A 71,031-nucleotide genomic window follows, 5' to 3' on the forward strand; every position below is an offset into this window, starting at 1 on the left:
AGGGGATTGTTAGCATAGCAGGCATGCAGGAAATTCCACATCCTGGAGAACCCCATTAGCTGACATGAGAAGTAATAATAAAAGCACACCTGGGCTGATTACCAGCACTTTAAAATGAATTGACTGAGCACCAGCAGGCCGTAGCATGCAGATATTAGCTGTTGGGTGAGCGGTGATAAAATACCTTTTCTACCCACATAATTGACATTTTAACAGAGCTGTTGAGTTCAGGTGAGAAAAGAAGACCTGTTACCAGAAGCCTGCAGGTTAGAAAACCGTGTCATTACTTATGTCATGCAAAGCACTGAACATACCTGCTGTATAAAACTGTCTAAGTAATATGCTATGCATGTATGTTCCCCTAGAAACTAACTAGGAGATGAGCAACTAAATGCATTTAATTATAATCGATATGGAAATTTTAAGACATAATTATTAAGTCTCTAGGACTCTTGGAATTAGAAAAATATGATTGAATAATGTGAACATACAGTATATGGTAGCTATAAAAGCTAGCTGAGATATTAAATATTAAACACATTATCTTTTGTTGTCTGTAAGCTCTCTCTTATCAATTGCCAGCCATGTTTTAAACTGGTATTGGGTTACATCTATTACTTTTCAGTAATAATGGAAATACATAGCTAATTTAGGATCAAATATAGGTGGAAGAGGTTTACCACATCATGTTTGTATTTGTACATTGGTCAAATTTCATGCAGCCCAACTAAATCAAATAATATAGTCAAGAACAAGATCTTTTCCTCACTTGGCCTGATCACAGAATGTTAAATTACTGTCATTTCAGTTGGACAGTCATTTGTTTTGCTCTTCGCTGTTCTCCATGATTGAATCGGTTCATCAAAAGCAGCCTCCCTTTGTTCCGTGTCCTTTGAAAAGGAACACTTAAGCAATGCTTGATCTTGTTCAAAGGCTGCAGCGTACATTGCATGAGTCACCGGTGACAGTTCAGCTGAGGGAAGAGCGAATGATGCATGAGCGCACAGGTGACACACGCTACATACGTGTGCCGTTTCTTCTTTTTGTGTTACCGAATTCCGAGTGAGAACTGGTTTCTCTAACCTTCTTTGTTTTACCTCCTCCACCCATCACTGGTATGTAGGATGAGGTTAACCAGCCAGTGCTTTGATAAACCAGCCGTTGGAACCCAGGTTACCTCATAATGAATGTTACAATTCTTTCCCACGATACTAAGGTATGTCACACGACACTGAGTCATGCGCACTCACTGTGGAAAATAGAAAATATATAGGGGCATTTACCTTTCAGACAAATGTTCTGGAAACAGGCTATTGAAACCTGAGCTCTTATTATCCAATCTTTTCTCATAACATGCTATGGTGTATTTAACAGTTGCATTTATTTGATGTGTTAGGTAAATATTTGAAGCTGTCAGGTAAGTATTTCATACACTGCATGTTGAAGGTTATCAAAAATATTGAAGCATGCATTTGTTCCTCTCAGTGTCCCGGTGGGCGTAGCTATGCGTGCTGACCTGCAGTGTTGTTCAGGAGCCAGTAAAACTGGTGTTTCTCAACCCGCCTCTGGGAGTCATTTTAGACAGGAATGTAAACAATAGGCTGGAGTCTCAGCACTCAAACGGGTGCAGGGGATGGTTCATGAGATGCTCAGCACTGCTGGGGAAAATGCACACATGTATAAAATTGCTAATGTGTGCTGGGGTACAATTGAGGAGCATTCCTTGAAGAGATGTTGTGTAAAATCACTATTGGGAAATTAAAGGGTGAGGAAAAACACTCCTAATGAAGTCCAATAAAGGCTTTTACAGTTGCTGATTATGTACTTCTTTGCAGAAAATGAAAAGGGGCCTTTTCATGTACTTCCCTCATCCCCCACAGTTTGCAAATAAAGGTTGTGGTTGTCAAGGTGACTTGACAAAAAAAGCAGAGCTGTCTGGCATACTTTCCCTGGTTCCTGAGAGACTTGCTTGGCTAAAGCCGTGGCGTAGATAAAATGATTTCAGTTTCTCCAGTACAGAACAAAGTCTTAATAATGCACTGGATTTAGTAGAGGACAATAAAAGTCCTCTGCACCTTCTAAAGCTGCCTAAAAATGTGAAGAACGCAGCATTGAATCAGGCTCAGTCTCGGCTTCCTCATTCCATAAAACCATGTGATGGAGGTCAAAATGTGTTTAGGGTTCAAGGGGGAAATTCTTGAAAGTGCATACAAAAATGGGTGCAAGAAAACAATACACAAAGTAGATCACAATAATCACAAAATACTAACATTAGAAGATTTATTTACCTAAATATTCTGACTTGTGAGCTGCATGCTACCTCACCAGTAAGTTGTAAAGCCATAACATTCAACAGAAGACAACGCAACACGATTTACAGTAAAGAGAAAAACTCTTTGATCTTTATTAGCCATGAATTTCACATTGTGAAAAAAAATCACTTGTACAAAGTAATGTCAAACTGCAGTAGTCCAAAAAATCAGAGCAAAAGTAAAACTGACATTGAACCGTTACATCTCCTTTTTTTGTGAATTTTACATTTGTTGCAAACATATTCAGAGCGTCAGCCAGAAAAAGAGCATCTCCAATTGGTCTTATACAAGCAGGTGTCTGACCCCCAGCAATTATGCAGGAAAAAAAGTGCGTGTGGGGGGGGCTCATTGTTGACTGTTACTATGGCAACCATGGGCCTCAATGGGAGAACCTTCTTATCTGATGATGAGGATTTGAAGTGCAGTATGCTGTGAATGGCTCTTCGGGGTCAAAACTAGGGAAGTGTGGAGATTTGGAATGGCGGAGCAGTTTGCCAGAATATCCCCATCAATTCCACAAGGCAGTCCCTGATGGGGTAAGCTCCATGAGAATTATTAGCAATATGTTGGTCTCGTTTGAACCATTATATTAGGTAATGTCATAGTCGGTTACATTACACTAAGCATGAACATTTCAGCCTCACCTAACTGAGGTTTCCTGTGTTGCTGAAAGTTTCCATTTTGCCTGTCCATCCATAAATATAATTTGCACAAAACCATGCTACACATATGCAGCATTTTCCCAATATTTTCTTAGAATCTTTTTTTTTTATTTTTTATTTTTTTTAAATGATGGACTGTTCAGTAAATCAATGAAATACTGTGCTGAAGATTAATGGTATATCCACCATAAATTATAAACTGTAGTCAGATTAAACAGGGGAAGAACCATGTTCACTGTCACGCAAGCAACTATAGCGTATATGACTCATTTTAAACTATAGTGACACTCCAGCATACACAGCCATAACACATCACAGCTGTTTATGCAGACATCTGCTTCTTTACATTCCTGCTGTTAAAAATGGATACAGCCTTTTTCCGGAGTCGGCACTTTTGATCCCAGCCGTAAGAACAGTGCCGGCCATTTTATATCAGACATTTTTTGTATTTTGTACTGTAAAATTTCAATTTAGTTTTTGCTTTATAGCTACCACACCGGGATCGGGGTCAGATTCGTTTTGGCACAGATGGTAATATTAGATGAATATAATGACATGATATTTGGGTAAGCACTTACCCATGGAGGCCAGACCCCAATCTAGAATTCATTCCGATCCAGTCAATTTCTCATCAACACCCACTCCACAACCTGGAAACCCGCTGAGCTGGTGGTTACGCTCTGGGTTATCTGACCACATACACTCCCGAGACGCCCGCACAACCTGTGACCGACCCGTCACTGCAGTCACATGCCATGCAGAGAGGGGGGAAGGGAGCGATTAGCATCATCTGCCTCTCCCCCCCCCCAAAATGGTTTCCACTTCAGAGAAACTCAAAATGTGCAAAACAATAGCCCAGTCAGAACGGACCTCAGCGGGCCATGCATGGTACGACACAAAGCGCGGAACTTTGAGAAGAATACGAGCCGTGAAACAATAAATAACGTTTCATCCCAAAAAGTAAACATGTTCATAAAATAAAAGAAAGTGAAAATACACAGATTCTTCTTATAAATAAAAACTGGTACATACATTAAAGCCAGGTCTTAAGACAAGCATTCCATTTCAGCATTAATACAAAAATTCACAAGTAGTTTTTTTTAAGTGTTGGTTTGGAAAAAGGTCCTTCTCTTTGCCTCCCGACGTCTCCCCGCTGTGGCCATATGTCCACAGAAAGGCTGTTCTCAAAGGGCTTCAGCTGTATCTTCACTCAAGCCAACCTGTCAAGACAAGATCCCATTCTTCCCCCACACAGCTGCTGCTGGCGGCACCTCAGCCGTTCTCCGTTTCACCGCACACCGGCAGGTCCCACTCAAACTCAGCCAGGCAACCATGCCCATCTTTCCCAGTCCCAAAATCTATTTTGCAGGGTGATTAAATTGTGACAATATGACTGTGTCCTTGATTAACAGCTTTAGCTCAGACGTGGTTTGCTCTGGCCTGCGTTCAGGGTGATGCGGACTTGCCCAAGGACGGCGAGGAGAAGGGCAAAGCATGGGAGTGCGCTGGTGGGTCTCCATCGTAGACTGCCGTTCTCCAGAAGCTTCCGTCGGCCTCCACCCCTGACTTCAGTCGTTCATCCTTCATGCTAAATGCTAAAGTCCCTGTGCAGACACCTATAGCAATATGAAAAGACAGCAGTGCGAGATACTGCACGTTCATCTGCACAGATACCACGCGATTCATCTGAACACACAGGCTCCAAATGCATCACGTAATCCCAGTGGCATTTGTCATTAATATCTGCCTTGTGGGCATTTAATAAGCAGAATTCTCTGGCACAAATAGGTTTCGATGTGCGTGGGAAGACCGAAAAATGAGTATCAGGAATGCAGTTACATCCCTCTGAACTGACAATTTCAGTTGTTTAAAGCATGAATGGACTTTAGAATTCACATTTATATAATTTGCAAGTAACTTGTAATGCTAAAAATACAGCTACCCTTGTCTTTGCACCTGCTGTATAACTATTCGATTGTATTTTTTGTCCTAGTCTTCTTGACTGCACAGGGACTTTAAATGTATGCGTGTTCACAGTTGAAATCCAGTAGAAGTGTTGCAACAACAGGACAATCTATGGAAAGAGAAAACAAAACAATTGTCAGAGGCAGACCTTAGAAACCAGTGCAGTAAACATATATGCATGTCATTTGTTGTCCGGTTTGAATTGTGGCCCCACTGGCTCTGAAATTGAAGCCTACTATCCATTAAGGTTCTGGAGATACTATATTGAAGGTATTTGAACAAAACAACCAGAAATCTACATGAGGAAAATTTTGTACATCCCTATCTATGTCCTGCAAGACAAAAAACACATTTGCCAAAACAGAGATGGGCACTGGATATATTAAACATTAAGAAAGTGTTGTTCAGGCTACCTTGAAGTTCCGTTTCAATGATATCTTACTATGTGTAGTCTGCACTTTGCTTTAATAGTAACATTTAACCAACATCCACGGCAACTCTGCTAGTGTGCCCGTTTTATTTCCTGTGCCTTACATCCCTTCTGCTGCAGGTTTTATGGCTTCAAAAAGTCAATATGTAATGCATTTCTAATATCCATTTTAAAGATGTGCTCTCGTCCCATGTGGTCCGCAGGAGAATAGGGCCTCCATGCAGCATCCTTAAGCACACACAATGGGGGATCAAACAATTCAGCATCCTCCATGTTGTGCCCAGTCTGCCCCCGCCAAGCATTCTTTAATTTGGGGCTATAAAAATGATTTGTCATCTCTGAAGTCTGCTCTGTTCCCAAGTCACAGAGAAAGAAAAGCAATTAGCGAATGATTGCCATCGCTATCCACCATAGAGCACGGACAGCGAAAAAATCCCCCCGGTCCACCCCCAACGCTTACCCCAGACCAACACCCTGGAAAGAAATATTCTGCATGCTTGCCTTAAAGCAAAGCACTGTGAATGACAATCCACTTGAGGAATGGGGTTAATTCAGCAAGGAAAAACTAATAAAGGTAAATAAAACTTGCTCTAAACCTGGCCCCAGCCATTAATCAGTGATCATGAAAGCCGGTAATGATATATGACCTAATTTTAACATGCTGGGAAGGGTTTTTTTTTCCAGCCTAGATCTGTGATTAGGGTGGGTGGGTCACAATTTCGATTTTCAACGGGCCCCTTGTCAGTGATCCAAGGTGAAACCTCAGACGACAAAACAGTCCCGTTCCTGGCCCTGTTCTCCCCAGCGCAGGTCTCCAGCGCGTTCTCTTTGTGTCAACCCACCGGTGTGTCAGAGGCTGCGAGAGCCAGGGGCAGGACGGTGAGTAAACAGTGACCAGTAAACTCCTGGGGGTGACTAGAGTGACCAGAGCCAGTGTGAAAACGGAGAGCTCCAGGGCCAGCTTCCCTTTCCTCTCCCCTCCCTCCAACCCCACCACTGGGGGACAATAACGCCTTCCCAGGGGCCCCTGCCAAAGCCGCTCACGACCGCTTTAAACGCATTAATAGAGCGTCACAAAGGGACCACCACTTTGAAATTTACTGCCCAACCTAGGTGGGCAGCATTCCACAGCAAAACAAAGGTGGCAATGGAATTCCTGTCAGGGGTTCACAATACCCCTGCCGCTGAAAGGCGAGCCACAGGGGTCCAGGCCAGACTGGTTACTAATGGTCTGCATATATTGAGAGGCCTGTGCTAATCTATTCCATCCCTGCTTTTGCAGTGTTGAGTCATGCTTGTGTACAAACCATATGTGCCAATACCGCATGAGGTTTCTTTGATATTAAGAAGCCAAAAAAACCTACACTAAAATAACTATATGAATGACTCCGGTGTGACTTTGAAATCATGTTGAGCAGCCTGGTTGATCCCCCAACTGATCACCAATATTATTATTTTTTAAAGGCATGTATTAGTGAATAAAGTAAACCCGTCATTTATTTTGTGAATTCTGTAATACAGATGCTAATCTGATTCTGCAGTTGCAAATCCCAAAACCACTTCCATTGTGTCTGTTTGTCATCATCTTGAGGGCTTTAATATAAAGCTGTGCAGTCACAGGGGACCGGAAAATAACAGGGGCAGTCTACAACATAAACATTCCAGACAGAAACACAAGTGCAGATGTGTGGAACCCCTCTGTATAGAATTAAAAGTCACTTCAATTAGTTTCTGATGCAATACAAGTATAATACTCCACCGACTTCAAACAAAGTCTGCCTACAACCCAAGCACACACAACAAACAAATCAAATCAAATCCAGACATCTGTGATTGTATTACCCCTAGCAGGCTTTTGCAGCCTGCACACAGCATGGCTAATTGGTGTTACACCACTGGGGACAATTATAGTACTTCCATCTATCGCCTTCTCGTATATTCTAATTTGCCATTTTGGCTACTCAGTGCCTCATGCTGAAGAATCATAATTCAATGAGCCATCTGTCCAACCAGTATCTCCTAAAGAACAGAACCCTGAAGCACATGTCTGAGTGCATCTTTGTCCTTTTATATCAGTGGGCCATCTAGGTGAGATGGCACCACACCGTTTCTGCATTTGGAAACCAAGAAAATAATTGACCGCAAGTTTCTCTTTCCCTGTAAGTCGCTGGTCCCACCCTGTGGTTCTGGTTCACACTGAATTAAAGTAGCCTCCCACGTAATGGTTAAATCCTAAGTTTACAGAGAATGGCAGAGGTAGGCTCACCTCATTTACATTTTCCTAGTGACTTTCCATTGGTTGTAATAGTGCCACTCTTTGTCTCAGGGAATTGGACATTGCTTAGAGTAGTGGTAGACGCCAAACAGTCCAGTTAGATGATTGCCGGGCCACTGACCAGATGGATAAAACGACCCACATTCATATTCATGGATACAATCTGCCACAGCAAATTTAATCAGAAGCACATTACTCTATCAAAACTCAATTTCAGTTTAATTCAATAATCGGCCTTGTCCTTGTAAAAACTGTAATGGGTAAATGCTACAATTCATTTTCAGCAGTGGTTGTTTAAAGTCATGTGCGAATGCAATCTGAACCATGTATAATATTTTTCTTGCTATAATGAGGTTCCTGAGTGAAATATATTTTGCATCAATTGGCTTCAGTTTCATACCTTAGAGGAGCTTATGCTGGAAGATGTTTCCATGTGCTAACGAAGGCAGTGGGGATAAGGGAGTATGGCACAGTGGTAATACTATTCCAGGTGTCCAGTGTGGGGTCATAGCAGTCCAGAGTTTTGCACCGCTGGGTACCAAAGTAGCCACCGACTACATACAGTTTATTGCCAGAGGCCACCGCCTGACAGCTCATGCGCTTGGCTGTGACGTCCCCCACTTTAGTCCACTGGTAAGTCTCGCTGTTGAACTTGTAGGCAGAGCATGCAGAGAACTCAGTGTCTCCTCCCATGACGAAGATCTGGTTGCCGAGGACGGCTGCGGCCGTGTAGCGCCAGGGCTGGGGGCACGTGGCTGGCACAGTCCAGCAGTTCTCCAGCGGGTCATAGCACTGCACTTTGGGCAGCTTGTCGTGGCTCACGCTGGTGCCCCCGAAGGCGAAGAGCTTGAGCTTGACACTGACCACTGCCGCGTTGCTCACCCCTTCCCGGAGCGTGGCCACCATGGTCCACTTGTTGGTGGCTGGGTCATACTGCTCCACTTGCTTGAGTGACACGGACGGGGAGGCCGGGAGGCAGCCGGTGGCGGCCGTGTGCCCACCCACCACGTAGAGGCAGTGCTTGAGCTCAGCCGAGCCGTGCCCAAACCGCGCGATCAGCATGGGCGCGGCCTTGGACCACTCCTCGTGCAGCGTGTCATAGACCCACACGTCCTTGGACACCCCATTTTCGGAGCCTCGGCCCCCTGTGACGTATACCTTGCAGCCAATGGCACAGGCGCTAAACTCCTTGCGAGGGCTGGGGATGTCAGCCTTGGGGATGATTTCTTTGGCCTTCTGGTCGACCAGGTACAGCTTGTCACACATGAAGGTCTGGCCTCCCAACAGGAAGAGGGCATGGCTGGTCTTCCTGGGCCGGGCACACAGGCTGTTCACCACACCATCGTTCTGCAGGATCTTCAGCTTGCAGCGGATGGCCTCGTCCACCAGCTCTTTGCTCTTGGCCTGCTTGTTGATGAGCTCCTCAGTGGAGACGTTCTCCATGAGGAAGATGGCGGGCAGCAGGGCCAGGCGCACGGTGCGCAGCAGCTCGGGCAGGTCGCAGTACCGCCTGTCCAGGTCATAGTTCACCCAGTTGAGGGCCGACTCGTAGACCAGCCTCTCATCCTCGGTCTCCAGCTCCTCGTGGGAAAGCAGCTGGACCAGGATGTCTTTGGGCAGCTGCAGAAAGTCCTCCGTCTTGCAGATGGTGGGGAAGTTGTTCAGGCACATGCCCCAGGAGAGCTCGGACAGCTTGGCGCACTGGTGGGCGTCCGACAGCAGCAGCATGCCCAGGCAGTTGGTGGGGTGCAGGTTCTTCTCCAGGAACTCCGCGCAGGCGTCCCGGATGTCCTGAAACTCCAGCATGTCTCCGGCCTCCAGCAGCGACTCTGCATTCTCCTCGTTGATGATGACCCGGGAGGAGTAGGCGTAGTCCAGCAGCAGCTCCAGCACCTCGGGGTGAATGGAGTCGTGGAAGTTGACCTCGCTGGCCTGGCTCTCCATGAGGCCGCCGCTGAACATGGCCTCGAAGTAGCGGCTGCAGGCGGCCAGCACGGCCCGGTGACAGGGGAAGGAGCGGTTGCCGGCGTGCAGGAGCACGTCGGTGAAGAGCCTCTGTTGCCGCAGAGCGTTCAGGTGCATCAGCACGCTGTCGGCGTAGGATGACTTGTGGAACAGGTAGATATTCATGGAGCCCGTGCTTGCCCGGGACTTGCGATTTTCATGGACGCAGATGGACATTTTCATTGAATCCTACAAACAGAATAAATTTAATTGATTTAGACAATGACTGAAAAATGACTGTCATCAACAGACAGAGGATAAAAAATGCCTGAGATTCAAAATATGCCCCCGTCAGCTTTAACATCTCATATTAATTCACAGGCAACTTAGGTATGACTGTTATCAACAGAATTTAGTCCTTTGATAATAGTGCCAAAACAAAGTCAAGCACAAGCCAATGAAAAGGGCACCGTTGTGTGATGTCATACTGCAAACAACTCCTGTATGCATTTCTGATGTCGGTCCGGGAATCTACTTGAGTCTAATCACTGCCAGGTGGTCAGAGCAGAACGCATGCATAATGGCTGGAATTTTGAGGTTAAACAACTTATAAAGCAGTCACATTTTGCAGCCATTATTTCTCACTGAATGTTCACATCACGTGTTTACATCAATTAACTGACACCTGCAACCCTATAAATGAATATACCGATTTAACAATTAGCAGTTCCAATTTTCAGGTAATCGATATCCTATCCTTATCCAGCTGACATTTCTGCTATTGAATATATATCGAGCTTCTACACCAGTGTTACAAATATACGCATCCTACATTAATAACCTGAATCTGATGTTCCAGCGTATCAATTCATAATTAAACATACTGCGCGAATAATAAATACATATTAAACATAAACAGGTAGCGTATAGGCTAGGTCAATAGTTTTAAAAGACAAGAAAACATAACTTACGTCTAAGGTAAACCAATGATCATAGGCTAACGTCGTTTACACACGAACTGTAACATTTATTTTTATTCGTTTTTCTTAATATTATTTTAAACCTGACAACACGTCGCGGACAACTGTTCAACGTCTACATGGCATGCATTGATCATTCAAAAAGTTGTTCCGCCACAAGCTAAATTATATAAAACAATTTTACACAAATTACCACATGAAAGCGAATACATATTTTACAAAAACCTACCTCTTTGTGTGAAAGTAGGAGTTCAAGTCGGTCCGTTTTAGTCCTCGAACATGCCACTTTGGGAAAAGCCACGATGCTACAAAAACTGAATAAATTGCATCCAGCTTATTCGGTGGGGGTAGTTAAAGGAATTGCAGACTTGAAAAGGCTTCGTCTCTCTATGTCTTTCGCTTATTCCGTATGTTGAAATACGTTGAAAAGCACTGATATAACTGATTCGGTCTGAGAGATAATTTCTCAAGCTATATCGCGTCGTTTACCATGCATGGTCTACAATAAAAAAGATCTCCAGCTGGCCGTCTCACCCTCAGCTCTGGTCGTACAATCAGTTGGGCAGCTCGTGTGGGTCTCCTCGTTTATGTCAATGGGTGTGTTTTTAGTATTGTGAGGGAGGAACATTCCTGTGTTGAGGAAGAAAAATGGGTGGAGTATGCAAAGTAGCTGGCTGGGCCAAGAGGAAAACAGTAGATCAGCCAAGGGAAAGGGAAACGGGTAATAAAACACGGGCAACCTGACAGCAGTAAAGCCTTCTGTATAACTCCGAATGTATTATGGACAATTTAAATATTTTCAAAGCGGCATTGTAAGAGCAAGGTTAGCGATAATTAAATTCCAATTCAGGCACATAGGTCTATCGATGGAGACTGGTCCACTCCTGTTTAAATGTTTAAACAAAAACTGGAGCCAATGTATAGTCAACTGTAGCCCAGGCCTAATGATACTGCAATACACATTAAATCAATTGAATCAGCCTAGTTACTAGCTGAAACTGAATGCTTACAAAAAATTCTCTATTTATCTTCTTTATCTTCACTTCGCCTACATTGATATTTATGTTGCTCGCAGTTTACGAAACGAACATTGTTAATTTCTGTATCTGAAACTGAACTTCGTTGTTGTTTAAATAATCATGCCTATTAAAATCATAATCAAACATGTTTTGCACTTCTATCCAATATGCAGGAATTCAAGCTGTTATTTAGGTTTCCTTGAGGAAACCCATGTAAATAGGCAGAAAAAGGACACGGGACGAATGAACTGTTGTGCATGGCGGCGTCAGCTGTTCCTTAAGTTCGCAACCGTCCTCCAGCGAGATGGACAAGAAAACAACTCCCTCGGGGAAACAATGGCCCCCGCACAACCCGAAAAGCGTGTATAATTACATTATCGAAAATGAATAGTTTATTCGTGCCTCTGTCTGTCCTGCAGGAGAAGAAGCATATTGAATTAATTGCACCATTTGCAAGTGCTGGATTTTGCCATCATTAGCATGAAATGCTTGTTTGTCATTTCATTGCTGCTGTAAAAGATTACTTGTTAATGCCAGAAAGCGAGTTGTTACTCACAACTCTGCTTCTCCGTAGCTGTCGTTACTCATTGTTTTTCATTTGTAATTTTCCAACAGTTGTGTAATTACATTTCGAGAAACTGGAAGAGCAGTAACCATTTCCAAAGTGCGTGCGTGCGTGCGAACTGTGAAGGGGATGGGCACATTGTATTCAAACTTAAAATAAAATTCAAATTCTGCAAAATGTAGCAGTTGGATAGAAACTGTTGTCAGAAGACAGGCAGAATCTGGGAAATCATTGACTTGCCAATAGCGCCACCCAGTGAATAATTTTTGTCACATGGATCAGGTAAATCTGTCAGTTATATCTTCTAAATAAGGTAAAGAAAGAATGAAACTATGAAAAGGTCTGGATTTGCCCTTGTTCACCTGCATCACAAAAACATGTTTATTAATGCAGTTTTGTCTGGGAACATAACGCATTTATATTAAATATTACAGATTTAATAATATAAGTATTCTTACATCTTACATTCTTACATGGGGCGACATGGCTCAGGCAGTAAGAGCAGTCGTCTGGCAGTCGGAGGGTTGCCGGTGTGATCCCCCGCCCGGGCTGTGTTGAAGTGTCCCTGAGCAAGACACCTAACCCCCAAATGCTCCTGACGAGCTGGTCGGCGCCTTGCATGGCGGTCAATCGCCGTTGGTGTATGAATGGGTGAATGGAGAAGCATCAATTGTACAGCGTTTTGGATAAAGGTGCTATATAAACGCCTGCCATTTACCATTTACCATTTACATATAAATTCAGATAAGCCAAGCTAATTCTCAACATCTGAACAAACACCTTGCATTTATGACAGGAACAAAGTCATTGAACCATTGCATGGTGTTCAGTCAACCATTTCATGTAGTTCATGCAATCAGTTGACTGAATCTTCAAAACCACTTTGATTCTGTGGTCAGAGCAGTCAACCAAATGACAGGAGGTTTGGAAAGGGATGTCAAATCCATGCTGCTCTTAGCTGCTCTGCCTTGTTTCCACTGATGCTTGAAGTCACTGTTGTTAATGGAGCAAATCTACTAGCCATGGAACCAAAACAGAGTATACACACTAAAGGAGCACAAGATGAGTCAGGGAGACCAAGGCACCACCTAATCATTAGAAATATAGCTCATACATTACAACTGTCTTCACAGAATATGTACCACTCATGTACTTTAACCACTACGCTACAGGCCACCCTCTAATTAGCTATCTAAAGACACCAAACACTGTATGTGGAAAACCCATGATCTATACAGTATTATTTCAACTTACAATAGTTCTGGGTGCATTCCAGTGAGGTGGCAGAATTACACAGAGGCAGCACAATGATGGGAGTAATAGTCCTGTACTGCTGAGCACTGTCTTTTCATCAAACCTTGCTGACCCTGTGTCAACATGGTAAAGACAGTCTGTTTCCTTCTTGGGGTATGTAGAGAGGCACACTTATGTAAGATGCCCTACACCATCATTAGGCTGAAGAATAAATGAATCACACATAGCCAAAAAATTATGTGTGTCAAAATCAACTGTTTGAGGCAAGCCTCAAGAATAGAATGTCAGGTTACAATGTGCCGCTCCTTAATGTGTACGCTCATCCTACTTCTTTAAATTGCCCCACAGCGCCCCCCTATGGACAGATGAGTTGCTATAGGGGAGCAAAACACTGTTTATCCACAGCCTTGTGGGTACTGAATGAAGCCAGTGCTGCATTTCAAAGAAAAGCTGTGGATCTGAACTGAGGACTGAAACCTGTTAGGTGGGGAGCCATGTGAGCCATGAAAGTGGTTGGGGAGAAAACTGGACATTCCGAATTAGGGTGGGAATTTCATACATACAGCCCCACATTGGGTGCAAAATCATCTTCAAGAAAAAAACAAAACATTAAACAATTCTCAATAACAATCGGCATTTATAGAACATACATCCTGTAAAAAGTATAAATATACATTCACTGAGCACTTTATTGAACTTTTCTGTAACTGCTGAACATCCAGTGAGCAGCAGTGTTGCGGGCAGAAATACATTATTAATGAGAGAGGCCAGAGGAGAAGGGACAGACTGGTCGAAGCTGACAGGAAGGTGACAGTAACGCAAATAACCACACATTATCACTGTGGTATGCAGAAGAGCATCTCTAAATGCATCAAACCTCTAAGTGGATAGGCTACGGGAGTAGAAGACTTAATTAATCAAAATAAATAAGTCTAAGAAACACCTAATGAAGTGCTCACTGAGTGCTCCCTCTCTCATTAAGTGTTTCTGCCCACAGAACTGCTGCTTGCTGGATGTTTTTTTGTTTTTCACACCATTCTCTACAAATTCTACAGACCATTGAGGTGAAAGTCCCATGAGATCAGCAGTTTCTGAAATACTGAAACCATTTTGGTCTGAAAAACAGCTGAACCTCTTGACCATGTCTGCATGCTTTTATGCATAGCTCTGCTGCCACAAAATTGGCTGATTAGATAATCAAAAGAATGAGTAGGTGTAAGGTTGTGTGCTCAGTGAGTATATAGATATATTATATACCTACTCCCAGTTTGGGGAGCTGCGTTTTTTTTTTCAATCTTCAATCACGTAATTTAAACATGCCTCGTCTTACCTGCGTTCTGAAACCTCATATTGGCATCGCTCATCAAAGCAGCCTGCATATGTACTTCCCTTCTGGAAACAGACCTTGTGATCAGTCAGCTGACTTCTCAGTTAGTATAGTCGCACTAACAGCGACTTCGCTTCACTCATCATGATTGCACTGCTAAACATAGGAGCTCTGTTGCTCGTGGTTACTACATGCCATGGACAATATGAGCAAGAGGTGGACGTTCCTAACATTATAAATTCGGAATACGGGTCTCTGTGGCCTCTACCACAAAGTGTGCAGATATCATCAGTGCCATTCAGTCTAAGCAGGAATAGTTTTCAGATAGTCCATTCGCAGAAGTCTTCAGCTGGTCCCAACTGCGACCTTCTGCAAAATGCGTTTCGCAGGTAAGACAAACATGCATTTGCCAATTCATATTATTTGATAATGTAGCATACTTAAGATATAGTTACGGTTTAACTGCACACGAAGTATTTATTGTGCGATAAATTCTCTCTAGTTACCTAAGACGGCCCCTTTTTAGCTTTGAAGTAACATCATGACATAGCAAGCTAGTGTTTCAAAGGAGATTGCTAAATTAGATTGCATACGATGCCTAACGTTACTAGTTCCGTAAAATCTAGACGCATAGATGGTTAGAATCGGCGTGACAAAATGTAGGCTACGGTAGCTGCAGTAGCCTTACTTGTAAAACTAAGCTAGCTTTATACATTCATTTCCACTTTCTTTTTGGCTAGTTTAAAACCACCTTCCGGGTTGCAACTGGTCTGTTTTGTCTTTGTCTCGCAGGTATTTTGAATACATGTTTGGGTTCACTAAGAATCAGGGAAGGTACAGGAGTGGATTGGTATCGGAGGTGTCTGAACTACAGGTGTTGATCACATCGGCTGATCCAGAATGTGACGCATATCCAAGTGTAACATCTGATGAGTCATGTGAGTTTCCGTATTAAAACCCGTGATCATTTTTATTCAGTAGCACGAAGGTCATTGGGACTACCACACACAGTTCCGTCACCACGGCTGATTGCTGACAGTTTAGAGTAAACCGGAAGTATAAGAATGCTTTTACAGCGTACAGGATGCAAGTAGATTCAAACCGACAATATTTCACTCACTGAAGGCATCACAAACTTTGGCCAGTGCAATGAAATTGTAGATTCAAACCGACGATATTTCACTCACTGAAGGCATCACAAACTTTGGCCAATGCAATGAAATTGGCTCATTTCAATGCAGAATTTGGCGATTGTTGCTTTCACTCAAAGATTTGATAATTCTGTATGAATATAAAAATACATATCCGAGTCCTTTTGGATCTCTACATTTGGTACAACAAAGAGGTTAACTTTGCACAGAATAACCTGGCACATAGATCAGATTTTTGATCATTTCGAACTGTTCAAGCTCCTCATCCATGTGTGAAAGATTGAATTGTGATTAGCTTGAGTTGATCTAGAATTGCTCTTGTCATGTAATATTTATTTAACTTTTCTTTCTACCAGATGAACTCACTGTAGACCAGCCCACTGCTGTACTGACTGCTAACAAGGTGTGGGGAGCCCTCCGAGGTAGATAATTATATATTACTATGAACCATGCCTTTTGAGATGCAATGAGAAATGTGATAATCAGTTCAACTTTAATTATCATCAGTAATACCCAATTCAATTGCTGTGCTGGCCTGGTTGGGTATTATCTACAGTGTAGTTATTTTCAAGTGTCTATGTACTAATGTAGTTATGTCATATTGTGTTTCCAGCACTTGCAATACATTGTAAACATCTCTTTTTGTTACAAGGACTTGAGACGTTCAGCCAGTTGGTGTATGAAGATGACTATGGAGCTGTAAGTTTCTAATTATCTGTGGATGCATGGATGTGAATGGATAAGCCTAAATAACTGATACCTAAGCAAATTTGAGGGGCACCAATTCCGGCTTTTAACAATTTATTGCATACTAGGAAACTGAAAATGTGTAGTCTTACAGAACAAACCTGTTTTAAATTGTGCCCCTTTTAGAAGATAAAAAAGGAAATGGCCAAGGTCTTTTTCAGGAATTTACTCCACAGAATTCAACTCACACCTTAAATCATTATGCTGAATAAACGAGTTGTAGTTTATTATTCATTATTATTTCCGTGCTTCTTTTTGCTAAAGAATACAAAAATATTGCCAATGAGACAAGACTCATTTAATGTGTCAAGCATTACTTAAAACAAGCTAATATGTTCTACTTGAGAGAGAAAAAAGTCAATACAAGACTAAAATGTTTTGTACTTTGTAGGTGCACAAATGTATAACATGGTGTACAGTATTCCTTTTGAACAACACTCACTCTGCTTTCTGTTTACTTAAAATAGAGGAGCATTAACAAGACTGTGGTAAAAGACTTTCCCAGGTTTGCTCACAGAGGCATTCTACTGGACACCGCCCGCCACTTTCTACCCATCAAAGTCATTATGGCAAACCTGGTGAGTCTGGCATGTGTCTGAGGATTGAGATGAACGGGCACTGGATTTTCATTTAAAACATTTACACAAACACCGCAAGTAAAGCAGTGTAGCTGAATTCATATACATTTTCCCTTTCTATCCAGAGCTTAAGATGTTTAAAATAGGTGTAGTTTAAAGCCCATACTTTAAATAATTATCTTTTTACTACAGAGACAACACCTTCAACATTTAAGTCATAAATAGGAAAAATACAACTATACAAAATCAAGTTTCCTTGTGGAGATTACAAACGGCTAAAACTGAAATAAATGAAAATGAGATTCTCACAAGTAGAATTTTGCTGCAATGAAAAAGTGAAAGGTGACAGACAGACCAACCAACTCATGCATACATAATTATTCTTTCCTTGTAAACTGATTCCTTATAAATTAATTACCCTTGCATCATGCTAACATTATTCTGCTAATGCCCTTAATTGGTAAAGCTTGTGAACTAGAACTTTTTAACTTGTTCTTTTAAAATGACCCTTTTTTATGATGGAGACTTTATTTTGAACTGAAATGATAAAGTATGAATACATGTACATATGATTTGACTGTCTTGAGTGCTATCCTGTTTCACAAAATGATGTACCTGTTCAACAGGAAGCCATGGCGATGAACAAGTACAATGTCTTCCATTGGCACATAGTTGATGACAACTCCTTCCCCTACCAGAGTCCGTCCTTCCCTGACCTTAGCCAAAAGGTAAAAACTTTTTTCAGTAAATAAATAAAATCATTTCAACATATGTTTTGTTTCCCTTTGTCTAAAGATCCAAAACCATTTAGTGTGACAAATCTTATTAAAATTTTAAAAACTTTGAGTATTTTAAGTACAATGTTATTAAAAACTTTGTTTGTAGCTGTGTACTGGAAGGTGATGTTGTCTGTGAGATAATGGCTTTACATCAAAAGCATAACCACAGCAGCACAGTATTCTCCAACTGGAATATTGTACAAAAACATACTAGGCATGAATTGGAAAAAACATTTTCTTCAAAATGTTGTCATTTCAGGGGGCCTTCCACCCATATACACACATTTACACTCCATCGGATGTGAAGAGGGTGATTGAATTTGCACGGACAAGGGGGATTCGTGTGGTCTCAGAGTTCGACACTCCAGGGCACACTCAGGCATGGGGCAAAGGTGATTGTGATGGAAGTTTATATGTCCAGGTTACCTCAGGGTTTGCCTTATTCGAAAAATAGATGTGATGACAGTGGCTGTGATGAAATTGTATAAATTGTGGCTAGTCTACATCTATAGCATTAGTTGTTTTCATCTCAGACTTCTCATCTTTCATTTCATCTCAGGTTTTATAGAAAGGTCTTAATAGTGTGTGTGCTCAAAGGTGTTGATCCCGATTATAGAGGTTTCGTTGGTGATTCTCGCTTGCACATGCAGGTCAGATGGGGCTCCTGACTCCATGCTATGCTGGGGACTCTCCCTCTGGAACGTTTGGCCCCGTCAACCCCATCCTGAACACCACATATGAATTCATGAGTCAGTTCTTCAAGGAGGTTAGCGCTGTTTTCCCCGATGCCTATGTTCACTTGGGTGGAGATGAAGTGGACTTCACCTGCTGGTGAGTGGCTCTACTTACAGCTCTGATCTACCAGGAATATAAAGCCCAATGAGATTACTTCTATAATGCAATTCAGCTTTTATCATCTTCTCCATATGACTCTACCATGAGGCAGTAAATGTGAAATATTAAAATTGACCAAAAATGTCAGAATTATGTAGTGTAGACACAGGAAGCAGATATGATTTATTATGTACAGCATATTTATTTTTGCTATTATTATTTAATATTATTATTTTCACTAATTCTGGGTGTTCAACAGGAAATCAAACCCTGACATTCAGAAATTCATGGATGCACAAGGCTTTGGAACAGACTATAGCAAGCTGGAGTCTTACTATATCCAGAAGTAAGTATAGCACTATTGACTGCTGCCATCTTGCATGCATACCAGATATTAACATCATTACTGAAGAGAGCAAGAAAAATGTGGCGTCCACAGAAAAAAGGCAGAAATGGCCTTTATGTAGGCATTTATGTTTGTGTTTTTGTATGGATGGTATTCAAATGGAATGTGAACATTCTACTGTAATGGTAGGATCCTGGATATTGTTGCTTCAACCAGCAAGGGCTACATGGTTTGGCAGGAAGTATTTGACAATAAAGTGAAGGTAAGTGTTATTACAGTGGAATATATTACATTTCACTACAATCATGATTGTGATACTCTTGCTTTTTGCTTTTTACATTGCAATGCATGTACTTAACACTCTGGCTTAGGTTCTGTTGGAGCTTCATGCTGAAATGAATGTATGTATGGAAGGCATGTGAATTTCGGCATATTGTATGATTTGGCGCTTTGGCCTAACCTGAAATAGAATTTAATATCTATAACAGCTAATTACAGTTGCAAGCTTTTCCATAGGTGAATGTAAACTCCACCTTTTCCATGAGCGAATCGCACATTTCCAAGATTTTATTGTGAAATTACTCTCTAAGGCACAGATGTCAAACTCCTGGAGGGCCGTAGTGTCTGCTGGTTTTTGGGGTGTTCTGGGTTCATTCAAGTCATTGATTTGTTAAAGTATCCACATGCCTTGTTCTCAAGGCCTTAATTGGCAGCTGATTGAAAGGAAACCACAAAAACCCGCAGAAACTGCGGCCCCCTGGGAATTCAGTTTGACACCCCTGCTCTAAGGCATGCAATAATTATTTCAGTTTAGTAACTAAATGCTTATTTTTACTATTTGCTCACTGCAGCTAAAGCCAGATACAGTAGTGGAGGTATGGATGGGCAATAATGTGGAAGAAGAGCTGCAGAAAGTTACTGCAGCCGGGTACACAACCATACTGTCTGCCCCATGGTACCTAGATTACATTAGCTATGGACAGGACTGGCAGAAGTACTACAAAGTTGAGCCTCTCCACTTCAATGGTTAGTCAAGGTTTTCATCTCATATTGCCTAAAACCCATTTGTAAAATTGTCTTATAAAGCTAAAACTATTCTTTAAGTGAGGACAAATGACTAAAATAGTAGTTTAGCCTGTGGTGCCAAAATGTGTTTTATTGTTCCTTACCAAGCAAACATTTCAAATTTGAATACTGGGAACTTCAATTTCAAGCTTCCATTTTAAAGCTAGTGATGTGCATTTCATAAAGAAAATGTGGAGTGTGATTGCCTCACATCAGTGGACTATTGCTGCTACTGCTATGGTGGCTGGTGTTTAAGCGGTTACTAGGGTGTATTAGTTGGTTGCTAAGGTGTTACTACATGGTTGATGGGATCTTACTAGGTGGTTGCTATGGTCTTACTTGGTGGTTGCTAGGGTCTACAAGGTGGTTGCTTGGGTATTACCAGGTTGTTGTTATGGTGCACTGTGTGATTGTGTGACTTCAGCTGGAGAGGCAGCAATTCATTCTCTATGGGACTTTTCCCTGAAAAACAAATGAATATCTCAGAAATTTGGGGGAATTTCAAAAAGCTGTATACAAGCACACCATTCTGGACTGAACTGGACATTTTCCTGTTGATTTTGTGTCAGTATCTCAAACTGTCAAAGGAGAGGGTGGACAAAAATCTGGCGGAATAATAAAGTAGAATTTTGGATAACAGTAGTGTGACTTGCTCATGAGTTTAAATAGAGGCATCAAATATTTGGAGTTGGGTGAGAATTATGGCCTTGCATACATACATTGACAATACATGCCTGACATGTTTAACCATTATTACAGCAAAGAATACTTCCACTGTACTAACATGAATTACCTACCTACCTACTTACCTAATGGCTGCCCCTTCCTTCTGTTTACTGGTTGCACACTTTCTTATGTAATGGTATGGTAATGTTTCACCCAGCAGAAAATGGCACACACTCTGTCTGTAGGTGTGCTGTTATCAAGACACAAACTTGTCTGCTCTGAATGTAGATAAATCCCGACACACTGGTTCAGGTGTGGAAAGGAAATGAGCAGAAGTACCAGCAGGAGATGGCTGCAGTTACAGCAGCGGGCTTCCAAACCATACTCTCCAGCCCCTGGTACCTCAACCGCATCTCCTATGGGCAAGACTGGAAGCAGATATACATGGCTGACCCCCACAGCTTTAATGGTGTGTGCACTTTTGTCACCTTATCCAAAGCAATTCACTGTATTCTTAAGAGGAAAATGGGTTACAATAAAGATTCATTAAAAAAAGGTAAACACCCTGAGATACCCGCAGGCTACCAGCAGTAATCCGTAAGAGGCACACCTACAGCGCTAGCTCTCCTGTAGTACAATGTAGATTTCAGTGAATAAAGTTCTCACTGGCTTTTTGGTGAGGGCATTGGAGGTGTGCACAACCTTCTACTGCAGTGTCCTTTGTAACTATAGGCATAAATGGCAATTCCAAATTAGTGAAAAAAGAAAAGAAAAGAATTAACAGCATGAAATATTGTCCAGAGCGTATCAAGTTGTACACGTTTCATCGGTGGCCTACATTCTCTGCATATCTGTATGTTTGGATAATACCTCAGCTCAGAATTTACCCTGCAATTAGAGATGACAGCAGTTCTAAAGACACCTTATGTGGCGTCTGCAAGGTTCAGATGAATTGGAATATTTTATTGAAATGTTATGCTTTTATGAAATGAAGTGAAAGCTTGTTGATTGAGGTCACCAAATATTGCTGAGTGTCACATGAAATGGACAGCTAAAACATGTGGCTTGCTTTTGACCCAACATTTATTTTATTGCTGCGGTAAGGACAATAAATGTATTTGGCACCAAGTAGTTTCCTCATTGCTCTACTTTGTTATAGTTTCTCAATTAGTCGAGATGCAGGTCATTGGACCGGTTGAACTTGTTAATTGTGCATTAACCAGGAACCGTGGAACAAAAGAAAAAGGTAGTTGGTGGAGAGGCCTGCCTGTGGGGGGAATTTGTGGATGCCACAAACCTCACACCCAGACTTTGGTAAGAAAATAACACCTCCGATACAATTAACCTGCAGCCTTCTTCTCCATCTGATCTAGTAAATGTGCAGTCTGAATTACTTGGTGTCCTAATTCATATTGTATACAATTGTACATACGCACTTGGATGGAGATGGGAGATTATGGGACATAAGCAGCTCCACATCTCAGATTGAAGGATTAGTGGTGTAACACCAGTGTGGCTGGCTGTCACCTTGCTAGGCCCCGGGCGAGCGCTGTCGCTGAACGGCTGTGGAGTGACCAATCCGTGACCAACATTGACGATGCCTACAGTCGCCTCATCCAGCACCGCTGCCGCATGGTCCAGTAAGTGTGACATCGCGTGCACTGCATCGTGGGAAATTACATGCCTGTACTCTATTTCTTGGTATAAATAGAGGTTTGGCCATCTTTAGAGGCCACAAATGAGGAGATATGCATTGCCATTGAGTTCTAGAATATGGGGTCCTGGAGGGTTTGATGAGCAGGTGTTATGATTGCAGTAGCCTTTTTAGATCAGGTGAATGAATAAATGTTGTACAGTGCTCAGGTTAGGCATAAATAGCATATTGAAATGCTACATGTCTGATGGCAAATGCAGAACAGAATGAGCTGGGTAGTAATGTTATTTTCAGCCTCATTCTGCATCCAACTTGCACTTTTTTTGTCAACCTTTTCTTTTGGTGTTGCAATGAAACCTGTCTATGTGCATTCAAAATGCACGGAAACACTGCATTGTCAAAATATGGGGGGGGGGGGGTTGCCTAACCGTAAACTAATACAAAATGGAGCATGAAGTCAATAATGAAAGGAAATGCAGCTGTACTTGAGAAACGGTGCTAACAAACCCCCTCCTCTCCGTTTGTTCCCCTCCTCCAGACGAGGGCTCCCAGCCGAACCCCTGTACGTGGGGTACTGCGACCACGAGTACAAAGGCCTCTGATAACCGCTTACTGCTGGAGCCTGGGGATCCCCAGCACTAATGTGAAGCAAAAATCACTTCCGCACTAATGTTTTAAACCTGTTCATTGGGTGATTAGCTGCTTGGATTAAACAACTTTATAGATTCACTTATAAAATGCAAAACATAAAAGGAAATTTGCTATCTTGGCTCATCTTGGCTTGGCTATTTGCCATATACATTCTCAGCAAACAGATTTATTTTGAATGACCTTTTTATAAGCATTTGTATAATTATATAAAAAAAATAAACTTGGGGACTTTTTAAATGCATGTTGTATATATCTGAATTCATCTATGGATATACTATTGTTATATATCATTGTTGACCGGGGCAGTCCAGGTTAAAGGTCTGATTACACCTGGGAGGTGAAGATGGCAACATGGAGGCTGTTCAAAGCCCTCCCAGAGTAAAATTGCAGTATGTCAAATTGTATTACAGTTTATATTACTGCTAATCATCTGATTCCGTATGTGACCCAACAAACACAAGGGTCACTGCAACAATGAGATTGTAAGTTTATGCACATTTAAAACCATAAATATGCACCTATCCAAAAAGGCAGCTGACAAACACGCTGAAGCATGCGTGTAAAACTTTATTGAGAGGTAGGTTTTCTGGAATGATCCCTCTCGAGTCAGGTGAAATGGATCTGCACAGAGGATCATGGGACCACAGAAGGCAGAGCTCAGGGGCATCAGGACAGTCCTGCCATTTTGTGCAGGAGGACACTCTGCTCCTGGGGGCTCATAGCCTCATAGCTGGACAGCTGCAGGGAGAAGGTAGCATTCCCTGAGGTCAAAGTGCGTAGGACCGTGGAGTAGCCCTGTATCGGGAAACAAAACATGTTTCAGCATGATACATGACCTATTTACGCAGAGAGCTTTTATTACCCAATACCACCGTTGTGCTGTTAATGAGTAACTCCAGTGAATGTGTTTAGCGCATGAAGAGTGTGTCTCTGCAGGCACAGGGCAGAGTCTACCGTTAGCCACGGGCTGGTATTGTTGCACCCACCATCATTTCGGCCAGAGGCACGGAGGCCAGCACCACCTTGTTGTCGTGGCGACTCTGGATGTCATGGATGGCTCCGCGTCTCTGAGCCAGGTCCCCCAGCACGGAGCTCAGGTGCCCTTCCTCCAGCGTGATCTCCAGGCTCATCAGAGGCTCCAGCAGCTGCCCGCCCGCCTGCCGCAGGACCTGAGGGCCAGGGCCAGGGCCACACACGTCAACCACTTACTGCGCACCCCACACACTGGCTGAAGATGTAAAAACCTTTCATTTTTTGTGATTTATTTATTAGATTTTTTCCCCCACCCCCCACTGCATTATTTGGTTAGTGGTTATAAAATGTAAACAACAGGGAGAAAACATAATATAATATTACAGGTCATAATACCTAGCAATATACTCCTAAACAACAGATTGAAAATCTGAAGTGCGGAGACCTTTGCTTTATGAATTCTAGCAGTGGACTAACGCACACCTAGCCACTGTTGCACACAAAAGGTGTGTTGGGGGGGACGGTTAGCTAGCATTTTCCTTGCTGCGGTTGATTTTGGCAAATACATTTGTCAATTAATGATTTTATAGTATTTATAAAAAAATAAGTGAAAGTACTTCAGAACTAATTAAAATCTTTAAACGCACGTTACTTGAATAAACACGGGTCACGGTTGCCATCTGAAAAAAGCAGCCTTGTCCTCATACGAGAGTGAAGGGTGGGGGGGGGGGTGAGAGGAGCAGTGACGGTCTTACCTTCAGCATGCAGCGGGACACACAGGCAGACACCATGGCCATGGATGTTCCCGGCTGGACGCACACAGACTCCACGCAGGTGCTCACTCCCAGCACTGGGTAACCCAGCAGCGGACCTGGAGCAGTGAGGGCGGGGGTTACTGGTCGTGCAGCACTCTGAACTCATCTCATCTGCCACCACCATTTCACTACCTTCCTGATATGTGCCGATACCGGAGGGAAGTGCTTGGAAGATACACTTCTGTCTTCCAAGGCGCATACTAAGTAGGCTATATAATAATGTCATCATCATATGCCTGTGTAACAATATTGAACACAACGAGATGTCCCACAAACCACGGACCTTATGAAGTCCAGTATGGGCTGAATCACAGATGAAAGGTTTTTTTTCTAAAGTCACACAGCATTAGAGATGAAATGCAGGTGATGGCTTCAGTCAGAAGTCAGTCGTGAACCATGTTACCGTGCAGATATGAGCTCTGTATCCCATTCTCCACCGCCATCCTGACATCTGGATGAAGCTCCACTTCCTCTTTGTAGATGATGTCACAGGAAGTGCTGGAAGTGGTGTCCTCCCAGGGGCTCACAGACAGGCCCACCGTCACCACGTGCCTCTTGTCCCCCAGAGTCCGGTCCAGGGTGTCTGCAGACCGAACCCCCCCCAGCTGGGTTAGAGCACTGAGTCTACAACTGACTCTACAGTCAGGCTGTGCGTTTCACACATACGGGACAGCGCACACACCTGTGGTAGATGCCGTGTGGAGGACGGTTTCCCTGTACGCCACCTGCAGAGGGCCCAGGTCAGTCTCAATGCCGTACTCTCTTCGGATCCGATCGTGAATTATTTCAATGTGGAGTTCCCCCATTCCACAAAGAATAGTCTAGGGAAAAAAAACACACACACAACTTCCCTTGTGAGTAAACCCCAATATAACAATAGTCAGCAGTCACTCATTTTCTTCAGAATATACTGTTCTGAATGCATTTACCACATCAACAATGGCCTACTTACGCTAGCAAATTAAATATTGTGTAATTTTGTAACTTTGAACTTATAACGCTATGGCAATTAGACAGTGTGCCTGCTGTAAATGAATAAAACAGGGATTATGGGTAGATGCTGCAAGATCCTCACCTGTCCTGAGTCTGTGTCTGTTCTTACTTTCAGGCTGGGGTCTTGCCTCTGTAGACACTTCAGAGCATGCTCCAAGTCTTTACAGAACAGAGGAGATGATCGGTTTACTCACACCAACCGTACCTCCCACATGTACGCTCTTCTGAATCAGAGCACCTATAATACTGAAAGGACCTTCAACTGCTGGTTGGACTTCTATTGATGCTGAACATTAATAAGGAACTTAGTAGGTCCCCACCTGCTTGCTTAGCCATGGTAGGGGGCTCAATGGTGCAAAAGAACACCGGTTCGGGGACCTCTACTCCGGCCAGGGCCAGACTGCTTGGCCTCTGCTCTGAGCCTCTCTCCACCGCCCCGTCCTTCTGGGCCCGCCGTTCGGCAGCCACAGCCGATGCCTTGGAGGAGACTATGGTGTCCCCCGTCACCGTCTAGGACAGAATTCAAATGAGAGTCCCACTCGGGAAAGGAGAGCGGGCAGATAGGGAGAGGGCTAACGGTTCAGCTCCACCATACGGGTAGTCCACTGCCAAATGAACATTTTGACAGTCCACTGTCGTCCGGCGTGTTTAGGCCTACTGTAAGAGCTATGCCACCCCCTAGCACAGGGCTACTCAACCCCATTCCTGGACAAGTTCACTCCAACCCTAACAAGAAACACCTCATTCGCCAGCTAGCGATCGCGCTGAGCTGAAAACCGACAGGACAGTAGATCTCAGTGGGAACGTATGACAGGACAGGACAGGAGGGTACAGCCCTGCTCCAGCAAATATGACTTCGAGACAGGGCTACCTGTTTCAGACCCACGGTGAGGGCGATGTTGCCTGCTGTCAGAGAGGGAATCTCCACATGCTGGTCAGCAAACGGCATCATCAGGCGACTCATCCTCTCCCTGCAGGGGTCAGGAAACGCACGGTGAGAAGAGTGTTGCCTTGAGACAGGGGTGCTATGGGTGGCCATTAGGATATCTCTTAGCAGCGCAGTCCACATACGTGGCGTTCCTGTTGATGTTGTGGACAGAAGACTGGGTCTTCATGGTCCCCGAGTAGATCCGTACAAACACCAGGGGCCCGCGCTGCTTGTCGTGTAGAACTTTGAACGCCAGGGCACACAGGTCATCTTTGTACCATCGCCTAGGAGGAAAAAGCACAGCAGAGGTGAGAGCAAGCATCAAGATGGTGAAAACTGACTCAAAGGCTGCAGGCACAAATTCCAGGCAGGGGCTGTAAGCTGTGTAAGGACCTACAAATAAGGGCATCAGCTAAGGAAATGTGTAAAATAACCAGACCTGGGTCAAATACGTAATTGTTTTGGATTAAAATATTTTTTTTTTGTGCTCGACTGATCTTGTCTGATGCAATTGATCCAACCAAGAGGACCAGACGTTTGCACTCTCTGAGAGTGTTTCATTGGTTCCAGTACACCAGAAAAGTGTCTGTGAGTGAGCTGTCTGTATGTGTTTGTGAGTGAGCTGTATATATGTGTTTGTGAGTGAGCTGTATGTATGTGTCTGTGAGTGAGCTGTATGTATGTGTCTGTGAGTGAGCTGTCTGTATGTGTCTGTGAGTGAGCTGTCTGTATGTGTCTGTGAGTGAGCTGTATGTATATGTATGTGAGTGAGCTGTCTGTATGTGTTTGTGAGTGAGCTGTCTGTATGTGTCTGTGAGTGAGATGTATGTGTGTGTCTGTGAGTGAGATGTATGTATGTGTTTGTGAGTGAGCTGTATGTGTGTGTTTGTGAGTGAGCTGTATATATATGTATGTGTCTGTGAGTGAGCTGTATGTATGTGTCTGTGAGTGAGCTGTCTGTATGTGTCTGTGAGTGAGCTGTATGTGTTTGTGAGTGAGCTGTATGTATGTGTTTGTGAGTGAGCTGTATGTATATGTATGTGAGTGAGCTGTCTGTATGTGGTTGTGAGTGAGCTGTCTGTATGTGTCTGTGAGTGAGCTGTATGTATGTGTCTGTGAGTGAGCTGTATGTGTGTGTTTGTGATAGACTCACGCCAGGTGGAGGTGACGTTCATTTGGGGCAGGCAGGTAGGCGGTGATGGCATCCAGTAAGGGCTGCACACCTTTGTTCTTCAGAGCACTCCCACACAGCACAGGAACCCCTTTCCGGGCCAGAGTCACCCTGCGTACCGCAGCCTGCAGCTGGAAACAGAGAGAGTGCGCACTGCCTACTACACCCTGAACACACACAGAACACACTGCCTACTACACCATGTCCTGGAGATGAACACACTGCCTACTACACCCTGTCCTGGAGATGACCACACTGCCTACTACGCCCTGTCCTGAAGATGAACACACACAGAACACACTGCCTACTACACCCTGTCCTGGAGATGAACACACACAGAACACACTGCCTACTACACCCTGTCCTGGAGATGAACACACACAGAACACACTGCCTGATGCACTCTGTCCTGGAGATGAACACACTGCCTGATGCACTCTGTCAGGGAGTTTTACACAGAACACACTACCTACTACATTATATTCTGGAGCTGAACATTTGGCCAACGTTTGGATCTAGGGCAGCAGGCTTTGGAAATGTTTGACGCCACCTTGCTCACCTTTTCAGATGGGACAGCATCAAAATCCTCACCAAACTCTCCCAGCAGCAGTTCTGCAAATTCATCATCCAGATCAGCAACCTGTGAACACGCCCAAGCCACCACAACTTCACTCTGTTACCTTGTCTAGATTAGGGGGGGTGGGGGTAATCTTCTGAATCCACACTAAGACATGGATCCATTCCAGCTCCAATTCATTATAATGCGATGTTCTCAATGTAATGCATAGTTCACTTCCCACTTCGCAGAACATAGTAGTATGAGTCATCTATCCATAGAGACAACATTATGGAGCAGGAAAGCGCACACATTTTGGATACAGTGACAAATCTTAATATGAGAACAAAATCTAAACTCAAAGTGAAATCACTAGAATCAGACACTCAATTTAAGGGTTAAGTGTTAATTACAATTAGAATTGAAAAGTATAATAGAGCTATGTTTTTCAAAATGGCAATGACCATGCTTGTTCCTTTGTATTCTGTACCTGTTCGATCAGGCTACCCCTGGCCTCTTTAGCCTGGCTCAGGAGCTGAGCATTCTCACAGGAGCTGAGGGGAATCTTCTGGAACACTCGACCGTCCTCACTGGAGGATTTCACATTCCATATCACTTGCTCTTTGGTGATCAAATCGACCAATCCCATGAAGCCTTTACCACTACCAATGGGAATCTGCAGAAGATATTTTCATATTTAAGCATTTACAAAACAGGTGTTAGTAACAGTAATACTTTTTTAATGAACCATATTTGCCCAAAATGTGTGGAAGGGCATTAGTTACAATAATTCAATGACATGTCTGTAAGCATGTTTACCTGCAGAAGGACTGGATTGGCTTTCAGTTTCTTCTTTATGCTCTCAATGGAATACAGTAAGCTAAGGGACAATGTTCAAAACAGTTAAAACACAGCAGGACCTGAGCCCAATTTGTAATCTGTTTTTACAAATGTCAGAGACGCAATTTATCTACATAACAAAATAACATTTACACACATCCCAGCTAAATTCCTGACTTTAACTATTAATGGTGTTTAAGTTAGCATAACTCAGTCAAGATATGGGATGTGTAGTGTTTCAGTATTCACCACAACTTAAAAGAAATCAAAATATTTGTGGAATTCTGAGTATACTGTGCTGAGAGAAGGCTGTCCTACCAGGCTCCAGGCTTGTCCATCTTGTTCAGGAAGCAGACACGAGGCACACAATGCTTGTCAGCCTGTCGCCAGACTGTGAGAGTCTGAGCCTGTCACCCACCCGCGCACACACACACACACACACACACACACACGCACATGCACACGCACACCCACACCCACAAACATACATACACGCACGCACACATAAGCGCACCCACACACGCACGCACGGACACACAGGTGCGCACCCCCACACACAACCATACATACACGAACGCACACACAAGCGTACCCACACCCACACACACACACACACACACACACACAGTCATTATTCAGTCCACATGGAGCAGTCTAATAACCCCTCCTAGGTGACCTACATTTCAGCTCAATCATTGTATTCTGAGGGAAGAGAGTAACTCTTGGATGTGAGTTATTGACACAACACTAAGTTTATTCCCATCTTAGATTAATTGGAAATGTAGAATGAGTACTAAATACATAATGTTTTTGTAAATGTATTACTCAAAATGAAGGTCAAACAACAAAGGGGATGTAGGCTAATTGTGAAAGTCTGACTGAAAGTCAGAAAACTGACTTGAGCATTAAGTCAAAACCAGGCCCACCTCCACTCCGGCTGAAGCATCAAAAACTGCCACAGCCCCATCCAGAACACGTAGAGCCCTCTCCACTTCCAAGGTGAAGTCCACATGCCCTGGAAACAAAGCACCCCTCAGGAACACAGGAAATACTATACTCCCCTACTGCAGTTAGCTCTGCAAAAAACTGCACAACCTCAAATCACCACCAGTGGGCAAACAATCTTTGTTGAGTCAACAGAAATAGTTCCCTGTTGTTTACCATTTGAAACATGCATATATTCTCCAAGATACAAGAGCACTTGGGGCAATAACTTGATTATTGAAACATACCAAGCGTACAGAGTCAAGAGAAACACTCAACCCTTGGACACTTCATATGTTGTAAACATATACATTATGTGATTATGTAACAGCTGAATTTCTGTCTGGCTTGTATTAAACTAAGGGTGACCACCTGGGGGCAGCACTATTTCTACAAAGCCATGAAAACAATTGGCAATATCATTTTTCTGGCAAACAACCTTTAAAAATGTTTATTCACTTTCTGGAGTTTAATATACAGTATTTCAGTTTTAGTTATGCAGACTGTCCCACCCAGTTCTGTGTGCTATGAAAGATATTTAGGTTACTACAGAAGCCCTGCCAGCTTCAGAATGGGGCAATCATGGGTGTATGGTTTAAAAAGCACAGAAAATCGACTGCATGTAATTCCAACATATAATTAATGAGTGTAAGTGTTAAAATAGTCTAAATTACTTAATTAAATTAATCAAGAACTTACACTAAGACTGGAATATTATGCAAACGTCAAGAATGTGAACAATCGCTTTAAGGTCCATACCTGGAGTGTCTATGAGGTTTATTCTGTGTTCATTCCAATCAAAGGTAACAGCAGCAGACTGAATCGTGATCCCCCTCTCTCTCTCCTGCACCATGAAGTCTGTTACTGTGTCCCCATCATCAACATCTGCAAGAACATATAAAGACACCACTATCAGACAGGATGATTAAAGGGATAATTTTGGAATGAAAGGCATATGTCTATATAATAATCTAGAATCTAGATTATTTCACAAAGCCCTTGTCTGGGAAAAATATGTTATTTTACCCACTGATATAAATGGGATGGCAAACTACTTTAGAAGCAGTGCAACAGGAGTTTCCAGCCCAGAATATAATCCAATGACAAGTACACTAACAAGAAATTAACATGACTAAACCATTTTATTTTTACAGAACATGGGATATGCCATATCATTGGCAGTATAAGCGTATGTGATATCTTCAAATGCACATCAATTCAGTTTGTCACCCTAAAACTAGATTGACATATTCTGGGTTCAATTCTGCACAGATTTATGTGGAATAAAAATCCAATGATTCTGTGCCTTCCATGGCTGAATGTCCCTGTCCTGAGGCATGAGACAGACGATGAAAGCAGATGGTGAAGGACAGCCTCACCCCCCAATGCACGAGTGTAGCCCGAGTAATACAGCATCCTCTCAGTGGTGGTCGTCTTCCCAGCATCTATGTGGGCCATGATGCCAATGTTACGGATTCTATAACACAAAGCAAGGCCAAAAGCAAAAGCATGTCACTACCGAAAACCACCATCAACGCTCAATGAATCAAGAATAATATGAGCAAACTATCAACTTATTTTAGGTTAATGACATTGCGTACGGATGTGCTGATAAACACACAAATAGATTGTTCAAGCAACATATCTCAACTGGAGTCTCATGGTTACCTGCAATTTAGCATCAGTATATATTTTGATATTATTATTATTCTGATATCATTGCAAGACACAACTTCCAAAATTCATAAACCAATCTGTGATAACACATTACTGAGGAAGCACAAGCCTGTATATCTACGTGGTACAAGTAACTTACCTAGATATATCTGGATTGACCACTGAGCGTACTGATTTGACATCATCTGTAAGACATAGAACAAAACTAAGCTGAACATTTCTCACTTATGCAGTTTTACGAAATACAGACTAATTTATAACTACCCACCAACACCCTTAGTTATGCAGCTAAGTTATATAGATAACCAATGCACCTGGTAGAAAACTGTAGTTCCTTTTCCACTGTAACTTCCATCTGCACCATGTTTCAGCTCCATTCCTCAAACACCGTGGACACTGAAAAGATGTTGAACATAACACATGTTATTTCTAACCAAATTCAAAGTAAGCAAAAATTTCAGGATATTGTCTATGTTGATGTAACGTTAATTACCCCGACAAGGCTATTGAAACACTTCAAGGTCTTTTCCAAAGCCAATCTATGTAACATCGCTACTTTCTATTCCAACTTCCTGTCTTCTGTACCTAAAATAAATATTATGGTTCGCTATTGAAGTTAATATATCTGGCTAACTATTCTTTCCAAAATATCGAAGCTTTAACATGATTAGTTGGATAAGCAAATGATCCAGCTAATCATAAGATAGCTATAAAACGGGCTAATTTCCTTGAGTTCTTTTACTTTTGCTCCGACGGACCAAAATACTTCAAAAACTGCTAATGTCATTTCACACTAATGAGTTCATATAAAGGCTGTTTCTTTTAACATCTGAGTCAAAGCGTGTTAATTTTCATTGTATGTTATGAACCGATATAAATATAATGGACTAAGTCACTACAGCTTCCCATAAAGCTAACGTTCTCACGTTCTACTCTACTATCAGGTGTAACATCATAATAGATCCTCTAGAAACGAGTGTCCTTGCTTTGCAGTTCTGGTTTCTGCAATTGGGCAGAATAATTCGATACAATTACAAAATTTATTTATTGTTCCATTATAGATTTATTATGGATAAGTGAAGGCGTTTAAGTAAATACACGTGTAATATATCTTAATCCGAAAGTGATAGAGATCATAACACAACTCTATTTAGTTACTGACGCTTCTTCCTGTGTGACAGAGGTATCCGGATGATGTTCGTTGTTGTATTTCCTTTCAAGAAACGGGCTGGGGAAAACAAGATCAAGTAACCCAGGCCCCAAGTTAAATACAGAAAAATAAGGCAAACGTGAAACAACCCATACCCTGCGGATTACATTTTGTTACTGGAAGACCTGAAGTACAAAAGGAACCATGGTAAGATTAATACGGTAGAATACATGTGTTGTTATAAATTAAAATAAATGAGCACGTGGCCGAGCTGATCTCTCGTTGCTAACTAACAGTTAGCTAGCAAAATCCAGCTACGTTAGCTAACTAAAGTTTTTATAATGCTGCAATGTTGTGTTGGCTAAAAACGCATATTTCCTTACTATCTGATTAACTTTACATTATCATTAGGCGTCAAATGCTTATTGCATGAGTAAGATATTTCGACATAGCTAAGTTAATGTTGTCGTAAAATGTACTTCTTACGACGCAGAGTCGCTCCCTGATTTATTTATTTCGTTTACATTCTGTGACTACAAACGAATCAAACTGTGTTACCCTTGCAACACTTCGACTTAAGCAATGCAGGAGTTTGTGCCGTTTTTCGACTGTCCTACGAGTGAATATTTCGTCTTTTGTGGAATGGTTCGCTCGCAAGATCGATGCAGTGACAATATATTGTAATTTGTCAGTATTTATGACTAATGTTGACAGTAAGGGGAGGGTATGAGGGGATAATCAAATTTTGGTGGCGGCAATAATGAAGCTTCCAAAAGCAGACTCTCCACCTATTGTAAAAATGCAAAGTCTGAACCGAACTCGCGGTGCATAATCCTCGCTTCATATGCTGTATCTGCAATGTCTTGTTACCAATAGTGAGGAGGGGGAGGGGGGGAAGCAAGTTTTTGGGAGGTGCAGCTACCAAAAGTTGACTATTTGGCTCTCTTTTTTACTTGTGGTTCTCTTTAAAAGAACTATGTGTAAAAGCACCCAACAGTGTAGCGTGAGAGTCAATAAATTGGGGCAACACCGGCATTGCTTGTGTTGAAAGTGTTAGTTGGATGTGCATCTATCCTGAATGTAAACAAAAACGTAAACAATTCATGGTAAGAATACATTTTATGTGAACATTCACTATCTGGTTGGCAAGAAAGATTTAAACTCAAGCCAGAATCCTCAGTGGGTGTGTGCACCACGGCTAGATACTTACCTATTGAGTTAGTTACATTAGTCAGCAGAGTTTTAGTTCTTGCTAATTTACAAATAAGTTCTTGATACTGTAAGTATATAGTAAATATTATGTCATGATGTGTGTCAGTAAGGATTTGCTTGTTAGTTAGCATTACTAAAAGACACAGACTCAGTATTTAGCTTTGCTCCCACTTGTCACTCACAGCCTCAGAACGAACACATTGAGTTACACCGCAAACGGCACGGTTATCGCCTGGACCACCATGAGAGAAAGAGGAAGAAGGAGAGTCGAGAAGTCCACGAGCGCTCACACAAGGCTAGGAAGATGATCGGATTGAAGGCCAAACTCTACCATAAACAGAGACACTCCGAGAAGATCCAGATGAAGAAAACGTAAGTACTTGCCACTGTAAAATTTCTGCCATCTCTCATGCAAGTGATCTTTGCTGTTGTCAGGACTGAAGCTCCTTGCAATGTGAAGTATGCTTTTAATCTTATTTCAATCTTATTTATATAGTGCCAAAACCAGTCAATGTCATGTGGTATTAGGCTACATACTGTTTGGGGATCTGTGACTTTTAAAAGCACTAGATATTATTTGGCCAGATAAAGGTGCAATTAATGTTTGGGGATTGCTTTCCGTTTCCTACTAGCAAACCTGTAGCCTCTTGATACTGCATTGAGAATTGAGAATGATATATAATTTGAAGTCTTATTCTCCTGTAGAACTGTAGCTATGCATGGTACCTTACTGCTAAGTACTTAGTATTGAAGTTCATCACTGTGTTCCCCCCTTTTTATGTGTTTAATGTAGCATTAAAATGCATGAGCAGAGGAAGACTAAGCAGAAGAATGATGAGAAGACCCCACAGGGTGCGGTGCCCGCCTACCTGCTGGACCGAGAGGGCCAGTCCCGGGCCAAAGTCCTCTCTAACATGATCAAGCAGAAGAGGAAGGAGAAAGCTGTGAGTACCTCATAATGACCAATACGGCATCTCCTGAGTCCCCCTGAGGAATTCCCTCTTAGTGAAGTGACACTGTACCATCTGATCTATTCCCGAGTCATTGACCCCCAGATCATTGGCCACAGCATTGCCCTGTGAGAAGGGGTTCACTCCACGCCTCATTGTAGAGTAGTTATAATGTTTTGCAGGTGCTTGTATTCTGCGTGTCCTCCAGTACAGTAACTGCACAGTTCAGCTGATCGATTGGAGTGAAGAGAAGTGCCGGCTGGCTTGCACCTTCCATTACATTACATTACATTAATGGCATTTAGCAGACACTCTTATCCAGAGCGACATACAGTTGATTAGACTAAGCAGGAGATCCTCCCCTGGAGCAATGCAGGGTTAAAGGCCTTGCTGAAGGGTCCCTGTCATGTACCTTAACCACTACGCTGCAGGCCGCTTTAGAGGAAGCGGCCTGTAGTGGAGGAGTTCCTCAATTAGTTCCTTAGAGGAGGCTCATGCTACTGTGTGCCCTGCCGAAAGGACTCAAAAAACATTGGAGCAGAAGATTAAAACAAGTTTGGTTTTTCTCCACAGGGTAAATGGGAAGTCCCATTGCCAAAGGTTCGGGCACAGGGGGAGACAGAGGTGCTCAAAGTTATCCGCACAGGGAAAAGACAGAAGAAGGCTTGGAAGAGGATGGTTACCAAGGTCTGCTTCGTTGGCGACGGATTCACTCGCAAGCCACCCAAATACGAACGATTCATCAGACCCATGGTAAGACCGCAGTGTGACTTCACCCATGTCGGGGTTTTTTTTTTCTTGGTTAATAGAAAATAATCCAGTTATTGTGTAGCACATACCTGCAATATGGTACATGGTTGGCATTTATATAGCGCCTTTATCCAAAGCACTATACAATTGATGCTTCTTGCTTCTCATTCACCCTGCCTGAGCCATGTCGCCCCATATGGGTCTCTTAACATAGTGGAGCATTTATTTTAAGAGCGTACCGACTCATTATCTGAACGGTGTATGTATGCGAGTCCAAAATGATTGACCTCTGTCTTTCGCAGGGCTTGCGTTTCAAGAAGGCTCACGTAACGCACCCGGAGCTGAAGGCCACATTCTGCCTGCCCATCCTGGGGGTGAAGAAGAACCCGTCATCCCCGCTCTACACCACGCTGGGAGTGATCACCAAGGGCACGGTGCTGGAGGTGAACGTCAGCGAGCTGGGCCTGGTCACGCAGGGTGGCAAAGTCATCTGGGGTGAGCTCCTGATCCGCGCCAGTCTCATCCCCTTCCTTCTCATCTCATTCAGTACCTGCACTTCTGAGCCTAAGCTGCTGCTGCTGCTGCTTGTAGGGACTCAAAAGTGATTGATTTAAGTCCCAGAATCTGGTGACTTAGTTATTGAATACATTGTTTCCGCTACATTCAAATAGTGGTGGCTGTAAGCTGGTACGGCCTGGTAGCCTACTCCACACCACCAAAAGATGTTCCACAGCTACAGCGCTGCTCCAAATGAAATGTGTGGAGGAAACACTAAAATAAAATAAAATGTAGGAAATAATTGGCAAATTTAGTTGCAACTGGAGGGAAGTCACAATGACACGCCCGAAAACAGTAACTGTCGTGTGATGTTTTTAGGTGTGCCAATTTGACTTTTATCTGGCCAAATTGAAAGCTGACGCTTTTATCCAAAGGGCCCAGCAGCTGCATGGGGGCTTGAAAAAAAGCATATAAAATGTATATACATATATTTTCGGTTCAGATTTTATGAATTAATTAGCCAATTTTTAAAGTTAAAGTATATTAATTTTTAATATTATGTTTTTGTTCTCTCTTGTAGGTAAATTTGCTCAAGTGACGAACAACCCGGAAAACGACGGCTGCATTAACGCAGTTCTGCTTGTGTAAACGGACTCTTTATGAACTGTGCCAGGTGTACAGAGACCAGGACTGGGTCTGACGGTGAACAGCAGGACTTCACATTCACGGATCACCGCAGTCAAATATCTGCAGTTTTGCATGCAGACTTTCTGCAAACTATTCTCCAAACAAGGAGTAAATAAAGGGTTTTTTCAAATCAATACTTTCTTCTTTTCCACCTCTCCCACCACCACTCTCGCTTTGGAGTTCAACGTTATTACCGTTCTATTTTGTGTGACCCCTCGACATCAAAGACCCATCCCCTCCCCCACTCTATTTTAACACCGCTAAATCCCCCTGCCCCATCCTCCCCTTATTGATACAATGTCGGTCTGCCCCACCTCCATTACCAAATGGTGAAAGGGGTGAGAAGGAAAAATAATCAATCATTCAATACATTTCAAACAGTGCAATAAAGGTACAAAGCCATCTTTAGAAACGTATGTGAATATCCTTCATTGCACACAAAAACATTAAGTCCATTTCAGTATAAATGCTACTAGTGATGTGTCAAATGTGCCACCTTCTCAAAGTACATTCAGGTTCTGTACATTCTGGAACACGAATACAGATGCACTCTACAACCTTACGAACACCAGTAATAACTCTTACAATATGTCACAGTGCACTATGGAATACAATGCCCATTATTCTTTCACAGGACCATAGTCTAAAAATCCTCTAACAGGCAAACTTTGGACTGACCTATCTGTGGGAAGTGTCAGTAACCTTTTTAAAAGTGGAATCTTTATGATGCGAGCACTGGCCATTTTTGTATATTGTTAAATGTGTTCCTGCGGGTCCATGCGCTATGAATCGGGTTATGTTCCAACAGTTGTCACAAATAGGCATTAAATAAATACATTTGAGCTATAGAAAAAACACGATATTAAGTTGTTTAACAAGAATCTTTATTCACTACCAGAGAATCACTGTTTTGAAGTATTCAGGTATCCAGTTGCAACCTTTATACAGCAGATTGTGTGAAATAACATCCTTACCAAAACATCATGAAAATTGTAAAATCGGTGGTAGTGGACCGTTAAGACTTGAGTTCTTGACATATGTACAGCAGCATCAACATAAGACGAGGATGCAGGATGACATTAATACAACAGGATGAAGCGGGATCCTTTAAGTGTACCTTTTGGAATTGTATATCACCTAAATGTGGAACAGAAATGCAAACCATTCCTTTAATCAAAAAAGTAAAAGATAAAAATGGATGTGCACATTTGGAACAGAGTGCAACCTCGTGAAATTTGTGCTTCTGATAGGTACCTCACATTTGCGTTCCTATCCAAAAAAAACAAACATCTTCCACCATGTGAGGGTGCTTATGTATCATTTATGCATACCGCCAGCTTTGAAGGTTTGAGGCAAAATGGTACTTTAAAACGTGGTTTAGTGACTCGGGACTTACATGTGTACAGTCCCTCTGGAGTGAACAAATATGAAGAGACACAAAGACAAAGTTATAGGGTCACCAGAGTGTAAGCAGAGAAAACAATATAAGCCCTTTCATACATGTGACATTGTTTTGTATTTTAATAGTACCAAATGTGAGAACCTAAAGTAACATGCCCATACTGTGGATCCATATGGCAGTGTTCATTATTCCATGACCAAAATGAGTTTTTCATATGGTGTATTTAACCAGCAAAAAAGATGATTGGTTACTCTTGCCCTATCGCAGCTTAAGCCTAAAATATCATGAGTACATTCTGAATTCTAATGTAAACTAAAAAGCATTCATATAAAAGTCAGTCTAAATACAGTAGATTATACACATAAAAAGGAAAAACAAGGTAGGTAGATAGATATAAGCATAATGCTCAAAAGCTGCTTTGGCTTCACAGACTTTTATTCGTATGTGGAGATGTGGTTTACTACACTTAAAAGGTAAAGCATCAATTATTGGCAACATTGGTATTCCCACTTTAAATTTGATGTATTTCTTACTAAAACCATTTTAAATGTTTATACCTTGACAGGTGATCTCAGTGAGCAGACACCATATTCTGGTGCCTTCGGCCATCCAACCCGACGGTTTACATCCATTTCAAAATGCTTCTTTTCATACTTTTTGAGTGTCCGCAAACTTAAGCAAGTTTGCAACACCAAGATAAATTCCTAAGCACAACATTCACTAAGAATCAGTAACGTTTGTTTTAAAACCCATCTGAGGGTAAACTACAATTTTGGAAGAAATTTCTCAGCTTGGAACTGTGTAAGAAATATAGAAATGTTATGTTACAGTGAATGTTGTACTGTTTTTTCCCCCTCATATTACTAGAAAATATTTTTGGTATGAATAATAATTTTATTTCTATAACTTTTAAAATCTAGCCAAAACGTAGGCCTATGTTAATCACTATATTATGACCTTGTCATCTAATGATTGGAATTAATTGTATATATAATTTTAATTCAGATCATATTTCCAATCATTTAATTTAAAAATAAGGAAAGACTGAGAAACAAACACTCTTCTGGATAATGTTTTTTTTCCCGTTTTTGTCACTGAAACATGAAAGCCAGTTTTATTCACATATTTATCTAAAGCAAAAGGCCTTTACTTATTCTCCAAATAAAAATAAACAGACCAGTTTTTCATATCTGTATCCTTCTCAAAGTATCCCCATTGACAGGTGTGTTAAGACACATATACAGGTTTTAGCAACTAATTGTTGAATCAGGACGTTGTTTAAGCTTTCTACAGACCATAGATGATTGAACATTTTATCAAGACACCAAACCTAGTGTGCAAAGTGTTTGTTTGTCCTGAAGTAAAAGCTGCAAGCGTAGAAAACTGCATTTTAACTTAGCAACAAACCCTTCTTAAATATTCAAAATATTAAGCTGAAAAATAATCAGAATAAAATGCCTACAAAACTACTGAAATGAGTGATTATGACAGCAACATAATAGAGACGTGTAAAAATGTTTCCAAAATTTCACAGCAATGCTAAGCAGTATTCAAATGTAAAAAAACTATTTTTTCCCCCCAAATGTAGCTTTTTGGGAGAAAATTGTAATCTTACAGCATGCAATAACAGCAAAATCCTACACCCACATGAGTTTCCTCTGTAGCCCACCCCCACCCCACCCCTCCCAGATCGCATACATCCCAAATAAAAAAGCCAGTTCTTCCAGCGACTACCCTATGACTTTAAATCTTACTGCGCCGTTTCGCTCTTGGTTTAGATGGTGACTGACTCGCTTTGGTCTTCAGCCTAAGAACTCTCCTGTCCACAACTGGAGGCTCATCTGTCTCATCCTCCTCATCTGAACTCTTCTCTGCTACCTCTTCCTCTGTGGTTGTGGCCTTTTCCTCCTCTTTCTCCATGCTTTCATCTTCTGGCTCCGTCTGCTCATCCTCTAGCGGTCTCTTGTTGAGCCGTGTGGACTTCCGTTTAGGGGTTGCTTGGCTTATTTTGGTCTTCTTCCTGAGAACTCTCATGTCCACTGGAGGCTCGCTGGCATCGTCCGAGCTCTGTTCTGCAGTTTCACCATCCTCCTCCTCCTCAGTGGTTGTGGCTTTCTCTTCCTCAGTCTTTTCCCCCTGTTCTGCTTCATCTCCTTTTGGCACCTCCTCCTCAATCTTCTCTACATCCTCTGCAGTCTGGTCATTCTCATTGTCTCCATTTAGGTGATAAGTTACCTCCTTCAGGCCAACCAGCAGAACAGCATCTTGACTGAGTTCCATTGTGTCCTTGTCTAATGGAGGGCTGGGAGAATCTACCTTTTCCAAGGGAGCAGCTTCAGTACTAATCTTTTCTTCTATGCCCTCCTCCTCATCTTCTGGCATTTCTGTATCAGGCACAACTATGGCTACATCAGCTACTTCTGGGACAGGCTTGTCTACAGCCTTCTGGTTATCTACAGTATCTTCCACTGGGTCTACTGGTGTGTCCTCATTCACTGAAGAATCTGGTTCTGCTGCCAGGGCTTCCCCCACCAATAATGATGGTTCTTCCTCTGCCGTGGCTTCTGGGAGATCCTCTTTTACTGCTTGTGCCTCCTCCTCTTCTACTAGCGGAGTCTCTGCCTTTGTTGGGGAGCTCTGCTCATCCACTACTATCAAGGCCTCTTCTGCTGAGGAGGTCTGCTCTTCAGCTGTTGGCAAGGCCTCTTCTACTGGAGAGGACTGCTCCATATCATCTGCTGGCAAGGCCTCTTCTGTTGGGGAGGTCTGCTCAGCTTGCAGGGACTCTTCCTCAACTGCCAGGGCATCTCTTTCTCCACACATCTCCTCCTCTCCCACTGCTGATGTCTGTTCCTCTGGTTCTTCAGGAACTGCACTATCAGTGTCCTGCAGACCAAAAGAGGTTTATATGTAATGGGGAAAAGGACAATTCAGAGCCAGTCAAATTAGTCTTTTGCAATCGTGCTCACTGTACTCAGAGTAGGCAGCAAATACAGTATATAATTGCCAATCAAATGTATTTACTTTTTACTTTATCTATTTTATAACACGGGTCACACACAGTTTCATTTTCAGCCATTATGTTTTCAGAAGATCTTGTGAAATCAGTGTGCTTACATCAACATTCCTTGTGCATCAAAGCTGAAACAAACGGTTTAAAACAAGACATACACAGAATGTGAAAAGTGGAAACCATCTAATCTAACACCTTATCTTCAACTGCCTCCTCCATCTCCACATCCTTTTCCCCTTTCTCTTCCTCGGTGGCCGCTGGTTCCCCAGTGCATTCCGACTCTTCTTCCCCAAAGTCCTCTGTGATTTCACCATTTATTTGCTCCGCCTCCACCTTTGCCAAGAGCTCCACCTCCTGCAAGACCAACCCACACAATGAATCATTTGAGAGTCCTTTTCTAACCCCCTTATACTTCTTTCATACAGCATAAAGAATGCCTAATGCGCTGGAGCATATAGTAAATGGTAAATGGTTGGAATTTATATAGCGCCTTCATCCAAAGCGCTTCTCATTCGCCCATTCATACACACACCAACACGCACTCACACACTAACAGCGATTGGCAGCCATGCAAGGCACCAACCAGCTAGTCAGGAGCATTTGGGGGTTAGGCGTCATGCTCAGGGACACTTCGACATACCCAGGGCGGGATTGAACCCCCCGACTGCCAGAAGACTCTTACCCCCCTGAGCCAATGTCGCCCATATGTTCACTGTGACCGTACATTAGCAAATGACCAATGCTTCATCCTTTGTGCAGATGCACATGAAGGTGTATGGGAAATGGCAAAAAAAAAAAAAAAATGGGAGTGGGGTCAGAGAAATAACTTAAGACCACATATCATAATTAAATTTTCATTGCGCACAAGTCTACTTCTAAGACAAGCGATCCACATGGCCAAGTCTGCAGGAACAATTGTAACTGAATGCTCCAAAACTGCTGTAGAACTGGAACCTAGCATTCCTCACCAGGGTCATATTCTCCTCTTCCTGCGCGGGCGTCTCTTGGGCCACAGCCTCCACCATTTCCTCATTTACAAGACTTGGTTCTTCCTCATCTCCATCTTTCACTTCCTCATCAGTGGGGTCTGGTTGCTGCTCCCCCTCCCCTTCCTCATCAGCTGGGGCCAGTTGTCCATCCTCTTCAGAGTCCCCCACCTTTGCTGTTGCAGAATCATCCACCCTAATCACACACATCAACAGCAGAGACATGAATTATGGATTTCTAGGAATTCCAAACTTGCCGTAACTTTTTTTATTTCCCTTTCACTTTTACCCATATCTTAACTTGCACAGAGAGGGAAAAAAAACACATTATACATGCTCCCTTTGACACTCAATGTGTGACAAAGTTCTCACTGACTTATTGAAAGCATTAATCACCTGGTTATTTTGTCTGGCAGGCTTTCTTCAGTAACTTCTGCTTCCTCTCTTATCCGTTTGCGTTTATAATCGCTGCTTCTTGTGCGAGTTGAGACGGGCGTTTCTTCAATGTCTGAAATGAGGGATGACATATTGAAGTCAAAACTGTGTATGGTTAAATTTCACCAATTCACAAGTGTGGCCCAACACATCTAGTTTTTTAGGAGAATCATAGAGCCATACAACATTGACTAAACCATTCTTAATCTAAACGTGTTATATTTCTCACACTGACACTGATTAGAAGACATGTTAATTGGTACCTTTAAACTTTATAGGTGCCTTTAAAAATAGTCAGGTCCATAAATATTGGGACATTGACACAATGCTCATCTTTTTGGCTCTATACACCACCACAATGGATTTGAAATGAAACGAACAAGATGTGCTTCAATAGCAGACTTTTAGCTTTAAGTTGAGGGTATTTACATCCAAATCAGGTGAACGGTGTAGGAATTACCACAGTTTGTATATGTGCCTCCCACTTTTTAAGGGACCAAAGTAATGGGACAAACTAACAATCATAAATCAAACTTTCACTTTTTAATACTTGGTTGCAAATCCTTTGCAGTCAATTACAGCCTGAAGTCTGGAATGCATAGACATCACCAGACGCTGGATTTCATCCCAGGTGATGCTCTGCCAGGCCTCTACTGCAACTGTCTTCAGTTCCTGCTTGTTCTTGGGGCATTTTCCCTTCAGTTTTGTCTTCAGCAAGTGAAATGCATGTTCAATCGGATTCAGGTCAGGTGATTGACTTGGCCATTGCATAACATTCCACTTCTTTGCCTTAAAAAACTCTTTGGTTGCTTTCGCAGTATGCTTCGGGTCATTGTCCATCTGCACTGTGAAGCGATTTTTCAGCCTAATGATGGCTTGCTTCACTGATAGTGACAGCTCTTTGGATCTTATATTGAGAGTTGACAGCAACAGATTCCAAATGCAAATAGTACACTTGAAATGAACTCTAGACCTTTTATCTGGTCCTTGTAAATGAGATAATGAGGGAGTAACACACACCTGGCCATGGAACAGGTGAGCAGCCAATTGTCCCATTACTTTTGGTCCCTTAAAAAGTGGAAGGCACATATAGAAACCGTTGTAATTCCTACACCGTTCACCTGATTTGGATGTAAATACTCTCAGATTAAAGCTGAAAGTCTGCAGTTAAAGCACATCTTGTTCGTTTCATTTCAAATCCATTGTGGTGGTGTATAGAGCCAGAAAGATGAGAATTGTGTCGATGTCCCAATATTTATGGACCTGACTGTATGTTGTAAATTGTATAGAGAATACTTGCCGGCTCTGAGGTGCTTATTGACCATCATGACTTCCTAAAATAAAATAAAAAATAAAAAAACCTTTAATTCTGTCACTTCATTTCATAAAATAAAAAATAAAAAGAGTATTTAGTATTATATATAAAGAGTATTTATAAATGTGTAAAAAATGAAAACAGCAGCAAAATGAGCACATCCTACCACGAGATCCTACCAACAAATACATTTTTTTCTTTTTTCTTTACAGCTTTAAACTATTTTAAAGACAGACAACGGAAAGACAGAAAATGGAAGATAAACAAAACTGAACAAACCGTGACTTCAACAGAGTTTGATACGGTTTCGTTTTGCATTTCCATGGCAATGTTGTTCTCATGCAAAAGTGCATCTCCCCCCAAACGGCAAGTCACTTCTGAGAATCCACAGAATGAGAAATAGATTATAATCATGAGGGGAAAAAAATAAAATAAAAAGGGAAAAATAAAAAATAAAAAATTTGTTGTCCACCTTGTTGAATTACATTGCCATTGTTACTTACCACTCACAGCTATTGATTGAAGTTTGCTTGCTATTCTGGATCTCTGAAATGGGCCTCCAACACTTTCCACTTCCCACAGCAACTCCTTATCTGCTGGATATGTGTTAAAGTACTGTCCACACACTGGTAGAAGAGAAAGGCGACAAGACAAGTGTCATTTGACTGCACAAAATGACAGACATTAAAGTCAAATATGAGTTTGAAACATTATCAAGGGAGGCTTTCACTCGTTACAGAGATAGTCTTCTACAGACACTTTTCTTTCCATTTTCTCATGTGCCTCTAACCCATCATCTGGCAATTACCTTTTAACATGGCAGCTGAAATTGGATACTTCAACCCAAGTGAGTCCTCTTTGAAACAATCAACAAAGTCCTCCAATATCTGAAGTCCATTCCCATTACCACGGTAAATCTTCCGGACAAATATCGAGTCCATGACAGGCAGAAGGTAACGCTGAGTCAAGAAGCTATTGCACAAGCTTCCTGTTAGAGGAATAAAGAGCGATTAAGACACACAGGATCAGTGGAACAAAGCAAAACTAGGAGTTAACTATATGCAATACATAGCACTTCGCAGAGGTTGAAGGGTAAGACATCCCTAACTTATGCATGCCAAGTTAAAATTATTTAAACCCTCACAACCTTTGTATTGTAATTAGTTTTGATTGTTTTCAATGATAGAATACACACTTAGAAGCTTGGAATAGTACAGGTACCCATAGCACAGAAAAGAAAATACACCATCACAAGAACTGCAAACTATAGAAACACAGAAATGAAGTGGACATGATATTTATAGTGTGAAGCTAACATAATATTTAGAGTGAGAACAATCTTGAAAGCAGTTCAATTTATAGAGATATTCAGGCTTCTTTTCTGTGGGATGTTTGATAATTAAGGTCTTCATTTGAACCCAAATAGTTTCAAGAAATAGCATTTCAGAGAAAGGGCTTGTGTCATTTTTTCAGAATTTGTCAGAGTATTCCTAAAAGCAACATTAAACAAAATGAAAGAAACTTGGAAAGCACCTACCAGTGTAGATTTTAGTTTGTGTAAATATGGTTAAAATAAAATAGCAACTTCAATCTCATTATCAAAATATGAAAGCATTTACGAAATAGAAAGACTTTGTCAGGTCAATAACATTATCAATATACTAGTTTTAGCATTTGGCAACTGAACTACAATGACAAATTGCTTGTTTGGCGTTTGGTGTAGCTGATCAGTTAGTCTTAGTTTAATCACCCTCCCCACCATCTTCACACAGTGAATGGGGTTTACCTGTGGGTTTGACGGAGTAAAAGCCAACAGCTTCACCATTTTTCCAGAGGATTTTGGCATAATCACTTGCACTATGGCAAAGAAAAGGCACTTCATTTTTGCTCATCTCCTTCGATCTGTATATTATGCGATTGAGCACATACAGCACTATCCTCTCCCCAAGAGTCCTCACCTAGAAACAGAGTCAGACAGAGTTCCGTTACTGCATCCACAAAGGGATATCTGCCGTGCAAGATGTTCAGTTTCTTACAGGAAATGAAAAGATATTCAAATAATATGGGAAGGGCAGAAAAACAGACTCTCCAGATGACAGCCTTTCACCCCAGGGTGAATTCATATTATTATTTGTTATGAACAAAACCACTGAATGCGTGATAGAGGCTTTTCTCCTGTACATACAAAAAATAAAAAATTAAATAAAAACTTGACTATGCACCAGGATTGGGAGGCAAAGGCCGCACTTCAAAAAAATAACTGGTAAAAAAATAACTTTATCCAACTGGTACTAGTTTGCAGAAAGAAGCTATGCATTTGTTTCACATGAGAAAGTAAAATTGTGTGACACTTCCTGTCACAGTATTATTCTGTATAACCAGCTGCCCATTCTGAAGGTATACAATGTCAAAGGCTTGACCATCAGCTGTGCACAAACCATATGGGAACATTCTGAAAGATATACTCATAACATAACATGTGGGCCTGCTTGTAATTAATAAAATGATGGAAAAGTCCAAAAAAGTAACAGAAATAATATCATAGAATATATATATATAAATATATATATATATATATATATTTAAAGGCCACAATCACTCAGCCATGGGTATTTATGATTACTTGGATTCATTCAAAGCCAAATATCTTGGTTGGCACACATATATAGTGAGCCAAATGACAAATGCATGCATTTATGATGCATGTACATTTCCTAGAAAATGTAAATAGACATTAAATTATAGTTTTAACTGCATTAATAACTGAACTACAATGGATTACATTACATTCAGGTGACTGGCTGTTTCAGGAACACTACATTATCAGAAAGGCACATAATCAGAAAGGCTTATTTTCTATGACTTGACCTAGTGAATGCCAATACTGGTGGAGAAAAGCAAGAAAATCACAAAAAGAATGCAGTACAAGATGATTATTTTCTGTCCTCACCATGAAGGTGGATTCACAGTAAATTGCATTGATTATGGAAATTCAGAAAACAGTGAATGTTCATGTGACACTGAATCATGGTTACATTACTATGCAATTGGGCATGTGCTGTACCTTGAGGACTCCCTTTCGGGAAGGATCTGCAGTTCTGAGAATATCCTCCACAGCCCACCATTTGTCTGCCAGATACAGAGCCACAGCTGGGAGAAAGGGCGGGATGGTGAGCAGAAACAAAAAAGCAATAAAGCTTGTGTGACACAATAGGCTCAATAACATTAGCCAATCTTTGCGTTTTACATTATGAATTAATTTAGATTCAATCAAGTTCAAGCAAGTCAGTCAGTACATTATTGTAGCTTCAACGGATATGGGGTTGAAGAAATCGCTAGTGGTTTGCCTTAAATTAAATGGAATACCTGTGAACTGGTCTTCTGGAGTGAAAAGAGCCAACACTTTGTGTCGGAGGTCAGATCCGTAGATGGGGACAAAGCCTACATTAGAAATGCTCAGAGGGACCTTTAGAAAAGACCAGACAGAGAGATCACATAACTGAGGCATCAGATATGGCTGGCATCATGGATAGTAACACAAGATTGAGTAAAAGGGCCAACAGAAACCCATTGCAAAAGGTGCACAGTGCATATTATATTCTACATTTAGAGGCAAAGTACCTCATCCAGGGTGATTCATACATACAAGTGTAGGTTTATTATTCAAGACACGCATCATGAAAAATGATTGATGGGTAGCTAGCCAGGAATGGCTGAAATAAATAAGGAAGCAGATTTAACTGACAATACTCTGCATTATCCCGGCATTCAAAAACTGGACAACAGTTCTGATAAGTGTTATGGTGTTTACAGACCATAGAGAAGAACACTCCTGAAAAGTAGTCAATCACAACTCAAGGACACTGCAAACTAAGAATCCCTTGAGCACAGATTCTTTCTAAATCCCATGCTACCCAGAAATTAATTCACTTAGATTAAAGGTTAATCAAGAATAGGAAGCGGGCCAAAGCACATAGACATGCATGTGAAGTTATTCTTAGATGCACCTACTATTGGACAGTAAGCCTATTCACAAAGGTTGAAATAAGAGCCCTTTCTGTTACATTTCATTAATTCGCTTTAAGAAATGGGGATGAGAGATAAGGAAGCCTATCACCAAACAAAGCTGGAGTGAAACTGGGCACACTGCCCTTAAACACTCCAATTAAAAACATTAAGATGGCTTTAAGGTGAAACTTTTAGATGTGACCATTTCCAAAAATAGCTCTTTATGATGACTGTTGGAGAACATGGTGAGAAAAGGCACAATGGTCAGCCTAGCCAGAAGTGGCATTCCAGCTTTAATACACCACAGGTGCAGCACAATTATAGGCATTTTTATGAGCATAACACTACAATCACAAATGAGGCTTTCTTTGGAATCCTGTGCAAAGCAAAACCGAATTTCAGCTCAGTTGATCTCTTACCCGTCGGGAGTTTGGAAGTGAGAAGTGCTCAGCCTTGTCGGGATTACTGTAGAGGAGGTCGGACATGTAATCTTCAGCCGAATGCACCAGATCTTCATGGCTCAAGGTGGCCAGGATATCCACAGGGAATTCCATCCCTAAAATTAAATGTGACCAAAGAGTTAGAACAAAATATGTTTCTTTAGAAAGACCTACTTGGCTGTCTCGGTGGCGCAGCCTGTAGAGCACTGACCGCATGCTCATTGCGAGCTGCGACGTTGGCGGTTCGAATCCGACTGTCCGATATTTGTCGCATGTCTTTCCCTCTCTCTCGCCCCCATTCTTCCTGTCTCTCTATACTATACTGTCCAATAAAAAGCTGAAAAAGGCCTAAAAAATATCAAAAAAAAAGAAAGACCGACTAGGCACTAAATGAAAATGGAACTTGGAAATGGAAGGAAGGGACATTTAAACACATTTCAAGAAGGCCGTTTTGAAAAATATAACCTTCACATAATGATGGACAGGTAGCGACCCTCTACATGGACAGCATGTGGGCACAAGTAAGCCCTCATGAACACAGAGTCAATAGTCCTGCACTGTGTGTGCCAGTAAGCATTACTCTGGTGACCAGTGGAAGAGAAGGATATATCCACATAAAACCTCACACCATTGTGCTAATTAAACCTGTCACTCTTCCTCCCATTCCCTGAGCAAGTAGCATGGACTTCACAAAACTGAGTTAGACACATCCACAGGATCAGTCTGTATAATTTGTAGAATTGATGTTAAATGAGAAGCAGACTGCATTACTACTTAATAGCGCGCTAAATAAAATCCATCTAGACATTGAATAAATGTAAGAATGTCCCAATAAAACCTTAACGCAATTATGCATTTCACATGCCAGGCAAATTCCTCCCAAGGGCAACTATCAATACAGTTACTTATGGGTACAAATATTATTTACCCCTACTACTTTACATATTTTAAATGAACAATAGTTTCATTCAACAAACTGTATGAAGAGAATGTTCTGGTACATGTGAAAAAGGAATGCTAGAACCACATGCAACCAAGAACCTGCGTCATTATGGCAGAAGGCAGCAAAAGTCCTGCAGACAGAAACACTCCCTCTTTCTGAATGAAGCTATGGTTAATTATACTGGTTAACTGCACAATTGCACTGCAGAATTTCCAGGCAGTCTGAACTGACACATCTGAAGTGACAGGTACCGTGTCAGTTTGCCATCTGGGAGCCACAGTTTGGGAAGTTCAGACAAATGCACATTTTCATGTAAAGAAAACACAGGCAACATAAAGCAATGTTGGCTTTAGCTAATATTTAGGGCCAATAAGTACAACTCACAGCTTCCAAAGAAGAAATCCCAGTGTCATTAAGAAGACCAAAGAAGACATTGGTTTGGTATAGCAGAAAAAAATCCATGCTCAAATCGCATATACACAGGAACAATTGCATTATCATTTTTATCCCACCGCCACGCCAAAACTATTATTCTAGTTGGAAACACATATTGAAACATCTTTCAATACGTGTTCTCAATTATCTAGCTAATCATCTTTTCATATCGTTTTTCCCCCTATTCAACCATTAAACCAGTGTGCAGAGGAATGTACCACCAGAATACAGAATTTATGCAGGCACTCCCTGAAGAGAAGGAGGCACAGTGAGCAGAATGCATCAGCAACTGAAGCAGTCCACACGAGACAATAAGGGACTATCTGGAATAGCTCCTAAACCAAACTGTCCCTCCAACAAGCAATGAATAACAGCTACAACTGTTGCAATGTGCATCAACAGGCTCAGTTGACTTGGGGGTGGAGCAATCACTCAACAGAAAGTTTCATGGAGCAAGAGTGGTGTCAGCAGAAGCGACATCAATAGTCAGGAATGCAGTTTTTATTTTTTACTTTGGATGAAAAACTGTTCCAAATAGACTATAGAGAAGACAACAGACATGTTTTGATGGTCTTCGACAAGTAATCAGCAAGAGAAATGCTGACTAAAGTTACAGCTCAAGACTTACTTCCTGTGAACATACTGTACCAACATGCATGTACAATTACCTCCCTCAGTAGATGGCAAGATTACTTTTTTTCCCCAGTTTGCTTTTCACCCGAGTATCCAGAAAAACAATTATGATATTAGGCCATCAATCACTTTTTCTCCAATCAAAGACCACCACAAATGTTTGTCTTGTTGAAGGCAACTAGTTTTAAACCTTAACCTGACTAATAGAAATGAGTTTCGTTTGAGTCACTACCAAGTAGTTAGGTAGGAGAAATATCTTGGAGTTTAGGTATGTTTTGCCAAAAAACTAGCATGAACGCAAGAACAAGATGTCAGTAAAGAATGCCGATCTGGGTGCTCTCTCTAGCAGTTTCATGCCCCATTTGACCTGGTTCTCAGTGCTGCCCTGAGTGTAATATAGCCTGCAGCCCCCACCCCCCTTGGACTTCCACGCTTCATTCCGCATTCCTGGCTGGGGGACTCCTGAGCATATCAAAAGAAAAGCATTCTGTTAACAGGGTGGGACATCCAACCTACTGAGCTGAAATACTCCATTAATAAGAGCTGATTGATCCATCCAAGTCAACAGCGAGAGCTCTGTACTGTTCAGCCAGTCCAGCCTCAAGGTGCCTCACAGTTAGAGGCACCAGATGAATATCTTATGTCTCTGGGTAAATACCTTAACTCCTGGGGTTCACTCTAGCTGGCATTCTGAAATCCTAATGGTAAGAAAAGCAAACAGCTGGCTCAAATGGATAATCTACAGGAGAGTTGTGACACTGTTCCCGCCAAGAATAAACTGGGGCCAGGCTGGGTTGGAGCAGCCATTTTGAGGCGGGATTTTGTGGGGACTCTGGTTTGGATAAATGCCAGCCTAACCACAGTTGCTGAACCATTTCCCTGTGTATTCTGCAGTGTCTTAAGCAATAAGCATGGGCTCAGATTATTTTTTAACTATGCAGTACTTAATGATCACCATTCATAAACATAACAGCACAACAGAAACTTACAGAGTCACAAACTTTGTTGCAGAAAACACAGCAACAACATAAATAAGGTGCTACCAAGAACTGTGGAATGATGTGTAAACACCACATACATACAGAGTCAAGCCCTTGTCTAGTGCTTTGTCTGAGGCAATACTTTGCAAAACCCTACTTTGGACAGTCATTTTGTCAGAGCAACCCAGCCCTGCCCCTTTACAATTCCTGTTTCCACTACAGATCTGAAACAGCAAGACAAGATGGCAGCGTCATGTGAGCTACCAGCAGGTAAACATTTTTTTTTCCAATATTGGTTAAAACTCTTCCTTCTAGATCTAGATTACATTTGTAGGACTGGAATTATCCACCACATACATTGTGTATCTTCATACATTTTAAATACCTTGAATTTACATTTACATGGATTTTTCATGTCAAAAATTAACTACTCGATATTTTTAAGCAACTGTACCTCTTGGGCATGTCAGTGGAGTAAAGTACACACAATGCATATGTGCAGCACTCTGTTCAACATTCTCTGAAGTAATACAGACTATAAGGAGCTGAGCAGGAAACACCCATATAGGGGCCCCTTGTTTGTGCAAGCAGAGTCCATATAGACCTCTACCTGTGACGTCACTCTGCAGTCAACCAGCGTACACAGTGTGCTCATTCAATTTCCTCTCTGTCACCGTTTCTGTGAGTATTAACATTCCCTACACCAATGCCCCCCTGTAGCTTCCTCATGCAAAATATGCAACCCTTGATACAGAATTATTGTATCCATGAAATATTGTATCCCGAGGAAAATTCTAAAATTTCCCTCGGGATGAATAAAGTATCTATCTATCTATCTATCTGTCTTCAACTAGCACTCATTGTCGTACAACAGCTATGCTATGCTATGTCATCCGTACAAAAGAGCTTTCCCACAAAATGAGGGGAAGTCAATTATCTCAGATAACACCAAAGTCACTATAAAATTTCACAGCAGGGTAGAAGAACAAAACAATAGGCCCAACCATGCTAAAAGCTGGCAACTTGGCCAGTGATAAAAATGACCATACAAACACAAGGTGCGCAGAACAATCACTATCCATAATGGACCACAGCTTAGGGGCAATGGAGGGTTTAGGTTTGAATGGGCTTGGTGCCCCAAATGTTTCCATTATTCCTGTGCCACTCTGGGCTGCTGTTGGTGCTAGTACATACTCCCCTGTCAGGAAGGATTACTAGTCAAGCAGAAACTATGTGCAGGGGAACCAGCTGAACTCTTTGTCTCTACCCCTAGGCTGACAGCTTTACATATTGAAAGGATGTCCTTACATTCCACCGGTTCAAAGCACATTTAGTGCAAAATCTGTACACACCCCCGACCCATACCACTTTAAAACCCAGGGATCTACAGGCTGCTCTGCTCACACACATTTTGCGCTCTTAGAAGCAACTTAATTCATACATAGCACCTAATAGGTATGCATAATGTCCATGAGGGGCTTTATCAGACTGGCTATGGAGAGTTTACATATTCCTTTTGCTGATTTGGTTACACATTTAACTTCAAATATAGGCGAAAAGAATTGCAGGCAATTTGGGGTGAGGGGCAGTTCCATATCGTGAGTAAATCATTAAAGGCAGGCATTCTTTACATTTCCTGTTAAATCGTGACAGTGTTGAGCAGTGGGTACAGCTCTATGGGTTAAAAGGTGCCGAAGTATACCATTTCAGCACTCTACATGTCAATCTCTGATCCAATGTCTACAATCCAAATAACAGTAATATTCACTTCTATACTTTTTCCCTACTTGCAAAAGTGAAATTACGCTCAAAAATGCAACTCTAAATGAATTCGCAATGTACTGGGTCTGTAGACAAAGTCACACGTGATATTCACGTATTGTTCCGTGCAATGCAAAGCAGACACGCTGCACAAAGAAGGCTTTGTCAAGGCATATTTTGTTTTTTATCACCTGATTTGCCATATTAAAACTACCTTCTAAGTTACACTGGCATAACCCTTCTCCCACCTTGTCATTAGGCGTGATTAAAAAGCTGTCCCGTATGGTTTTACTTGGTACACTTCACATAAGACACAAAAACAGTGCTCTTTGCAATTTTTGGACAGGTCCGTATATAAAGACAGCCTCGTGCATGCAAAAGCAATCACATAAATGCGTGTAAAAATGCATACGAAAGCAGAGGGCCACTAGTAAGCGCAAGCGAGGGGGTGTGTTACTTTCTACAGCCATGATGTAGCAGTGGATTCCGAACAGCAGTGGAAAGAAAAAGACAAAGAGAAATAATCCCTCGTGCTTCCTCCCCCTCAATTAAAAAATATGTACATTTGCAACTGGTATTATACATATTGGTGTTCCATAATATTTTTACACATGGAACAAATGTTTAAATGTACCTTTGTTAAAAACAAAAAACAAAAAAAAAAACAGTGGGCCTACATAACCATTACTTAATTTTCACTGAAAACATTTGGAATTCAATTGAATTAGTGTAGCAGCAACTCATAACACAAGGTTTAATCCTTCAGAAATAACTGAATTAAGACTGGCCATGTGCTTACTTTATATTTATTCTTATATTTAGGGTCATCTGATGTATTATAAGCTACCCCTAGCCTACCTCTATCCGAGCACTTTTGTCTCACCACGTTTAACGAAACTGTTGGTCCTACATTTCAGAACGTAAACGTAAACTTTATTGAGGAATAATACATACATGCCAGGAAGCTGTATTTAGCAAGCTATCACTAATCCAATCTGCGAGTGATGGTTCCTAAACCAACGACATCGGGCCATGCCACCGTTTTCGTTGTGCAACAATCACTGATACAAAACCCCGATATATCTCAGAATAATAACCAAAAACGACAACAACCCCAAGTGATTGAAAACTCACCTTCGTTTTAATGATACGTGGTATTTTGCCTATTATCCTTTGGAGAAAATATTTATTTATTTTACTTGGAATTCCGAAAGCCTCTGTAATACAAGTGCGTGTCGTTCGCCTGCGCTCTGTTTGGCGCACGCTCATTGCGTGGCCCAGGGTAACTTCGAGCTGGGAATGTGCGAAATCATGTTACATAATAAACACACTCGCTGCTGAAAGTACATTGGTAATAATTTCTACCATCAATGTACATAGTCCGAAGTGTCTTACAGTTATTGTTCGAAGTAATATAACTTTCTTTCTTCTAATCTGTGGAAAAATCAGATTGATGGCGATGCCATGCCTTTTCTGGACTGTTTTGCAATGGTTTGCTCCCTACATTTCAACCAATCAGCAACAATGACACTATTTATATTGTGATATTTCTATCTTTTAACCAGGCATCATCATCATAATAATAATAATAATAATAATAATAATAATAATAATAATAATAATAATAATAATAATAATAATTTAATATGCTTTACAGCTATAATTTTATCAGACCTGAACAGTCAGCCTTGATTTTCCAACACGTGTGCTTTATTGATCAATGAATGGAATCAACCAAAGTGTGACATTTTTCAAATAAAAAAGATATTTCCCCCAAAATAAGGCTTCACAATTATTGGCACCCCTAGTTTAATACTGTATACCTGGTTTAAACACGCCTTGATGGGATTAAGGTCTTTCAATTGGCACAGCCCTGGTCCTCGTGTTTAACAGTCTACAAAGGCAATCCAAAACTGAGAATCAAAACTAGATACTGAAAGCTTTCCCATACATGCACAAAGGAAGCAATTGAATATATGTACTCATCAGAAATAGCAGACAAGCCACTCTTTCTTTTGTGCACTGACTATGACAAGGTTTCCCATCTTTCCAATCAACAAACAAGTTACAGCTGTGTCCTCCCAACAAAAGTTGTTATCAAAAGTGTCAATGATATTATGTTAGAATCCTTTGCCTTCAAAAGTGACTCTAACATTAAAACAAAGAACAACCGAAACACATCATACCTCCCTTGTAGATTCCCTTGGCATGTGCATCTAAAGGCTAAAGGAGATTTTTCTAACAAGAAATTATAACATAATTCAAAGGCCAAAGTCAATGGAAAAGATGAAAACAGTAGTTTCCAAAACTGGAGTTCAAAAGATTATTGCAAGATACAGAGAACATGTGACTCTAGACAACAATCCTACAACTGGCAGACCACAGAAACTATCCCCATCAGAAAGACAGTATTTTCTGACAAATCTGTATCTTGAAGTCAGATCTGAAGAAATCCACTGATGTTTCTGCCAATCCTTCTGTGAGAAGACAACTCAAAACTGATAGATGGGTAACTACTGAGAAAAAGAAACGGAACACCGGAGATGTAAGATTTTATTCACTGACAAGTCTAAATTGAGATTTTCAGAAGTAAGAGAAGACATTACTGTATATACCACCAAAGCAATGGAAGACTCTCAGAACCATGTTGAGAACCATCAAGCAGCTCTGGTGGAGGATCATTGCAAGCTTGGGGTTTCACCTGGTGTTGGTGATATCATTTTGTTTGAAGGCATCATGAATACTGGTGAATACAAACAAATCTTTACATAGCATGCAATACCTCTGGACAATGTTTGATTGGGAGCAAGTTCATTCCACAGCAAGATAATGACCACAGCACACTGCTGAGATCAAGCTACTGGTCTGACTTCAAAGTCTAGAACTCAAAATCATTGAATACATACAGCATTTATTGCACACTGTATTGTGTTGTAGAGAAGTGAAAACATGTTTTTAGAAATTTTAGCAAATGTATTAAAAATCAAAAACTCGTTTATATAAGTATTCAGACCCTTAATTAGTACTTTGTAGAAGCCCCAGTTGCAGCAATTATAGCTTTGAGTCTTGGATAAGTCTCTGCAGGCTCACCTGGTTTGGGCAGTTTATCTTCTTTATATCTATATTCTTCCTGGCAGATCCTCTCAAGCTCAATGAGATTGGATGGGAAGCATCTGTGAACTGCCATGTTCAGGTCTCTCCACAGATGTTCTACGGGGTTTAAGTCTGGGCTTTGGCTGGGCCATGCAAGGACAGTCAGAGACTTGCCCCAAAGCCACTCTAGCGTTGTCTTGGCTGTATGCTTTGGAGGTTTTATTCAAAGACCTCTCTGTATTTGCTGCATTCATCCTTCCCGCAATTCTGACCAGTCTCCCTGTCCCTGCCACTGAGAACCACCAATATATCATGATGCTGATGCTGCCACCACCATGCTTCACTGTAGGGATGGTATTATCCAGGTGACGAGCAGTGCCTGGTATTCGCCAGACATAGTGCTAGGAGTTCTGCTCAAAGAGTTAAATTTATGTCTCATCAGTCCTTTAAATGCCGTTTGGCAAAATCCAAGTGAGCTGTCATATGCCTTTCAGTCAAGAGTGGCTTCCATCTAGCCACTCAACCACAAAGGCCTGATTGATGGAATGCTGCTGAGATGGTTGTCCTACCTTCAGGTTCTCCCATCTCTGCAGAGGACTTATGAAGCTCTGTTAGAGTGACCGTTGGGTTTTTAGTCACCTCCATGACCAAGGTCCTTCTTGACCAGTTAATATAGGACGTGTCCTGGTGTTTTTAAACTTCTTTGATTTCAAAATTATTGAAGCCACTGTGCTCCTGGGAACACTCAAAGCTTTAGAAATGGTTTTATGCCTGATCTATGCCTCACCACAATTTTATTGTGGAGGTCTACAGAGAGTTCTTTGGACTTGATTTTTGTCCTGACATTCAGTGTGAATTATGGGACCTTATATACACTGATCTGTGCCTTTTTAAGTGCAATACATTCAATGTGCCACAAGTGGAGTCCAATCAAGTTCTAGACACATCTCAGGGATAATTAAAGCAAACACAATGTACTTGACCACAATTTGGAGTGTCACAGCAAAGGGTTTGAATACATGTGTAAACGAGAGATTTCCATGATTTTTTTAATACACTCCTAAAAACGTGCTTTCACTTTGTCATTATTGGTTATTGAGTGTAGATTGTAGATTGAGGGGGGGGGGGGGGGGAGTGTGCAAAATGTTTGATTAAAAAAAACTGAAGGCAAGTCTAATGGAAAGAATGGAAGCTGTAATAAAGGCAAAAGGTGGAAAGATTTGATATTGCACATAATCGTTAAGGTTGTCTTGTAATTCCTGGTGAAATATTAGTATTCTCCACTATTTTCTGACATTACAAAATAAATCATGTGAACTGTTTTCAATGGAAAGTAAAAGATAGGGTGGCGTCAGAGTCAAAGCATTGACTGTTGATACTGCTATGGCTGATTTGGTATGCAATGTATAGAAGCACAAGCTATGTTTGGTATCCCTTGGCTAGAAATAGACTGCATACTGTTCACTGAAGTTGCACAATGACACAGTAGTAAAGCACACTCAGTTCAACTTTGCACTACTTTCAACAAACATTTACCACATTAGTTTTTCATATATTTGGTATTTTCATGCTATGTGTCAGGTTGGTGGTAGCAGTCAAACAAGCAACAGCATTGTTTCAGTCCAATCACATAGGATTTCACCTTAAATTTATGTGATAGTATTCTGAACCATAGCTATTGTATTTTTTTTTTTGCAAATAAATATCCAATAACATATTGTTTTTGGATATTGTGTTTAGGAATGTGTTTTTAGGATAGATTCTAGTTTTCTTGCACTGCATCTGCAGTTTTGTATGAATATTAAAAAAACGGCAAAAAAAATGGTAATGTCAAGCTTTTCAAAATGCATAATCAAACACAGTAATTTCCTGCTCTACAGACTAACTGTTCTGTATAAGATGGCATTTCATTACAGATCCCTGAATGGCAGTCTTTTCTGTTGTGGGCTTTGTTTTCTCCTCTTCTTCTTCTGTTTCTTTTCAGCACTTGTCAGGCACTGATGATGTCCACCGGGCTGTGTGATATATACTGCCCACCACTGACCCCAAGCTGTTAGGTCTAAGAAAACAGCAGTAGGAGTCCAGTGGGAAGAATTTCACATTGCACTAGCAGTTGGCCTATTTGTGTAATTGGTATACTGTGTTTTATAAATCCCGTGAATAAAAGGAATGACCAGGAGCATTTAATTTTGTACAATATACCTTGCTCATGTGGCTGAACTGACTACCAGGGCATCATGGTTTATTTGGTTAAACCAGTATCACTGTACAATAATAAAAAAAAAAAACTAAAGTACACACATCCTTCTTACGGGGCATATTTGACACCAAGGAGCAGCGAAGAGATCCTGCATTGACATAACAGACCCTTTTCACCATGGCCAACACGTTGATACAATTCCTTTCATAGGCAGCAGGGGGCATACTTTAATAACTTTTTGATCTTCTTTGACTTTGACAGAGATTAATATAGTCCCTGGAAACATGCAAACATACTGTACCTTCAAAAGGGTGGAAGACGCAATTCACTTCAAGATAATTGAAGGAGGATAAATTATTTCCTAAGCTACTGCATGTCTTCTACATTTGAGATTCACTCTTGGTTGTTGTATGTTCTAGCTGATTGCTTGAGCTTGCTATCCGCATTTTAACTCACAGCTGTCTCTCACAGCTGTCTCTCTTCTTAAGGAGAGGATTCTGGAATAAATCCAGAATCACCTACCAAAGTAATACTGAAGTAGCAGCTATCTGATCTATCAGAACTAATTCTTATTGCATGATTACCATGTAGTATGAAGCTGTGTGCCAGGGCAAAATAAGGGGATAGCTGTTTAAACAGGGTTTATGTGTCTGTGATGGGAGAGAGCAACATGATCAACCTAAGCTAAAAGCTGTTGAGTTTGGGCTAGTGCTAAATTAGCTGAATTATCTGTATTATCTATTTATACAATCTAATGAAACAAAATAGCATTTTATTGGTTCATACCTGGCAAGTCAGGAATGTCTGTGTGGAGGCATAAGCGAGTCCATTCAAAATAGATGTACAAAACATAAATAACTACTGAAAAAGGCAAATTAATTAAATATTTCAGTTGATTGAAGGTTTCAGAATCTTTTCACTTCAATTTATTCCCTTTTTAGCAGCATAACTTGTATAACTTATATAGACTTATATAACAAGTCTACCCAGGAAATATATATAAAATATGACTTATTTTTATCACATTTCTTTTCAAATCTATGAATTTGGATAATTCATAACTTGACCAGTAGGTGACAGCAGCATTCAACTGCACATCAGGGCCAGATTGAATTTTGGCCTGCTGTATACTGGGTGCCATATTTTCAGAACCTGGATTTAATCTCAGTCTCATGGGCTGTCATGGAAGGCTTTTTTTTGGTTTTCCGGGAGTATTTTTACCACAATGAAATTCATTCCTAGTTTTATTCCCAATTAAAATACAATAACATGTTCACTTATTTAAAACTCTTCATAAAACGGTCTGCACCAACATGCAACTTGGCACAACAGTTAATTCCATGCCCAAAATGCAACAAAACTACCAGACACTGCAAAAATGTCTCAAAACAATTTATATAAAAATACCAGCACTAGTTTTCTTCCAACAAAAATACTTTGTCTATCATAGAACAATGATCTAAAAAACATTATCAACCAGTGGCATTAGAGTTGATGTACTATTTTCTGTCAGTCTTTGAGGACATTTAGTGCTCTCTAGTTTTTGTTTTGTTTTTGTAATTTGTTAAAGTATTACTTTCACTCATAGTGCAGCAGTGTTTTGTTGTTATTGTTGTCATTGTATTTTTACATACTTTCCATTAAAAATCCGAACTTTACTGTATGGAATGTGCCACAGTATATGCAACAGGTCATGGAAGTCATGAAAAGCCGCGGTAAAGGTTTTATTGGCATACAGCTACTAAAAATGGAAATGAGAAACAAAAACATCATGTAGTTTGCGGTGAAAAAAAGTGGAATGCTGGAAGTCACAGGTGCAGTAATGCTGGTTTTTCATCTACACAGTCTACTTCATTTAGCCATGAAAAAAGCATTCACAGTTTGGTCCACATGCACTGTAGAGCGCTGTTGTGCTAACTGTGTGAAGAGCAAAAACAAAAAGCAAACTCGCTGAGTTTCAAAAAAAGCTTGTTAGCAATTGTAAAAATAATAATTCATCAGCCGTTATGTACGTTCTATACTGTTTTTAATGGGGCATTATTTCATCTTACTGGCAACAAAATGATTAATAGGTATGACTAATGAGCAGATAGATAGGTCATGCTATCTGCTAGTCAACAGCTAGCCCAATAATGTCAACAATCTCTTTGTAGCATGGAAACTATTAGGTTGACATTCGGTACACAGTATATGCCTGGCACATTGTATTTAGCTTTTCATTATTTAACTTTAATTTTATTTAACTATTTCTCTGTTTTATTTGACAATTTGCTGTTATGAAAGGAGTCTAAACAGAATGAATATTATTCTGTCAAACATTTAAAGATAGCTTGAATATGATCTATCTACCTGAAGATTAAAAATAAATGACATAACAGACCAATTTGGATGTACTTTTCTTTAAAAAAAAAATTTTGCTATCGTATATTTTACTGAATCAACAGAAAAATTCCTGGAACAGACATATATTATTACCAAGCTGAGTCATAATTTGTACAAGGAAATAATGGAGGTAAGTTGTTATGGAACAGTAGACACAAATGCATATCCCCTTTATGAATGGTATCATTGTAGTTTGAACACTTCATTGTCGTCATAGATGTTTATGTTTTTGTTTTACAAGTGCATGACACTGCATGGAAAAAATACGTTTTTGTACTGGACACGGCACAATGCTTTTTTTTCTGTATTTTCCCATAGCAGAGTTCCAGAGAATGGTTTTTCCTCAACAGCAAATTTACATTTCAGACTGACACCACACCCTGATGTCAAACACACATCATGCACAGTCATGGACTAGTAAGAGGAGGCATGGAGGCATTCTAGACACAGTCAGAGAGACCAAACATCAGAAAGTGGTGAATCTTTTATGAAATCTTCATATCCAAAAGAATTAATAAAATTAGGACATTTAATTTTTTGAAGTAAGTATTGAGCTGCTACGGGTGTGATGCATAATTGACCACAACCTCACTCAGAAAGGGAGGATTTACCTGAAATGGTAAAAAGTATTTTTGCTGTGTACTTTGCTTCTTGGATCACATGGCACTGGCAGTTTGCCTGTCTGTGCAAACAGCATGGCTCAGCTGGTGGACTGCAGAGTGAAAAACGTGGCAGCTGCTTGAATATATCTCAGGGGACACTATGGCACTCGAGGCACTATGTGACATGTCACAGTGTACCCTCCTGAATGTAACACTGGATCAATGGAACAGGCAAACAATTATTACTATTCATTACTATTCATTGAATGGTGGAACTGTGATCCCTTTGCAGAGTGAAGACCTTGATGTTTGCAAATGTTTCCTCTTTTTTGAGTGGTTTTTTTTCAGGGTCACAGGGCTGGGCGGGCGATGGTGTGGTGATAAGGGGCCATTTTGTATCAGCCCAACCACTTCCTCCTGAGGCTTGGGTCTGTGTGTGCTCACTCCCACAGCGCACGGCAAGCACATCGGGAGCTGGCCCATCAATTATTGAGTGATACCCTATCTCACCAGGGTGATTCATTAATGAACCCCACATGCGACGTGCCTTAATTACAGCAACCGCTTACAAGTCCGAGAGGAGAGAGGAGGCACAATAAAAAGCACAGAGCGTTAACAACTGCTGCAGTGTACGGTTGAGGGGCAGGCAGGGTATTGTGTTCCCTCAGAGGGGTCTACTGGTAATATTGAGGTTTATTGCTTGCAAGTAATGCATTAGAATTACAGCTCCTTCCGCCAGGCTAAAGCATTCTGCGACATGCAGGGGGATTAGATTATAACTAAGTGCTGGTGATGTCAACCCTTAATGGCAGCTCTTCCTGTTGCTTAGAAGATACTTCTGTGTGTTTACAGATAAATGTAATGTGTGTGTGTGTGTGTGTGTGTGTGTGTGTGTGCGTGTGTGTTTGTGCATTCAGAAAAGGAGCTGGAAGGTGTGATTAAACATCCCCCACTGCTAGCCCCTATGAATAAGCATGCTACATGCCTGTGCTGCAGTCATGGTTACAAGGGTGCAATTACCTAGGATTTTTGGAAAAATAGTGTTGAAGCAGATGTTACAGCAGATGTTTCCATCATGGCTGGAACATGCAGCTAGGATTGCCAACCATGTGCTGTTTTTTCTTCTTCTTCTTCTTCTTCTTCTTCTTCTTCTTCTTCACTTATTTTAACTGAAAAGTATACTTTATAAGGTAAAAATAAAGTATAAAATATTGTGTTGGTTGTCACACTGAAAGTAGACCCACTTCATCCCAGGTTCGTAACCGCCCTCTTGCTTTTTTTTTTATGCTGATGGACCTATTTGAGTATGCTTGTTTAGGCTTGAAATAACTTGCATGTGAACATACATGTAGCCTAAAATCTGTATCTGTAATTAGCCTCAGATAAGGGAAGCTGGCTAGCAAAACAGGCAGCCTGTGTCTGTGTTCACTTCTGCCCAAAACTTTGCTGGTCTACTTGTATTTGTTATTCTAACAAGACCAGGCGAGCCCTGATGTAGTGAAGGGGGAGTAGTGTGGCAGAAATTATATAGGATGACCATTGAAGTGGAAATGGACCCTCTCTCTTCTTGGTTGCAGACATAAGTCATTCATTGAAGCATTTCCATCTCAATAGGTAACTTGTATTACTACAGAAGATCTGGGAACAATCAGGAGACAAAATATAGCTTGCATCTGTGTGAGAGTGTGTACGTGTGTCTTTCGAACTCTCACTGCATTTCTCTTTAACACTGCAGGCCTGTGGCCTTTGACCAACTTGAATCCCAGGCTCACGGATATGTGGCCCATCTTATCACTAAGCTCTGGGAGACCAAATAGTTATTTCTGGTTTACAACTGTTTGTGTGATTTTCAGGGCTAGGGGTCACTGTGTGTTCATCCAATATATGAATACTATATGATAAGATCTAACCAATCATTGACTTTGTTATATTTTACTATAAGCTAATGCATTAATCGTGTACCAATCAGAGGTAGAATTATGAATGTTGTTATATTCCATTCCATGCGTATGTATTAACTGCACAAATCAGAGGTAGGATAGTCTATGTATTAGCAGGACAAGACTACAAGACTACAAGAAATAATTTTCCTCTTGGATATATTTGCTCGTGCCTGGTCATTATAAGGAGAGAAATTCCTCAGCTCAATAATTGCCGTAGTTGGCAGGATTCTCATCAACCACTCATGTGCAGCGTATCATATCTGGCATTGGACGAGTATATTGGTTTACCACGTCCTTAGGTAATTCTGAGATTGATATGCTGTTCATATGTGAATTTACAAGAGGATAAAAGTACAGTGCATTTTGACTGTGAAGGCATGGCAAAGACTTGGTGCGTCTAATAAGAACATGTGCTGGCAAAAATTCCCCTTGGGGGATGAACGGGGCACAAATCCTATAAGTACTGTTTTCTGATGTTCAGTTGTTGCTTGTTGTCTTGAACAAAGGTGCACTCCAAAAGGACACATGGAAACTAAATTATGAGTCTTATAAGGTGTAAAATATTGCATTTTACTTACTAATAGTGTGTGAATTTCCAAAGTGCAGAGAAGGCAAGGTCCCCCATGCTTGTTTTGCCACCCACATTACAAAATAAGGAACTGTTGTCAATAAAGCAATGGCATCTTAAAATAGTTTACACAGATAGACCTGTGAGCTTGGATTTCAAGCAGTATATTCTGTTACTATAGTGATTGAAAATTGCACCATGGAAAAAAGAATGAATGTAAAAAAAAAAAAACACACATAAGGGGTTAACTGAGTTACTGTGGGCTACTGGAAAAACTTCCAGCTATTCATAGAGACAAGCATCGTATAGTACTTACTGTATTCAAATTAAAAGACCGCTATTTAAAGTGAGACCCTGATATGTTTTTACAGCAATCTCCACTGTTGTATGAATTACTTGCTTTCATGGACTTGAAGTATAAGCCAACTGAGACTCTGACACAGAGCTGTTTGCTCTGCCATCGTGTCATCTTCAGGAATCTTCCAATCCGTACCATAACCTATGTCATACATACTGGGTAAGCCTTCTTGCTTATGTGCGTTTCAACAAGGTTAGTCAGTCAGTAAGAGACAAAGTCAATTCGTGGCCAGTCCTCTTGGGCTGTTTCTGGATGTGGCCTTTTTTCTGTTCTGTATCTGTAAAGCATGTGTCCAATACACTGAACTCATACACTCTATGGTCCAATAGAAGGAGGAGGAGGGCAAGAGGATATGCGTATGGACTGGCTACTACAGTAGTGAACTGAGTTTGCAAGAGATGGCCTTGGTGGCTAACCTTTAAGCAAGGGGCTGGCCAGTGTTCGGTGACATTAGGTAGCTGCTTTTATTAGTTAACTAAGTTTTGTACGTCAGCTGGCTGGCTATGATAACTCAATCACAAGCTTGGCCTACCCAAAATATTAGGCAAATTTTAACAGTTTCAAAATACTAAAAAATGAAGACGGTCCGGTACAAAGGTTTGGGAACCCTTTCTGTTAGTACTTTGTAACTCCTCCTCTGGCAACTTTAACAGCTTGTAAACTTTCAAACCTTGCAGAACACCTCTAGCTCAGAAATATTCTTTGGCCTCCTAAAAAAAACATCCAGTGAACAGTATTTCTGTGGGAAAAAATGTGTTGTTAATGAGAGAGGTCAGAAGAAAAGGTCCAGACTGGTCGAAGCTGACAGGACGGTAACAGTAACGCAAATAATCAGAAGCCCAATAAGTCTAAAAAATAAGTCTAATAAATACCTAATATAGTGCTCAATGAGTGTATATGTCCATATATTAGATATCTGTATGATCACATATTTTTCATTCACAGTCCTGCAATCCAGTCTACATTTCTTTGCATCTTTTTAATGTTGCCACACCTAAAATGAAAGCTTCATAAAGGAAAAGAGGGCAAACTGCAATTCAAGTCATGAAAGCTGTGGAATATTGTTTTTGAGTTCTGTATATGGCTAATAAAGAAAGCTCCACTTGGTCGCCACCCCTCCTTCCACAGCATGGTGAGAGACAGTGCAGTGTGGTGGGGAGGACGTTCACCTCCCCCCACCTCCTCTGTCTGGAGCAGGATCGGGTATTTCCTCCGGCTCACAATGTGCATCCTGTTCTGCTGCCAGGAAGCAGACCCGACACGTGGCTCCACCCCGGCACACCTGCTGGGGCCAGCAAATAAGAAAAACAGGATTAGCTCCTGGGAAAAGGTGCAAGTGTCCCATTACTGCCAGCTTACCTGCTCTGCTTCCTAGGCCATACCAAAAATGTTTGGAATGTGTGGTGGTGCAGGGATGGAAAAAGGGCACTGCTTCTCATCTCGGTGTGCCTGCCACCCCCATCGCTTCGGGAAATTAAGTGAGCCAATCAACTTCCTGTAATATGAGGCCCAAGAAAACCCAAGAAGATCCATGAAAATGATTAATATTTCTGCAGTAGTCCAGCTGCAGTTTCCTTGAAGGGGGAATTTTCCCTGGGGGGAGGGAATGACAATTGTGTTAGGTGGTGTTAACTTTATCCTGTTCCGTTGGTTCATGGTTGCAGGCTTGTACATTAAACATGGCCAAGATATTAGCATTATCTTACTTCCTGTAGGCCAGCCACTGAAATATAACCCATTCAATCCTCAAACAATTAGATTATATTAATCTGCCTTTTTGACAGAATCAAATTTCACATTTCATAATCCAATTGGAGTTTTACATACCTGTTCTGCTCAACAGTGAAGTGCACCGACGGTATGCCTCACTTCCAGAAAGCTGGTCCACATCTACTTAGTACATTCAATCAGCTATGGTTCATGGGTACGGTCTTTAATTAAATTCACTCTTATAATAGCTCCACTTGCCCAGAAGAAGGTTTTGCACTTTTGTATTGCACTTTTGAAAGATGAGACTGTACTTTACGATTCGACAGCTATAATATGAAATGGAAAAGAAGTTGTGTCTGGGGCTGAAAGATGGCTGATAACCCCTGTAGAGTCAGCAGTATGCACGGTATCCCCACACCCCAGGCCTGCCTCCCTTGTTGTCACTGTTTCTTGGACTCTCGGCTGGTCGGCCACGTGCACAACTTCTGCAGGGTGGGAGTCGTGTAGTCCACACAGCCAGAAGAGAAGAAAGAGTCTTTGTCACCCGACTGGGTCCATACCCTCTGGCAGCTCCAGAGGGCGATGCTGAGCAATGGGGCTTTTGTCTCACACTGCTCCCCATCGCCCCAACGCTCCAGACCCCCCGGTCAGAGGCCCAGAGGCCCGCAGCCCAAATATGAAACACAGCTCGCAAAGGGCTGCAGCACAGGGGAGGGCTCGAGCCTCTCTTAATTAAGCGTATTTAAGAGAAGCTTTCAAACCACTATGTAGAAATGATTAGTTAGTCTCTGACACTTTGAAGTTCTGCTTCTTCAGCTTCTTTCCAGAACGCTGAGCTTTACATTTTGTTTGTTTTTGAAACCTGAGTTTAGTGTAGTAGTAATGGTGCCAATTGCTTTGCAAATGTGTGGTTTATCCTTGCTGCACACACTTGCTATATGATTTCTGAATTAATATAAAGGTTACTTTACTACAGCAGCACGGATGGCGCAGTGGGTAGTCTGTCTATGAGAGGGGACTCCATTACTCAAAGATCATGTCTGCACGTGTTGTTGACCAACACATCTGACGGTATTCTGCTTCATTTCCCCAGACTGAAGCCCATGTGAATTGAACCACTGAATGATTAGGCAGTACTATTTGTCTATTTACTCTGTCATACACCACAGCTTAACAAGAGATACCCCAGATTCTCTGTGAAATACCTCTGCTATAGATTCACAAATAAAGTTGACTTGATTGTTCTCAGAACAGTAAATCTGGACTACAATTTTATGTGTTCATACTCTCAAATCCAAGTTCATCCTATCAGTTAGTGGGTTTATGCAAATTTTATCTTGATAGAACCAAACAGGAAATTTGGAAACTTTTCAACTTTTAGCTTTTCTAGCTTTCACTTGATGAGATATAGCATATATGGTAAGAGACCCTCACTTATGAAGTGTTATCTAAACATATTGTGCCATATTGTGCTGTCTAATCTTATATTCTTCTCTTTTATATGTTACTTGCAATTTCACTTATATTGGGAATTTCCTTTTCTGTCTTAGACAGGACACAGCTGCTAGGGCAGCAGTTATGGAAAGCAATACAGAAAGTCCCACCTGCAACTACACCACCACACATTGAGAGAGAAAGCCTCTGTACGACTTTGCCCAGTTGCCTGTTCTTCTTAAACACTAAAGTGAAGCTTATTACACCGCCCTGATTTCTATAACTACAAAAGCAAATGGATAAGACAAATATGTGATGGGGTGTAACTGGTGGGAACTGGAGTGAGAAATACCATGCCATTGGATTTAATGGCAGTTTGAGTTTCACACTAAACATTAAAAGCTGACTTCCAGAATATATATGAATGAATACACAAGGCACTGTAATGGTACAAATATAAACCAACAAGGCATGAACTGAAGGCAATAACCTCTGTGAAGGCTGACTCATTTCCTTCCTGAATAGATGAGCTTGACGTGCAGTGTGCCAAAAACTCTTAGAAAGGAGGTCAATCAAGCTTTATTGTTAGCTGAATTGTGTGACTGTTTGAAAATCTTATTAGAAGAATAAGAATAAGAATGAGAATAGATGCTACAACGGTTAATATTCTTTTCAATGTCTATTTCTACAATTAACTAAATTATGATTGCAGTAGCTGCTTTACAACATGGCTTACATCATCAAAGTGTCTTTGGTGGTGCATGTCGTAATTAAAATAGAAAATGCATTTATCATTAGTAAAGTGGTTCTAAATAACCTACAGAGAACTCTTCTCCCCTGACAAAACCTTTTGGTCTTGCACAACTTGCACAATTTTTTCCTCCACAACATCGCTGATTCCAACAGTACAATCACTATCCTTGACCATAATTCAGTTAAAAAACATGGAGGGCATTTCTACCAAACTGACATTTTTAACACCCACATTTTATGCCTTCCCTGTGACCTCTCCTCGGTCATTCGCTAACTACCGAGAACCAAGAACAGACAGGGTGCCCCCACAACAGGAAACCTGAGCCTGCCTGTCTCAACACAAGCAGTAACTGTGATCAGCAGGCTCACCGCCCAGGATTCCTTAAAACAAACCATGAAGGAAAATATCCTTACTCTGCAGCACGACTAACCATGCACATGGTGTACACTATTATCTGTGCCTGCCTACCTATACGGCATCTTTTATTATCAATGTGAAAAACGAATAATTAGTGGCACAAGTACCTGCTTCTGTTTGTGTGCCCAGAACACAGAAATTCCACAGCTCAGGAATATTTGATGAAGCCAGGAAAATCTTTTATTATTTATTAAATATTATTAGTTATGGTGGCACGGATGGCGCAGTGGGTAGCACTGCCGCCTCACAGCAAGGAGGTCCTGGGGCCGGGGCCTCTCTGTGCGGAGTTTGCATGTTCTCCCTGTGTCTGCGTGGGTTTCCTCCGGGTACTCCGGTTTCCTCCCACAGTCCAAAGACATGCAGGTTAGGCTGATTGGAGAGTCTAGATTGCCCGTAGGTATGAGTGTATGAGTGTGTGAGTGAATGGTGTGTGTGCCCTGCGATGGACTGGTGACCTGTCCAGGGTGTATTCCTGCCTTTCGCCAAATGTATGCTGGGATAGGCTCCAGCCCCCCTGCGACCCTGTTCAGGATAAGCGGGTTCAGATAATGGATGGATGGATGGATGGATTATTAGTTATTAGTGAATGGAATGTATCTAGTCTATGTATGTATCTAATCTAGTCTATCCCAGTTTTTTTTTTTTTCTGATTTTTCCCTTTTTCTCCAAATTTGGTAGCCAATTGTACCTCGTCTGATTCAATTGGAGGTAGTCGTATTAGATGTACCACCCGTACCCCGTCCCTCGGCGGCCCGAATGAGAGCGACACGCCTTCTTCAAGCCGTCTCGTCTCGTGCCCGTTGCAGTGATTCCGAGGCCCCCGAGGTGTTTATTGTGCAATCCCAGTTTTTTTTGATCGTACACTGCTCCTGTTAAGTAAGCAAACAAATTATTGGGGCGGCCTGTAGCGAATTGGTTAAGGTACATGACTGGGACCTGCAAGGTTGGTGGTTAGATCCCCAGTGTAGGCAAAATAAGATCGCTTGAGCAAGGCCCTTAACCCTGCATTGTTCCACCAGAGGATTGTCTCATTACATTACATTACATTGCATTAAGGGAATTTGGCAGACGCTCTTATCCAGAGAGACGTACTGCAAAGTGCATATCCATACTTAGGGATAAGTGAGCTGAAAGACACTAGAGGGAAGTACAATTTCAACTGCTACCTGCGCTACAAAGATAAGGACCAGGGCCTATTTTATAATCAGATTATTATTATTATTATTATTATTATTATTATTATTATTTTATCGTAATACTGTAACACGCAAATGTAATACTGCAATGTTATACTGCAACCCCCCCCCCCCCACCTCTCTCATCACTCACACCTGATGACTTTGTCTCCTTCTCTGAAAAGAAGGTAGATGCTATTCGCAATTCCTTCTCCCCACCCTCTCCCCCTGCTGAACCTTCTACCTTCCCCAACTCCCTATCCTCCTTTTCTCCCCTCTCTGACTCCGACACTTTGAAACTCCTCACATCCCACCGCCCAACCACCTGTCCTCTTGACCCCATCCCCTCTCCCCTTCTACAATCTATCTCTAATGACATTCTCCCTTTCCGGTCCTCTCTAATCAACACCTCCCTCTCTTCCCTGAAGAGGGCCAGAGTCACTCCCCTGCTCAAAAAACCTGCTCTTGACCCCCCTGCTCTGAACAACTACCGGCTTGTCTCTCTTCTTCCCTTTCTTGCTAAAACTCTGGAATGGGTGGTCTGTTCCCAACTGTCCACTTATTTTCTCCAGAACAATCTTCATGATCCCAACCAGTCCGGCTTCAAGAGTGCCCATTCCACTGAGACTGCCCTGCTCGCGGTAACTGAGGCACTCC

The 71,031-nt window shown here is 41.4% G+C and overlaps 5 protein-coding genes across 8 annotated transcripts; 2 read left to right on the forward strand and 3 right to left on the reverse strand.

The window, feature by feature from the left end:
• Nucleotides 1-2,373: 2,373 nt before the first annotated feature.
• enc1 (ectodermal-neural cortex 1) lies at nt 2,374-11,260 on the reverse strand. 2 transcript variants are annotated; one of them, XM_061263830.1, is made up of 4 exons: nt 11,103-11,260; nt 10,798-10,882; nt 8,045-9,837; nt 2,374-5,048 (listed from the first exon to the last, which is right to left on the reverse strand). In XM_061263830.1, the coding sequence occupies exon 3, from the start codon at nt 9,829-9,831 to the stop codon at nt 8,056-8,058; it is 1,776 nt and encodes a 591-aa protein (XP_061119814.1). In that variant the 5' UTR covers nt 9,832-9,837; nt 10,798-10,882; nt 11,103-11,260; the 3' UTR covers nt 2,374-5,048; nt 8,045-8,055. The 2 variants fall into 2 exon arrangements, with proteins under 2 accessions (XP_061119814.1, XP_061119813.1); XM_061263829.1 differs by having other exon boundaries at nt 10,798-11,260.
• Nucleotides 11,261-14,827: 3,567 nt separating this feature from the next.
• Nucleotides 14,828-23,445, forward strand: hexb (hexosaminidase B (beta polypeptide)). Of its 2 annotated transcripts, none has more exons than XM_061215684.1 (14): nt 14,828-15,122; nt 15,526-15,671; nt 16,241-16,306; nt 16,537-16,583; nt 17,099-17,209; nt 17,836-17,937; nt 18,248-18,380; nt 18,639-18,819; nt 19,082-19,168; nt 19,358-19,430; nt 20,020-20,194; nt 22,123-22,213; nt 22,435-22,539; nt 23,092-23,445. In XM_061215684.1, the coding sequence occupies exons 1-14, from the start codon at nt 14,878-14,880 to the stop codon at nt 23,153-23,155; spliced, it is 1,626 nt and encodes a 541-aa protein (XP_061071668.1). In that variant the 5' UTR covers nt 14,828-14,877; the 3' UTR covers nt 23,156-23,445. The 2 variants fall into 2 exon arrangements, with proteins under 2 accessions (XP_061071668.1, XP_061071667.1); XM_061215683.1 differs by lacking the exon at nt 20,020-20,194 and adding an exon at nt 21,188-21,368.
• Nucleotides 23,446-23,756: 311 nt separating this feature from the next.
• Nucleotides 23,757-33,473, reverse strand: gfm2 (GTP dependent ribosome recycling factor mitochondrial 2). Of its 2 annotated transcripts, none has more exons than XM_061215681.1 (20): nt 33,303-33,473; nt 32,455-32,536; nt 32,280-32,325; nt 31,843-31,940; nt 31,223-31,348; nt 30,406-30,494; nt 29,798-29,886; nt 29,459-29,519; nt 29,130-29,315; nt 28,643-28,723; nt 28,066-28,214; nt 27,056-27,196; nt 26,856-26,955; nt 26,305-26,494; nt 26,067-26,143; nt 25,674-25,812; nt 25,395-25,574; nt 24,932-25,047; nt 24,191-24,373; nt 23,757-23,999 (listed from the first exon to the last, which is right to left on the reverse strand). In XM_061215681.1, exons 4-20 carry the CDS (start codon nt 31,919-31,921, stop codon nt 23,871-23,873), a joined length of 2,115 nt encoding a protein of 704 aa, XP_061071665.1. In that variant the 5' UTR covers nt 31,922-31,940; nt 32,280-32,325; nt 32,455-32,536; nt 33,303-33,473; the 3' UTR covers nt 23,757-23,870. The 2 variants fall into 2 exon arrangements, with proteins under 2 accessions (XP_061071665.1, XP_061071664.1); XM_061215680.1 differs by lacking the exon at nt 33,303-33,473 and adding an exon at nt 32,634-33,176.
• nsa2 (NSA2 ribosome biogenesis homolog (S. cerevisiae)) lies at nt 33,312-37,521 on the forward strand. The gene is made up of 6 exons (XM_061215685.1): nt 33,312-33,497; nt 34,687-34,874; nt 35,296-35,446; nt 36,026-36,205; nt 36,505-36,697; nt 37,281-37,521. The coding sequence occupies exons 1-6, from the start codon at nt 33,495-33,497 to the stop codon at nt 37,346-37,348; spliced, it is 783 nt and encodes a 260-aa protein (XP_061071669.1). The 5' UTR covers nt 33,312-33,494; the 3' UTR covers nt 37,349-37,521.
• Nucleotides 37,522-38,249: 728 nt separating this feature from the next.
• On the reverse strand, nt 38,250-55,085 carry LOC133105525 (soluble lamin-associated protein of 75 kDa-like). Its single transcript, XM_061215679.1, has 13 exons — nt 54,873-55,085; nt 48,966-49,102; nt 47,905-48,004; nt 47,603-47,688; nt 46,325-46,496; nt 45,347-45,526; nt 45,042-45,164; nt 44,818-44,915; nt 44,524-44,557; nt 43,185-43,296; nt 42,771-42,984; nt 41,998-42,156; nt 38,250-41,675 (listed from the first exon to the last, which is right to left on the reverse strand). The coding sequence occupies exons 2-13, from the start codon at nt 49,098-49,100 to the stop codon at nt 40,533-40,535; spliced, it is 2,556 nt and encodes an 851-aa protein (XP_061071663.1). The 5' UTR covers nt 49,101-49,102; nt 54,873-55,085; the 3' UTR covers nt 38,250-40,532.
• Nucleotides 55,086-71,031: the final 15,946 nt, after the last annotated feature.

The sequence above is a fragment of the Conger conger genome, chromosome 12 (genome assembly GCF_963514075.1).
Source record: "Conger conger chromosome 12, fConCon1.1, whole genome shotgun sequence".
Lineage (NCBI taxonomy): Eukaryota > Metazoa > Chordata > Actinopteri > Anguilliformes > Congridae > Conger > Conger conger.

Excerpts from the sequence above, each read along its gene's own strand:
- enc1 (XM_061263830.1), bottom strand. The coding sequence starts at position 9,831 with ATGAAAATGTCCATCTGCGTCCATGAAAATCGCAAGTCCCGGGCAAGC.
- hexb (XM_061215683.1), top strand. The coding sequence starts at position 14,878 with ATGATTGCACTGCTAAACATAGGAGCTCTGTTGCTCGTGGTTACTACA. Across the intron at positions 18,381-18,638 it reads CACTCAGGCATGGGGCAAAG|GTCAGATGGGGCTCCTGACT; the intron begins GTGATTGTGATG and ends TTGCACATGCAG. Across the intron at positions 22,540-23,091 it reads CACCGCTGCCGCATGGTCCA|ACGAGGGCTCCCAGCCGAAC; the intron begins GTAAGTGTGACA and ends CCCCTCCTCCAG.
- gfm2 (XM_061215680.1), bottom strand. The coding sequence starts at position 32,690 with ATGTTACATAGATTGGCTTTGGAAAAGACCTTGAAGTGTTTCAATAGC. Across the intron at positions 29,887-30,405 it reads ATGCTTCAGCCGGAGTGGAG|GCTCAGACTCTCACAGTCTG; the intron begins GTGGGCCTGGTT and ends GGTGGGTGACAG. Across the intron at positions 26,144-26,304 it reads TACCATGGCTAAGCAAGCAG|ACTTGGAGCATGCTCTGAAG; the intron begins GTGGGGACCTAC and ends TGTTCTGTAAAG.
- nsa2 (XM_061215685.1), top strand. Across the intron at positions 34,875-35,295 it reads AAGATCCAGATGAAGAAAAC|CATTAAAATGCATGAGCAGA; the intron begins GTAAGTACTTGC and ends TGTTTAATGTAG. Across the intron at positions 36,698-37,280 it reads GGGTGGCAAAGTCATCTGGG|GTAAATTTGCTCAAGTGACG; the intron begins GTGAGCTCCTGA and ends TCTCTCTTGTAG.
- LOC133105525 (XM_061215679.1), bottom strand. The coding sequence starts at position 49,100 with ATGGAATTCCCTGTGGATATCCTGGCCACCTTGAGCCATGAAGATCTG. Across the intron at positions 42,157-42,770 it reads AAGAGGAGAATATGACCCTG|GAGGTGGAGCTCTTGGCAAA; the intron begins GTGAGGAATGCT and ends TTGGTCTTGCAG. Across the intron at positions 41,676-41,997 it reads AGGAGGCAGTTGAAGATAAG|GACACTGATAGTGCAGTTCC; the intron begins GTGTTAGATTAG and ends TTTGGTCTGCAG.